Below are 52,173 nucleotides of genomic sequence, written 5' to 3' on the forward strand. Positions count from 1 at the left end.
TTCTTCTTTCTCAAGATTGCTTTTGTTACTTGAGGTCTTTTGTGGTTCCTTATGAATTTTAGAACTATTTGTTCTAGTTCATTGAAGAATGCTTTGCTATTTTGGTAGGGATTGCTTTGAATCTGTAAATTGCTTTGGGCAGGATGGCCATTTTGACAAGATTAATTCTTCCTATTCATGAGCACAGAATACATTTCCATTTATTGGTGTCCTCTTTAATTTCTCTTGTGAGTGTCTTACAGTTTCCAAAGTAAAGGTCTTTCACCTCCTTGGTTAGGTTTATTCCTAGCTATTTTATTCTTTTTGGAGCAGTTGTAAATGGAATTGTTTTTCTGATTTCTCTTTCTGCTAGTTCATTGTTAGTATATAGGAATGCAACAGATTTCTGTTTATTAATTTTGTACCCTGCAACTTTGCTGAATTGAGTTATTAGTTCTAATAGTTTTTCAGTGGAATCTTTAGGGTTTTCAATCTATAATACCATGTCATCTGCAAATAATGACAGTTCAGCTTCTTCCTTACCAATTTGGATGTCTTTTATCTCTTTGTGTTGTCTGCTGTGGCTTGGACCTCCAGTACTACGTGAGATAAAAGTCATGAAGTGGAAATCCTTGTCTTGATCCTGACCTTAGAGGAGAAGCTTTTAGTTTTTCACCATTGAGTATGATGTTAGCTGTGGGTTTGTCATATATGGCCTTTATTATGTTGATGTATTTACCCTCTATACCCATTTTGTTAAGAGCTTTTATCATGAATGGATGTTGAGTTTTGTCAAGTGCTTTTTCAGCATCTATTTAGATGATTATGTGATTTTTGTCTTTCTTTTTGTTGATGTGATGTATGATATTGATTGATTTACAAATATTATACCATCCTTGCATCCCTGGAATAAATCCCACTTGGTCATGATGGATGATCTTTTTGATGTATTTTTAAATTCAGTTTGCTAATATTTTGTTGAGGAGTTTTGCATCTGTGTTCATCAGGATATTGGTCTATAATTTTCTTTTTTTTTGTGGTGTCTTTGTCTGGCTTTGGTATTAGAGTGATGCTGGCCTCATAGAATGAGTTCGAAAGTATTTCCTCCTCTTCTACTTTTTTGAATACTTTAAGACAGATAGGTATTAGCGCTTCTTTAAATATTTGATGTAATTCAGCTGTGAAGCCATCTTGGCCTGGAGTTTTGTTTTTAGATAGTTTTTTCATTACCAATAGTATCATATATTTTGACATCTGAAAATATTGTCAATTTTTCTTTCTCATCTTTTTCGTCATTTGGTCCTTGACTCATTATTGGACTTTCTGAAGTGCTGCCAAGTTTTCTTCACCTAGACAGATTAGCTGTTAGGGACGCATCCTTTCCTGAGACAGGTCTGGATTCTCACTGCCTCCTGCTGGGTCCGTCAGCACAGCCTGAGTCACCTGCAAAATGAAAGGAGCTGTCCAAGGTTTTGGGGCAGCACTGAGCCCCTGCCTCCTGATCCTGAAAGGTGCCAGCTGGGCCCACTGCCAGCAGGCAGTGCCACAGCCCACATCCCCTGCTCATTCTCCGCTTCCTTCTCCTGCCTCCTCTCCTCCCCGGCCACTGATTCTCCTCATGCCTCCAGGGTTCTTCCCCCTTCATTCTGTTTCTAAATCTTTCTTTATTACTCAAACACTTGGGAATACCCTGGCTGTGCTTCACTGTTGTCTGTCTTTTTCTGTGATAAATTCCTTAACTAGATGGTGTCATCTTGAACAGCTAGAAGGGAATATCTCCTTTGTTTTCTTATGGATCCACACAACCCTTCCCAAAAGTCCCTCATCCGCAGAAGGGTCCAGGACAAAGCCACTCACCATTGATTGAATAAATGATTGGATTTCCCAAAGAATGATTCAGATAAATTTTTTTTTTTTTTTGCCTTCAGTCATTATGCTGATTTTTTTTCTCACTCTAACCTATAGCATTTTATTTCATCAGTTATTTCTTCTAACTCTCTCAAACTCCTCTCCTCCTAATGGGTTCTTGTTCTCAATCTATAAACATGTTTAAGTGTCTTTCATCTGAAACAAAGAAATGACTGAAGATAAAAACACACAGCCTTTCACCTGACCCTGCATTTCATTCGCTCAGCATACGTCACTGTGCCTGCTTGCGTGCCGGTCACTACGGCTGCTGCCAGATGGAGATGGAGTGGTTGCCAACCTCACCAAGCCTGACAGGGACTCAGCTGACAAACAGGCAAACCAGACGCACTCTGGCTGCATCTCTGTTTTTCAAGGCTGGGCCCTTTGGTGCATTTGCTGGAAGGCCTTCCCTCGTTGTTTCCTCCAGGCTGATGCAGCCTTAGTGACTGAATGGGAGCTGGATTTCAGTCCCTGGACCCTGGGCTTCCGCAGGCCTGCACAAAGGCCAGCAGTCCCACCCACTTCCCGTCCCCAGCCTCTTTGGACAGAAGCCTGTGATCACAGTCCGGACTCCTTCCCAGCAGTTATGTGGCCTCGGCTCCCACTGCATGACCTCCGTGCAAAGACCCATGGGTGTCAGTTCTTCCTCACATGGTCTCGGGCTTCGACACTGCTACCCATTTCCCGTCAGGTTCCACCTTCTCCTGTGCATCTCCTGTTTCTCTGGCTGTTCTTTCTCTCTTCCTTCCAGGTTTGTGTTCTGAACTTCGGACATTAGCCATCTTTTCTTTTGTCTTCTCACTTTATGTTCCCAGGGAGTGATCTCACCCATTCCCACAGCTTTAGCTACACCTTTCCAGGGACAGATCCCAAATTTTCTGCAGATTGCCACTCCTGTATTCTCAAGACCTGGCTTCATGGGCGTGCGGTCAGTGCAGTGGCTCAGGACTCCATGCCTAGGAGAACTCTCATTTGAGATTTAATGCTCTGTGGTCCCCATAGTGAATTTCTTAAAATTTTTGTTTTTGAATTTTGAATTGACATTTTATAAATCTGAGTTTTCTAGGGCTGCCATAACAAAGTATCACAAACTAGATGGCTTAAACAACAGAAATTTATTTTCCTACCATTCTAGAGACTGGAGTCCAAGATCCGGGTGCCAGCAGGGTTAACCCCTGTACGGCCTCTCTGTGGATTGTGGATTACTCTCTGGGCGTCTCTTCATGTGCTCAGCCCTATATGCGCACAAGTCTGTGTGTGTCTTTATCTCCTCTTCTCATAAGGACATAGGGCCTCATAAGGAGGCCCTGTCTCCAAAGAGACACATTCTGAGGTACTAGGGGTTAGAGCTCCAACATAGGAAGGTGTGGGGACACAATTCAGCCTGTAACAGTAAGGGGAGTCTTTGACCAGTGGGGCATGCACTGAGCATCTTGGCTCACTCTGCTGTCTCCCTAGAGAATGTTCTCATCTGCCAGCTCCCCACCTTCTGGCCTGTCAGCTGCCCAGCTACTCCATTCTTCTGCCCTCAACGGGTGAAGATGCAGGTGCTGAGAGAATCAGGGTCCAGCTATCCCTGCCCAGGGCTGGCTGTGCCACTGCACATTTGAAGGTGTTTGGCAGGGGTGAGCCTTGCACCTAGCACCAATCCAGGTTGCAGCACATCCTAGCTGATGTTTCACCTGGTCCATGGATTGGGCAGCAGGCCATGGCAAGGGAAACTGACTTCTGCACCTCCTGGCCTTGGGTCAGTTAGCTCCTCTGGGAATTTGACTAAAGCTATCAAACCTGTCCCCTGAAAAGTTCACATATGCAGACGTGATTTCATACATATTCAAGGTGTAATGGACTCCGTGAAGCTGACGCACGGGTGACTTGCGGTTTGGCTCTGCTTCCCTTTCCAGCCTCATCTCTGGGCCACTGTCACCACACTGCAGCCCGCATGAATCACAGCCGGCATTCTTAATGCATTCCATGCTTCCACATTTTTGTCAATGTTCTTCACTTTGCCTACCATATACTTTTCTTGATTATCATTGTAGCAAGCTACTCTGTGTCCTTCAAAATTAAAATTACATTCTAGCTTCTCAGGGAATCCTTACTGTTATTATATAAGGCAAAACAAAGTGTTTCTTTAGGGTCCCTATGTATCTCTTTTATAAAACATAAAACACTTAAGTCTGATTATTTCCTAATTTACCTATTCCTTCTACTAGATTGCAAGCAGTTTTGAGGGCAAAAACTGTATTTTCTCTCAGTTTTATTGAGACGTAATTGACATGCATCACTTGGGTTAAGTTTAAGGCATTGCAGTATAATGGTTTGACTCACATATATTGTGAAATGATTACCACAAGCTTAGTTAGTGCCCATCATCCCATACAGATACAATAAGAAGACAAAGAATGAAAAGAGGTTTTGCTTATGAGGAAAACTCATAGGATTAATTCTCATAACAACTTTCCTATATATCATACAATAATGTTTGCTATTGTTGTCATGTTGTACACTGCATCCCTAGAACTTCTGTGTTTTATAACTGGAAATTTGTTATCTTTTGTCGACCCTCCTCCAATTCTCCAAGAACTCTGTTTTAATTGTTGCTATCTTCACAATGCCTGGCGCATAGCTGAGTAACCGTAGTATTTTCTGGATCTCAGATGAAGGCATGCATGATCGAGGGGGCAGCAGTGCTGTGGTTGAATGTGTGCACTTTGGAGTCAGTCTTGGGCTTAAATCTTGGCTCTGTCAATGATTAGTATTATGACCTGGGGAAATCACTCTTAAACCCCAGTTATTCAGTTTCAGAATTACCTCAAAGTAAACTGATGTCAATTTATACTGACATATATAGCTACATATACATCAGTCCTATCACTAAATTTCTATGAGCTTGACTGGTATTTTGAATGAAAAGACAAAATTAAGGGACAATGAAGCTGTGTTCTTATAGATTAATTTACTAATAATAACAATAACAAAATACTCATTAAGGGTCCACTGGGTTCAAGGTATTACGCTAAGACCTGTGGAGAAATTAAGTATACTGCAGGCCATGGAGGAGTAGGAAGAGCCTGTTTTAGAGTTTACCCAGAGGACAGGTGCTGAAAGAGAGGTATCCGATTTTAGAACGAAAGTTCTGCACTGGGTCAGTGCATAAGGCTTCCTGAAAAAAAGTGGCATTTGAGAAGAGCCTTGAAGGAAAGGTAGGAAGGTCGCTGGCATCAGGGGAGGGAAGAAGCGAATGGATGCAGCATGGGAAAGCAGAGGTACCTGCAGAGAAACAGGAGCTCTGCCACCTTACTGACCAAGCTGCTCCCAGAGGATGCTGCAGCTTCAGCTCCTGACACTGGTGGTTAGTGGCCTTTTCCACATAGTACAATGTGCCCTTGTTCTCTGCCTCATGAGCAGTTGGCACTCTGCCCTGCAAAAGCCATGTGATCCTGACAGCTGAGTCAGGGACTGGCCTGTGGTGGCTGTGGCCTCTCAGCAGCAGTTGTGCTGCTTTGCTCTGACCAGCTTCCCCATGCCACGCTGATGCGGTATGGACTCTGCTACATGCACGATGGATCGCATTCCTGTAAACAGGCATGTGCGCCAGGAATCAATGTGGAGAATTAGGGAAGACCCAGTGAATCTCCTCACAGATGGTCCAAATGGGTCACTGAGAATTAAATTGCCTGTGGATGAGGCTGTGGAAAATATACACAGCTGTAAAGATGGCTTGCAAAGTATTTTATTTTGCATGCAGTGATTAAACTAGCTGTTTTAAAAAAAATCACTGAATCAGACATCATTTCTAGGAATTCTTTCCAGGCACCAGGAGGCTGAGTTAATCATACCGTCCCCAGCCTGCATGCCTGCTGCTAATGCCGCATTTGCCCCACTGCAGTACCGTCCTGGTTGAACTATGCTTCTGAGGAGCTAGGCCTCCTGAGCTGGAAGGCAAGCTCCTTCCTTAACGGATCTGCGACCTTGGACAATCCTTTTAACCTCTCTAAGCTGCAGTCTCCTCACCCGTACCGTAGAAATAGTACTAATTCTGCCTGATAAGGTGCCTGCGAATCGTGGAAGAACTGGCCCCTACAAGGAAGAACATCTCAGTGTCTGGAAGGCAGCAGTGCTTCCCCTCAGACGCCGCTTGACTTGCTCTCCCGTCTTCAGTCCCTTCTTCGCTGCGGCGCCATCTCCAAACACCCCGCTGAAAACTGCACCCCCGCCAACATTCTCTGGGCCATCTGATTCTCCGTTAGCACCTGTACCCGAAGACAGGAGGAGGAATCGAAATTGAGGTAGCGATTTTAGCAGCACGCGATGGAGGACCCGGCCTTACTGAACTTGACCCCAGAGCTGAGGATTTTGCCATCCGCGCGGCCCCACTTCCTCTCGCCCAGCGCCCGCGCTCCTGCTTCCGGAGGTCGGTCTGGGGACCTACTGCAGAGCCGGAAGGGCAAACCATCCTCCCAAATTCCTTCTGCCTTTGCTCGGGCCGCGGGGGGCGGTGTGCGCAGGAGGCGCTCCGCAGAGCTCGCCTCCGCCGGGCGCGGTACTCTCGGCCCCGGCAGGCGCCCCGCGCCCGCACCGCCCACCGCAGCCGCCTCCGCGAGGGTCGGGCGCGCGCGTCCCCGCCGCACCGCAGCGCCGGGAGCCACCGGGCGGCAGCGGCGCCCGCGACCCCGGAGCCCGCGGCCCCCGGGCCTGGACGGCGGCAGGTAAGGGCCGGAGCTCCGGCGGGGGCCGTCGGGCCGACCGCGCTGGGAGTGGCCTTTAACTTGGAGCTCGGGGGGCTGGGGGGAGGGAGGGGCAGGGGAAACGGGTTTGCCCCGGGGTCGAGCGGGGCCCCGGGAAGAGCCTCCGAGGTTAAACCCTCTTCGCGGCCGCCGGGGTGCGCGTCCCGCGGCGGGGCGTCCGCGGGGCCGGGGCTCTGGGCTCTGTTCCCCTCTCCGCCCGGTGGTCCGGCTCGCACCTTCCCCGGCCCGCAAACTTTCCGCGCCTTGGCCGGCCGCCAGCCCGGTGCCCGGCCTCTGCGAGCCCGTCTGGGGCCCCGCGCGCCCGGGCGAAGCGCGCCGCGGGCTGCCCCGAGCGCCCCCTGCAGGATGAGCCCTGGTCTGGCAGGTAATTCATTTGGTCTGGCAGGTAATTCATTTGGTTTGCACGGGGGAGCCCGCGCGCAGGTCTTTCTGCTGAAATATGTTTCTTATTTTACCCCTTTTCCGGTCTTTTTGTGTAAGTGGTTGAAGAAGACAGTCTCCTTATTGGCAACTTGTTTTGAGGCTTTGTGGTTTCCGCAGTGCTTTAGATGACATAGGGAATCTCGGATAATAAATCTCTGGATTTACTCTGAATACAAGGGAACAGTGGTGTGAAAGCAGCAGAGGGAGTTTGGGGCATGCCCCTGTCAGCCCAGGAAAAGAAGGGAACTCCCTTCAATAAACTAATTATCATGTAAACCCCAGAGGTAAGTGGTAGTATTTCTAGTTTACACGTGAAGAAAATTAAGTGGAGATATTAAATAAGTTTTCCCGCCGAAACCACCAGTTACCAGTGGAGGTCTGGAAACCAGGAGTGTGAGGCTGGGGTGCTTCAGCTCATCTCCTGGCTCATATCACCAGGACGCAGGCTGGGAAGCGGCCCGGCCCGCAAGGAGCCGCCATAAGCAGGGGGCCCATGATAAGGAGATTTTTCTGGTCGGGAAGATCATCCAGCGTTTAGGGGAGATGAGACAGTGTTAACAGGGGACAGGAGAAGACAGGGTTGCTCCCAGTTTCTGTCTTTCTTCTCAAAATGGAAAGGCCAGCCCACCCTTTTAAGAGGGTCTTAAAGCCCACACCTGCCCCACATTGCTCAGTGCACAAACACAGGCACCCTAGAGCAGCGACAGCAGTCGGTCACCTTTAAGCTGGCTTGACAGACGAGGACAGAGCCAGGACACTTATCAAAAGAAGGAAACACTGAATCCTGGCAACATTCCAGAACCAATTCTTAACAAAACTCAAGACCCCCGAGGAAAGGATATACAGAAATAATTTATGCCAAACTGACTTCTCTCTCTCTTCTATAACCTACTGGGCGTAGATTGGGCCATGCCATATCCTTAGTTTTCCAAATGTGGGTTATGGTCACTAGGAAAATGATATCAGTGTAGTGAGATGCACTATCATGTTTTAAAACTTGAAATTCACCAGAAGGGAAGAGAAAACATCAGAGAGCATCGTATGTGCGGGGCTAAGTTTGTTTTACTTGTGTGTGTTTGTGGTGTGTTACTCTGTTTATCCTGCTGCTTCTGCATGGGTGTGCCTACTGTCCCTGACTGCCCCCTTTTACCCTCCCAGTTTAACCCCAGTCTGCCTACAGGGGAGGTCACCTTCTTTTATCTTGCAAATTATATCATCAGCATGTTCTGGAAAATACAGCCTTCTTCCTCCACATTGCTCTAGGCCCCCAGAGGTACTTTGATAATCAGAATCCTTTATGTTTTTATCTTTTAGTGTTTTCATTGTGACAGTGATGTGGCTTGGTGCTTTCTAATGCAGAGTCTCCTTCAGTCCTCACAGCTACGTGGCTGCTGTCACTCTTTACATCTTACAAACAAAGGTTGTCAAACTAGGGACCTACAAATAATTTAGTCATTGACATCCCACCACACAGTGGGCAATCTACAGTGTGTCTTGCCTTTGCAGAGTACAAAGTCCTGTGCTGTCTGTCAGGATAGGGCCTGGGAAGAGTGGACATACCCAAGGTTCTGTCCCTGTCCCTGTGCTCCCTGGTATCACTCATCAGGAGAAAGACAGGGTGGGGTACTTATCAGAGCTGTGGCAACTACAGATCTGGTAAGATCCTTTGAGACATTTTGTATCTAGATAAGAGATAATAATACTAGAATGTCGAGCTGACAGTGGGGTTGAAGGTCTACTTCTGCATTTAGGTTCAAAGAGTAAATTTAAAAAATAAGTGATGGAGTGGCCCTGCTGAACAGAAGTTCATGTGAAAGAAAAAACCTGGGAGTTTCAATGGCCCACCAAGCCCTGCATGGTCCCCACACACAAGTAAAACAAACTTAGCCCTGCACATATGATGCTCTCTGGTGTTTTCTCTTCCCTTCTGCTGAATTTCAAGTTTTAAAAAATGGTAGTGCATCTCACTAGTGTAAGGTAGCTGCCTAATAGCAAACTGGGGCTACCTAGATAAAGACAGGCCTTTTTTTAAATAGACATTTGTGTACCAGGTGTAGGTGTGAGTGTTGCACAATTTTATCTCAATCTCTATAACAACTTCTATGAAGCAGGGACTATATTCCCATTTAACAGATGGAGAGGCTGAGGCACAGAGAGATTAAGTAGTTTCCCCAAGATTACATAGCCAGTAAGTAGCAGAGCTGGGATTAGAACCTGGGCCCTTAATCATTACCATCACCCTCACCCTGCGGCATTTGGATCAGAAGAGCCCAGGGTCCACTCTGCTCAGTGTCCTTTTCTGGTGATGACTTTATAAAGGTCAGAAATTAACTTGTTGGTGTCTAGAGGAAGGTGACCTGGATGGTGAGGGTCTGAAGGCCACGTGAAGAACGGGGTGTGTTTAACCTGGCAACAGGAGCCCTGCCTTCCATCAGGACTGGATCCCCATTGGTGAGGGGATGTTGAATTTTATGTCCCTGGATACATACACAAACGTGAAATAGGGTACTAAATTAACATTTTGACTGAAGCACACATTCAAGTCATGTGACATTCTAAAGGCAACTGCTAGACCACCTAAGAGAATTTCAGTGTAGATATTTGAGGTTTTGTAGACATTTGAGAACTGTTCCCTAATCACAAATCCCACAGGTCTCTTCCACAATGTGAGGATTGAGAGGAGGGTTTGTGAAGGAGATTTCTTCAGGAAGATCTGTCACATCCTTCATCCCAAGTCTGGTGAGGGGGGCTGCTGAGGGGCCGCTGGCCCCGCTGTACCGGCATTCCCTGCTTTTGGGGCCCGCGTGGTGGTCTGGGCAACAAGATCACCCACCTTCTCAGAGTTCATTGGGGAAAGGGTGCCTGAGGATCTCCTGGGGACTCAGTGGGGCCATGTGGGGGAGAGGGCTGGCCTGGGGCCACTCTAGATCCAGCCCGAGAGCGATGGCACCCCAGTAGCTAGAGTTTCCAGCCATCTAGTGGCTGATGTAGGCGTGAGCAGTTAGCTGAAGGAAAATTAGTATCAGTAAAGTATCCACAAACAGTGTATGAAGACAGTTAGTATGGTTCTGCCCCCCTATTTTGATCTTGCGGGGTGAGAAACTGGCCAGCAGTTGGGCATAAAGTGCAGAGAGAAAAGAGGTCTGCTCTCCCCCAGTCTCTGCAGATGACCAGCGTTCAGCAGGACCTAGCTGGCACAGGTCAGGAAACTTAATGTTATGACCAGGCTGGAGTTTCTTTTATTTCCAGGCTGTACATTTTAATTCTTTTGGGACTTTGAAGTTGTTGCCTGAGCAGAAAAGTCATGGGATCCACTCAAGTGTTCAGGGATCACTTGACAGGAAGGATGAATCCACAGAGTGCATTTTAAGGGATGGTGGAAGAGAAAAGTCAATGGCCATTTGACCAGGTCCTGCAGTTGTGTCAGCTCAGAGTATGGATTGTATACGCCTGGGTTGAAAGAAGAAAGAGCAGTGGTTTCTTTGCTTGATGTTATATGCACCTCAGACAAAGGAAGACTGGGAGGTAGGAGCATTTAGAAAAGGAAAGAAAATATTTACTTGCTCAGGGTGCAGTAGAGTCAGCCTTCAGAAGATTGGCTCATTGAATAAATATCATGTGAATAAAATCACAATAAATACTTGAAGGAAAAAAGCCCACAAAATTGCCAGAGTTCTCAAGTGTACATTAATGTGTTGTTCAGACTAATTTTGCTCTTGATTATCTGTCTCACACAATTATCCTATTCCCCAAAGTCATGACTTATCTTCAGACGTTGTCATAGCAAACAATCTGGGGAAAAAAGTGTATTTTCTCAGCAAGTCCAGCTTATGGGACATGTTCAAGGTTTTATTATTTTTGGGACCAATTTCCAGACAGGACAGTCTTGGTATTTTTGGCTTATTTTGGGGTAGAAAGTGATTTGTTTTTCTTGAAGGCAGACTAAGAAGTGCTTGGCCCTACTGAAAAGGGGAAATATGCATTTTTGTTTCTCCTTCCATGCAAAAGTGATGCCTCAATCCAGTATGGTATTGCTGAGAAGTGAAGTGAAAAAGCAGAAGTTGGGGATCTCTTTATGGGATGCCGAAGTTACGGCTGTTAACGTCTGGCTGTAATTGTAACTTGTGTCTCTGTTACTTAGATGTATGCAATTTTCACTGGAGTGGAAAACACTGCTAAATTTCATAACCCTTCAAGTGAAATGATTTATAAACTTCAAATAATTATTCTCCTCAAAGGTCCATTTGCTTTCCTTGCGCGTGTCCCTGGGGAGAGCAGTGGGCAGGCCGAGGGGGCGGCTTCCTGCCGTGGGGCTTTGCGGGCGTCTGGTTGGTCAAGAAGGAAGTATTGTGTGAGTGAGGATGTGGTTGTAAGTCTCATCTATCTTTCTGCAAACCCTTGTGTAGATTTTTTTCCAAGAAAATATAATTCTTTCAAGGGAAAGAAATGCAAGTTTAATATGAAGATCTGGAAACTGTATCACATAAGCCTACATATATTCTTACTGGTGCTTCTCTAAAATGTCCATTACATTACCTCAGTAGGAAAGGAGAGTTAACGCATATTTCTGGAATCTGAAGCAGAGGCCAGAAGCAAGTATATGTTTTGCTTGAACATTAACTTGGTATTGGCTGTTTACTTTGTAACATATCTGTATTTATTTAATATAAAGAATAATTCAAGTCTTCCCTTAAAACCGATGCCCCCAGAGGTTGAACTAAGTGTACCCTGAGCCTTCCGGGCTGATGTTCTCAAGCCTAGGTGAGCAGGGGTGTCTATCTGCGCCTCACTTTCCAAGCCTCTCTCTGGCTCTGTTGGCTGGGCCCTTCCCTGCAAGCTGAGGAGGCCCCATGCAGCCGGGCCTGGCTGGCCTTGCCCTCCCCACTGTGGTTGGCTTGCCACCAGGGATTGTACTACGGTGGCAGTGGGTGGGGTAGGTGGCGAGACTAGAAAAGACACACACCCTAGTTGAAGAACCCAGACCAGGAGGATGAGATGATCATTAGAAAGTACAGCTTTCCTGCTGCTCTGTCTGGAGCTCTTAAATAAACCACTGCTTTGTTTGAATTTCCTTTTCTGTGGAAGAGATTGAAACATGTAGTCCTCCTTTTTGCTTCTTTGCCAAAAGAACGACTCAGCTCAGGGCTGTAGAGAACAGTGTGTGCTGCTTGGAGACAGATAACATGAGCAATAAATGCAAAGTAGGCTTGTTTGCCAAATCATCCTGAAAGTGATCTAAGGTACGGCAATCTCACTCTTCTTAGCCATACAATGCCAAGTGTTTGCAAAACGCCACTAATTAAAATGGAAAGAACAGTTGTTTCCCTAGGACTGTTAAAATCATAATTCAACTGGCTGTAATGTTTTTTAATAGCAGCTGCATAAATCAGTGTGAAGGTTCAGTGAGAGGCAAAGTCTGATCCTTAGGGAGACCAATTTATACCCTTTCATGATTAAGGCGAGAGATTCATGTAATCCACTTGATGGGCTTTGAGAGAACGGAGAGAATCCTCATGGGCTAAAATAGTTGGACAGGACTCCATGGGGGAAGTGGCGACTAGGCCCTACCCTCAAAGGTAGGCAGGAATCTGGAGCAGGGGAAGATGACAGGCCAGGCGGGCAGGTGGAGTAGAGAGTGCAGAGGCTCAGGGGACCATCTTTGAGCACCCCTGCCCCGGCCCCTGATTTCTTCACTAAGGAGCCAGTTGCAGCTGTAGTCTGTCTGTGTCATCTTGCTTTCGCATTGCTCCTTAACCTGCATGTGTGTGTGTGTGTGTGTGTACTGGAGAAGGAGATCAGTGGAGGAGAACCTGGTTCCAAATACAAGCCTCAATTCTCTGCCGGCTTAGGCCTTGACTTTTCAACCTCCACTAAAGTCTTTCATAGTTGAACTCATAGTGCTTAAAATATCCTTGTTGGGCTGAATTGACTCATGCTAATTTTAGCATGTTCATAGCTAGTGCCCTTTCTCTTTGACGGACATGATGAGAATGTAATAAATGTATTTATTGAAAATGGCATGTAGTGCGATAGATTAATGGCATTTTGAAAACAATTTTCTTTCCAAAAATGTATTTGGTTAGTTACAATGAAAGTGACTGGTATAAAGTAAGTCATTTTTAATGGACTCTTTAAGAAAGTTTATGTAATTAATCAAAGAGAACACTGTTTATTAAAACTTAATTTCATCAGCTATATAGCTTTCGAAGGCTGCCATAACAAAATACCAGACTGAATGGTTTAAACGACAAATTTATTTTCTCACAGTTCTGGAGACTAGAAATCCAAGATGAAGGTGCAGCGGGGTTGGGGGTCCCCTGTGTGCTGCTCTCCTGGCTTGCAAGTGGTCCCCTCTCACTGCCTCATGTTGTGCCCCGGTATCTCTTGGTGTCCTCACCCCCTCCTCTCCTCAGGACACCAGTTGGATTACATTGGGGCCCACCCTAATGGCCTCATTTTACCTTTCCTTCCTTAGAGGCCCTGTCTCCAAATATAGCCACGTTCTGAGGTACTGGGGGCTAGGACTTCAACATGAATTTTGGGGGACTCAGTTCAGCCCATCATAGCACCAAATCCACATTGCACTGTACACACACAGATCTGGGGTGGAATTTCACTCTATCCCTTTCAATCTTTTTCCTTCGTTCAGAGAGGGAGCATATTCAAGCCAATTAGGTAGCTAGCATGTGAACACAGTGGGCAGGGGCAATGTGATGCAGACCCATATGTAAGTATCTAAATTTTTAGAACTTTAAAAAATTTTGGTAAAATACGGATAACACAAAGTTTACTATTTTTTTTTTTTTTTTTTTTTGAGAGGGCATCTCTCATATTTATTGATCAAATGGTTGTTAACAACAATAAAATTCAGTATAGGGAGGTCAATGCTCAATGTACAATCATTAATCCATCTCAAGTCTAATTCTCGTCAGTCTCCAATCTTCTGAAGCATAACGAACAAGTTCTTACATGGTGAACGAATTCTTACAGAGTGAATAAATTCTTACATGGTGAACAGTACAAGGGCATTCATCACAGAAACTTTCGGTTTTGATCACGCATTATGACCTATAAACAATCAGGTCAAATATGAATATTCGTTTGATTTTTGTACTTGATTTATATGTTGATCCCACATTTCTCCCTTTATTATTATTATTATTTTTATTTTTAATAAAATGCTGAAGTGGTAGGTAGATGCAAGATAAAGGTAGAAAACATAGTTTAGTGCTGTAAGAGGGCAAATGTAGATGATCAGATGATCAGGTGTGTGCCTATGGACTAAGTATTAATCCAGGCTAGACAAGGGCAGCAAAACATCTACGGATGCAGAAGATTTCTCTCAAAGCAGGGGGGTTGGGTTGAGGTTCTGAGCCTCACCTCTGTTGATCCCCAAATTCTCACCTGATGGCCCCCCTGCGACTGTGCCTGTCTTAGGTTGTTCCTCCCTTGAGGAATCTTACCCATCGCTGGCTAACCAGTCATCTTCCGGGGCCATACAGGGAAATGTAAAGTTGGTAAGTGAGAGAGAAGCCATATGGTTTGAAATGTTTAGCTTTTTACTTCTTTGCAGATTTATGCCCTGTGGCTTCTATGCCCAGCACTTGTCTCGAGGTATCTCTACCACCTGGAGGAATTATGATACTCGGTAAATTCGATATGAGGCACGAATTCTATTTAAGGGTTGTAATTAGGAAGAAAGAAGAAAAGCTACAGATGTAGCATATGGAAGGAAACATGGGAGGATTGATTATTTCTTTGACATATCTTCTTGTAGAGTACCTTAAGTATGTATAGGTTTTAAACTACTAACTAATTTACACACACATATTAACATAATAGGAATACGGTGACATAAACAAAGCAAATCTATAATTACCATCCATCTCCAGTGAAGCCAGGAAAACCATTTAGGCACCCTAGGCATTTTTGAAAATTTGTCTATGATATGATGGATATTGTCCAACTGTACTTGAACAGTCTGAGAGAAATCAGACAAATTAAAGCAGCCCATTTCTGGGATCTGTTCACATCCCATATGTTCTTTCAACCGTAGATAGTCTATAGTCATAAGATTTTGGAGTGCTACACCTTGCACCCCTCCCAACTCCTGGTTGAGTTCCAACAACTGCAGTACTTTTAAACATGCTCTTTCCAAAGGCTCAGGCTTAGAGCAAAGATAAACGGATAGTACTGAGAACCCAGAAAACCTAACTCTACTAATGTGGTCAACTTGGTATTCCTGGTGTGCTCAACATGCTGAGAATTTCTTGAAGTTCAAACCAGGGAAAGCAAGGTCCAGAAAGATGCAGGACGTAACCCCGTGGCAGCTCTGTGTGGGGTCCTGAGCCCCACCCCAGGAGTGGACTTGCTTAGTGGCTGCAGCAGGGCATCCATATTGGGGTACCAGACAAACAGCTAGCATCCTGGCACGTGTGCAGTGGCGCAGAGGACTAGGGCTGTCATATTATATTGTATTAATATTACAGATTGTATGTATAATTCCTTTGCCCAATTCCACATTCACTAGTTAATCTGATCTTAAGTTTTGTTTCCCAGACCAAGTAAAACATGTGCTCTGGTCTGCTTGGCCATTTTATTCCTAATCGTAACTTACCAAATTGGTGCTCTGGTTGCAAATCGCTCTCCTATGCTTGGTGAGTGTGACTCAGGTTATAACAGCTTTCTTAGCCCAGAGAGCTGTGAAAACCCAGCATCCCAAATCCATGGAGCTGGGGCTGGGGTGAATTGCTGAGGGTGGCGTGCTGCACCTCCCACACATATCTCAGAGCTATGCCTCCCCTTTCCTCAGGCAAGCCTTGCTAGATGGAAGCTTTATAGCTTCTTTCTGGGGTGTCTTTTCCCTGTGTGTGCATGATGTTCTTCACATCCAGCTGAAGTCCCTGTTAGAACTTTGCCCTCAGTTGCAGGGCTGAGAAAAAGAATGAAGGAAGACAATTTTGTGGCTTTTCCATATCATGAGAAACTGATTCAACAAGTGTTTTTGCATTTCTGGTATGAAGCCGACCCTGTGCAGGTTGCCAGGAGCAGGGAGTGAGCAAAGCAGAAGAGGCCGCTGCACAGCTGGTGCTTACAGAAAAGAGGCCAAGGAAAGGGAAGGCACTAGAGGACTGGCCCATGCAGGCCTCTCCTCGCCTGCGCTGCAGCGTGCTGCACAGATCTTAACCCTCTCCAAAGACCCCCAGAGGGCTCTGGGACAGTCATTGTGTCCCAGCAGCCCCTAGTTCATGCAGGAAGCATTTGCTGGACTGAATCAGGGAGCACAACAGGGCCAGGAAATGCTGACTTTCAGCATTGCATTCTGGTCTATTCACTACTGTGTGGGTGTCCACGGCAACTGAAGAGGTAGATTTAGGAGCCCAAACCACTGTGCCCCTTGGAGGAAGGATGTCCACTCATGAATTAAGCATCTTTCTGTTTCAGGTGTTGGTTGAATATTTATCTGCACAAAGTATTTAGTCTTGTTCCCCATTTTAGAAGTTGTTCTTCTATTGCATTGATTCTGATTTTAGGATGGAAGAGGTCTTCAGGCTCGGGAACATTTTTTGTTCCATGTTTTTCTCCTGGAGACAAGTTGCTGCTGTGCAGAGGAGAAGTGGAGACAGACAGGAAGGAGATGCAGCTGGAATTTCTCTGCCAGCTGTCAGCTTTGAGGTCTGCTGCTTAACTGCATACTTTCCAGGGAATACCTGGGGATGACATGAAACCTGATAGTGTAACTAAGCTTGAGAAGTATGTCCATTTGAGAAGGGAGGAGATGTGTGTGCATGTGTGTGTGGCTGGAGTGTCAGACTTCAAAAGTAGAATGTGCTCAAGTCAAAAGACAGCAGTGAGGAGGAGGAGAAGACTCTAAAGTCCCTGAAGTGTGACTTCTTTAATTGGAGGAAAGAAAAATCCAAACCTCATGACAGAAGTTGCTGACCTAAGATGGACTCACAGAAAAGGAACCTGCAGACTTGAAAATTAGAGTGATAAGTACACGTAGAAGGTGGTGGCTCACATGGAATCTATAAAAAGGAAAAGTAAGTGGGGGAACAAGAGCTGTTTTAGTCCCTGGCCTGGGCGGACACCTCCGAGTCCCTGACTGGGGATGGCCAAGCGCGGGTCCTTGTGGGGACAGATGTGCTGCCTCATGGAAATGCTTAAGGAAGATCCAGCTGGCTCCCGTCTAACCATGGGCCTGGCTCATAACCTTGCAGACTCCTGTTTACTCTCTGTGTGATCCCACCCACCTGGGTGCGGCTAAGGGGGGGGTACCCAGCCACATCTTCCTACCATGAGAGAATTAACCTTCTAAAGCTGCACTTCTGAAGTCCCCACTTGAGGCTCCTCAGCCACCAGGATGTGGCCTGGCTGGACTTTAGCTTTGGCATCTCAGCAGCCTTGATGGGAGAGAGAATGGGCGATGGGTCCCAAGGTAGCTTCTCCGTGTCCTGCTGGGGAAAGTTGTTCCTAGGAATAGGTGGAAGAAAGGAATCAGAATAGGTAACTACTGAGACACTTGTGGGCCAAGCCAGAGTAAGCACTGGCATCCTCGGTGGCATGCCCGATTGTGAGTTTGGGAATTGAAGAAGAAGAAGATAGAATGACTGCAGTTGGGAATTTTGATCTCAAATTCGAATGGGTCATTAGGTGTACGTGCAAGCTGGGCACTGCGGGGCCTGGATCAGTGGCTGGGGTGGGCAACCGCGTGGAGTGCCTTTCTGGCTGTGCTGTCGGGTGTGTGTATGGGGTCACCTTAGAGTTTACAGACATCTCTGGGAACTCTCCTTAATGTGCTCGTCCTGTGTGTGAATTGGTAGGCACTTGGAAATTCATCTGCCAGTATTTACCCCTTCACATGGAAATACAGGTCCGTTGCCAGGAAAACAGCCCGCTCAGCATGTCTCATCCTGACTCATGGAGGATTTTCATGAAGAGCCTTTAGTCATGTCTCAGGAGGCTCCATGCCCCACAGACATCTCCCTGACTTCGGCGGGGGGTGGGGTGGTGGACAGGGTTGCTTGACCTGTGTTCCAGAAGGAAGGAGAGTCCTTAGGGCTGGTGTGGGGTCCTGGCTCGAGGAGAAGAAGGACGGAAGGGCTGCGAGTGTGGACGGGGGAAGGGGCGGTGCCGGCCAGCGGTGAGAGGTGCCTGGGGCCTGCAGGCCAGGCTTTCTCAGGCAGGGTTGAGTCCCTGCTCCCTCCCGTCCGACGTTGGCCTAAAGAGCCCCGTGTCCACCAGGGAAAGGCACACTTCCTTCTCGGGGCCTTGGGGGCGTGCTAGTGGTTTTTCATTGTCGTGGTTGAGGGAGGGTGCAGCGGCTCAGGAGAGCCATCAGTCTCCGTGTGCTGCGCCGGGAAGCTTGCCTAGGATGCATCTCCTCTGGAAGAGGTGGTTTTACAGATGCTGACGTTATGGGGAAGTTTGGCCGGAGGAGCTCTGCGGAGGGGCCGCTCAGCAGCGGCAGGGGAGCAGCCGGCAGCGCTGTGCCGGGCGCCCGTCTCCCTAGCCGTGTCCGGGGAGCAGCGGCCTGGGGTCCTCGCGCTGCGGGTGCGCCTCGGGCCGGACCGCCTCCCCCGCGCTGGGCTCGGTCCCCGCGGTACTCGCGGCGCCGGGAGTGTCGGACCGCGGGGGCCGCCCCCAGGCCCGCTGGCCGTTCCCGAAGGGTCACGCGGGGCCCGCCTTGGTTCTGCAAAGCTCGGCAAAGCCCCTCTGGGCCTCGGTGATGGACGTGACACAAACACCGCCCTACGACGGCCTTCTGTCTGCCTTTTTGTCCTTGTGCGTTTGATGGCCCGAGGTGATTGAGAGGCTTGGATGGAAAAAATACTGCCTCGTGCACTGTTTCAAGGCTGTTAGGTGACCGCTCCAAAGGAGAGGCAGGCATTTTGTCTTCCAAGCCGATCTCTGGGATACAAGAGCCCCCCTGTTACCCAGGCCGCCGAAACGTCGGCGGCGTTGGGGAGCTGGTCTGCCGTGCCCCGACGTCCGTGGAGAGCCCCCGACGGGCCTGCTGCGCCCCTCACCCACTCTGGTGTCCGGTCCGGGTTAGCGCTCTGCTCCGCCTTTGCACGACGGCCTTGCCAAGGTTCACAGTCCACTTAGGTGAGCAGGAGCTGTGTCAAGGTGAGTAAGTAGGGAAAACTCCCCCTCTAGGGTAGGTAAGGGGTTCGTATTTCCTGATATCTGACTCTTAGAGGGAGATTTGACTTGCCGGCTCCTGGCCAGCCTGGACTGTGGTGGTGATGCTTCTCCCTGAGCCCAGCGAGTCGCAGGACCACCTGCTGTCCCCGGGCCAGGCCCCCAGCTGGGAGTCCCAGCTGTGCGCAGATGTGGGGAACAGCATGGCTGTGGGGCGTGCTGCTGAGGGAACGGAAAAGACTCTCCCATCTTTATTTTCTTGATTGTTTTGCATACTTACTGCTATTTTTCTGTTACCTACTTTGATACTTGATGAAGCCTCACGCCTCCCTTTGCTCTGTGTATTACATTGACGGTGATGCTTGGTTTACAATGAAAATAATATGATAAAAGCAGACTTCATCTTGTTTTCCTTAAGCAAACTGAAGGATTATTCATATGTTTTTGACTTACGGGAGCAAAGTGAAACCCATGTTTCTCATTATAACTGTTAAACTAAATGAATGCCTTTGAGTTTTTTATTATAATTTTATTCATTTGTCCAGGGCACGTAGATCGATGAGCCGCATGGTGAATTTGATGGGAACTGGCTGATTCCTCAGAGGGCTGTTGGTGACGCCTGAAGAACAAGCCTCAGCTCCTCCATCCCAGACGAGCATTCTTCGCTTCTGATAATACAGTTCTGGCTACTAGTCTTACCCTGGGTCCTGGATACTCAGATTTCAGGCAACATCACATTTAATCTTTACGGCAGCTCCATGGCAGTGATAGTAGGTACTGTTGTTATTTTCCTGTTCCTGGTGGGACAACTGAAACTTAGATCATTTTTTTATTAAGGTATTATTGATATACACTCTTATGAAGGTTTCACATGAAAAAACAATGTGGTTACTACATTCATCCATGTTATCATGTCCCCCCCCCACCCCCCTGCAGTCACCGTCCATCAGTGTAGTAAGATGCCACAGAATCACTATTTGCCTTCTCTGTGCTACACTGTCTTCCCCATGGCCCCTCACACTATGTGTGCCAATCATGATACCCCACAAACCCCTTCCCCTCCCTCCCCATTCTCCCTCCCCCACCCCTCCCCTTTGGTAACTGCTAGTCCCTTCTTGGAGTCTGTGAGTCTGCTGCTGTTTTGTTCCTTCAGTTTTGCTTCATGGCTATACTCAACAAATGAGGGAAATCATTTGGTACCTGTCGTTCTCCACCTGGCTTATTTCACTGAGCATAATATACTCCAACTCCATCCATGTTGTTGCAAATGGTAGGATTTGTTTCTTTCTTATGGCTGAATAGTATTCCATTGTGTATATGTACCACCTCTTCTTTATCCATTCATCTACTGATGGACACTTAGGTTGCTTCTGTATCTTAGCTATTGTAAATAGGGCTGCAATAAACATAGGGGTGCATATGTATTTTTGAATCTAAGAAATTATATTCTTTGGGTAAATTTCTAGGAGTGGAATTCCCAGATCAAATGGTATTTCTATTTGCAGTTTTTTGAGGAACCTCCATATTGCTTTCCACAATGGTTGAACTAGCTTACATTCCCACTAGCAATGTAGGAGAGTTCCCCTTTCTCCACATCGTTGCCAGCATTTGCTGTTCTTAGTCTTTTCTATACTGGTCATCCTAACTGGTGTGAGGTGATGTCTCATTGTGTTTTTTATTTATTTATTTATTATTTATTTATTTATACTTTTTTGTTTTTATTATGAACTACATAATATACTGCATGCAACATAATACACAGCATAACCTTCTAGCAGGGGTAGATGAGCATAACTGAGTTGTTTTTCATCAAACAGGAAAATGCTTCCTTAATCAATGTTCTCCAAGCCCTTTGAAACATAGTAACGATTAACTCCAGAGATGCCACCAAATCCCCCCCGCCACAAACCCCATTACAGTGCTGTCCATCAGCATAGTAAGATGCTGTAGAATCACTATTTGTCTTCTCTGGGTTGCACAGCCCCCCCCAGGCCCCTCCCCCCCCCGACATTATACATGCGAATCGTAATGCCCCCTTTCTTTTTCCCCACCCTTATCCCTCCCTTCCCACCCTTTCTCCCCAGTCCCTTTCCCTTTGGTAACTGTTAGTCCATTCTTAGGTTCTATGATTCTGCTGCTGTTTTGTTCCTTCAGTCTTTCTTTGTTCCTATAGTCTTTGGGTTTGAGGTGAGTCTCTTGTAAGCAGCATCGAGATGGGTCTTGCTTTTTTATCCGTTCTATTATTCTGTGTCTTTTGATTGGTGCATTCAGTCCATTTAAATTTAGGGTGATTATTGAGTGATATGTACTTATTGCCATTGCAGGCTTTACATTTGTGGTTGCCAAAGGTTCAAGGTTAGCTTCTTTAGTATCTTACTGTCTAACTTAACTTGCTTATTGAGCTATTTTAAACACTGTCTGGTAATTCTTTATTTTTCTCCCTTCTTATTCCTCCGCCTCCGTTCTTTATATGTTGGTTGTTTAATTCTGTGCTCTTTTGTGCTTCCTTTAACGGCTTTTGTGGGTAGTTGATTTTATTTTTTGCCTTTAGTTAGTATTTGGTTGGTCTGCTTTCTTTGCTGTGATTTTATTTTCTCTGTTGACATCTATTTAGTCTTAGGAGTGCTCCCATCTAGAGCAGTTCCTCTAAAATACCCTGTAGAGATGGGTTGTGGGAGGCAAATTCCCTCAACTTTTGTTTGTCTGGGAATTGTTTAATCCCTCCTTCATATTTGAATGATAGTTGTGCTGGATACACTATTCTTGGTTTAAGCCCCTTCTCTTTCATTGCATTAAATATATCATGCCATTCTCTTCTGGCCTGTATTGTTTCTGTTGAGAAGTCTGATGATAGCCTGATGGGTTTTCCTTTGTAGGTGCCTTTTTCCTTTCTCTAGCTGCCTTTAAAACTCTGTCCTTGTCCTTGATCTTTGCCATTTTAATTATTATGTGCCTTGGTGTTGTCCTCCTTGGGTCCTTTCTGTTGGGAGTTCTGTACACTTCCATGGTCTGATCGATTATTTCCTCCCCCAGTTTGGGGAAGTTTTCAGCAATTATTTCTTCAAATACACTTTCTATCCCTTTCTCTCTCTCTTCTTCTTCTGGTACCCCTATAATATGAATATTGTTCCTTTTGGATTGGTCATACAGTTCTCTTAATATTGTTTCATTCCTGGAGATCCTTTTATCTCTCTCTGCATCAGCTTCTATGCGTTCCTGTTCTCTGGTTTCTGTTCCATCAATGCCCTCTTGCATCTTATCCATTCTGTTTATAAATCCTTCCAGAGATTGTTTCATTTCTGTAATCTCCCTCTGGACATTATCCCTTAGCTCTTGCATATTTCTCTGTAGCTCCATCATCATGGTTATGAGCTTTATTTTTAATTCTTTTTCAGGAAGACTGGTTAGGTCTATCTCCTTCTCAGGGTTTGCCTCTGTGATCTTGCTCTGTATCAATTTCTTCTGCCTTTTCATGGTGATAGATATATTTTTGGGGAGCTGGCGTGTGTGTTGTTTAAGAGAAAGTCCCTTCTTGCCAGTTTGTAGCCTTCCTCTCCTGGGAGAACAGTGGCCTCTAGCGGCTTGTGCTGAGCAGCTACACACAGACGGGGCTTCTGATCTTGCCCGACCGCTAATGGAGTTTCGCACTGCAGTTGCTGTGGGTGTTGCTTGCCTCAGGCTGCTGCTCCGAAATGGTGGAGCCGCATTGGAGGGGAAACGGCTGGGAGGCTGTTTATCGCCGTGAGGGGCCTCCGAGCTCCCTGCTGCACAGGGGGTTAGAGTGCCCAGAGTTCCCTGGGATTCCCAGCTGCTGGGCTAAGTGTCCTGGGATGCTTCCATCCAGCTGTGGGATCCCTGTCCCTTTAAGACTTTCAAAAAGCACTTGCTTTTCTTTGTCCCAGGGGCGCTGACTGTGGGGACCCGCTCACAGGTCTTACACTCCTGTTTCCCTAGGATCCAGCACCCCACGCCTGGATGCGGATGTCTAGGTTTGGCTATTTAGCAGTCCTGGGCTCCCTCTCCCTCCCCGCTTTGACTCCTCTCCTCCCACTGAGAGCTGGGGTGAGGGGCGCTTGGGTCCTGCCAGGCCGCATCTTGTATCTTACCCCCTTTGCGAGGCGCTGGGTTCTTGCGGGTGTGGATGTAGTCTGGCTGTTATCCTGTGTCTTCTGGTCTCTCTGTTAGGATTAGTTGATTTGTTGTATTTTCAAAAATATATATGGTTTTGGGAGGAGATTTCTGCTGCTCTACTCATGCCGCCATCTTGGTTCTCGCCCTCTCATTGTGGTTTTTATTTACATTTCTCTGACCTACCTGAGGTCTTTACCTACTGATCTTCTGAGTGTGATCAAGAGCAATTAGAGAACTGTGTAGTTGTGGATGAGTTAACAGTTTCTACACTTGCCTTTCTCCATTTTGCAGGGTGGAGATGTCTGCCCAGAGGTTAATTTCTAACAGAACATCCCAGCAACCTGCATCTAATTCTGATTACACCTGGGAATATGAGTATTATGAGATTGGACCAGTTTCCTTTGAAGGACTGAAAGCTCATAAATGTGAGTTTTATACAACTTCCCATTGTAAGCATAATATGTATTTGTCTTACCATGTGAAATGCCCAATGAATATTTTCCCTAAATACTCTATCTTTTTATAGAACTCTTCCTGCAAAACCCCAGAATACACCCCCCTGCAAATAAGGCTGATTGTTCAGAGATGGTATTACATGCATCACAAAGAACTGGAAAGGTTCCCTTAGTGGGGGAATGTGATTCAATATCATTTTCAAATTGAGATTTTTGAAAAAAGTACTGATGATTCCAGCTCTCCCAAACTGTATGAATATTTGAGCCATCAAAAATGTGTACAAAAATACAATCTGGAGCTATTGTTTGAAGAGCCTTCTTCTGTAGCACACAGTCAGCGTCATCCTTTCAGCTCTCTTGGTTTCCTGGGGCTGTGGAGAGCCATCTGTGCACGCTCGTAAGGACAGGGGAGGACAGCCTGTGGTCATTCCTAACTCTGTGTTCCAGACATGAAGTGTGTTTCATGTCCTTGGAGTGATTAATGACTCAGCACAGAGCGAGGTAGTATAATTCTGTGAAAGGTCACTCTAATTCCAGTCACAACTGAATGCTGACCAGCCAGCATGAAAAGGCATTTTTTTTTACACAGTGATCCAATTTATAAACACACACACCAGAAATAACACCATACACTGATACATGCACATATTTTTTCATAAATGCATAGAGAAGGGGCTAGAAATATATATACTAAACAGTTAACTTCTGGAAAAAGGAGTGAGATAGGGTAGGAATAAAAGGGGGCATTTGCTTTTGTATAATTTTTGTGTTTTTTTTTGTGGTTTAAAACAACAGAAATTTATTACACCGCAGTTCTGTAAGGTCCCAAGTCCAGGTAAAGTATGGCTTGATTGGTAGGAACCAGTCCATTTCACTGCTGACTGTCTGACATGGGTCATTCTCACCGAGGCCATATTTTCAGGCTGTTGTTCCCCTTCAAAGCCAACAGTGTTGGGTCTTTGAATCTCTCTGTGTCTTCTCTGAAAAGCCATATTGTTTTCTAGAGTCAACATAATTAGCAGAAACGGTGCCCACTCCACATCCCATCATGGTTATTACACATAAATATTCCAGAGATGTTTGGCTGTTTTAGAATCTACAAAAATTTTAGGCAGTTAACTGGTTTAGATTAATGAGATACATTAGGAACTACAAAAGAGATTACAATTGGACATGCAAATATGGCAAAGGACATGCTTTTGTCCTTCAGTATATCCTGGGCACTGCCCCTCTGCCCTCTCTTGGCATCCATGATCCCTCACACCCACTTACTGCTCCCTTGCAAAGAGGGTTTTCTATTTCATTCAGTTTTATCAAGGTATAATTGACAAATAAAATTGTCATGTATTTGAAGTGTGCTAAGTGATGGTTTGATGTATTACACATTGGGAAAGGGTCGCCCCCACTGAGTTAATTCACCCATTCATCACCTCAGATAGTTCTCTTTATTTAAGTTCTATTCTCTTGCAGATTTCAATTACACAGTACAGTTGCCCGTATTTTAATTTTTTTTTGTCATAAAGTTTTATGAGTTCCCTTATATTTTGGATATTAGCCCCTTATCAGATATATGGTTTGCAAATATTTTCTCTCCTTCCATTAGTTGCCTTTTCATTTTGTTGATGGTGTGTTTGGCTGTTCAGGAGCTTTTTAGTTTGATATCACCCTTTTGTCTAGTTTTGCATTTATTGCCTTTGCTTTTTTTTTCTTGACATTATTAGTCTACAATTACATGATGAACATTATGTTTACTAGACTACCCCCGTCACCAAGTTCCCCCCACATTCCCCATTGCAGTCACTGTCCATCAGCAAAGTAAGATGTTGTAGAATCACCACTTGTCTTCTCTGTGTTGTACAGCCCTCCTCATGACCCCCCACATTATACATGCTAGTCGTAATGCCCCCTTTCTTCCCCCACTCCCCCCTTATCCCTCCCTTCCCACTCATCCTCCCCAGTCCCTTTCCCTTTGGTAACTGTTAGTCCATTCTTGGGTTCTGTGATTCTGCTGCTGTCTTGTTCCTTCAGTTTTCTCTTTGTTCTTATACTCCACATATGAGTGAAATCATTTGATACTTGTCTTTCTCTGCCTGGCTTATTTCACTAAGCATAATACCCTCTTGCTCCATCCATATTGTTGCAAATGGTAGGATTTGTTTTCTCCTTATGGCTGAATAACATTCCATTGTGTAATGTACCACATCTTCTTTATCCATTCATATACTGATGGACACTTAGGTTGCTTCCATTTCTTTGCAATTTGGAATAGTGCTGTGATACACATAGGGGTGCATTTTTCTTTTTTCAAACTGGGCTGCTGTGTTCTTAGGGTAAATTCCTAGGAGTGGAATTCCTGGACCAAATGGTATTTCTATTTCTATTTTGAGTTTTTTGAGGAACCTCCATACTGCTTTTCACAATGGTTGAACTAGTTTACATTCCCACCAGCAGTGTGGGAGGGTTCCCCTTTCTCCACATCCTTGCCAACATTTGTTGTTGTTTGTCTTTTGGATGGTGGCGATCCTTACTGATGTGAGTGATATCTCATTGTGGTTTTAATTTGCATTTCTCTGATGACTAGTGATGTGGAGCATCTTTTCATGTGTCTGTTCCCATCTGTATTTCTTCTTTGGAGAACTGTCTGTTCAGCTCCTCTGACCATTTTTTAATTGAATTATTTGCTTTTTTCTTGTTGAGGTGCATGAGCTCTTTATATATTTTGGATGTCAACCCTTTATCAGATCTGTCATTTATGAATATATTCTCCTATACTGTAGGATGCCTTTTTGTTCTATTGATGGTGTCCTTTGCTGTACAGAAGCTTTTCAGTTTGATGTAGTCCCACTTGTTCATTTTTGCTTTTGTTTCCCTTGCCTGGGGAGATATGTTCATGAAGAAGTCACTCATGTTTATGTCCAAGAGATTTTTTCCCATGTTTTTTTCCATAAAACCATAAAACTCCTAGACTTACATTTTAGGTCTTTGATCCATTTTGAATTTACTTTTATGTATGGGGTTAGACAATGATCCAGTTTCATTCTCTTACATGTAGCTGTCCAGTTTTGCCAACACCAGCTGTGGAAGAGGCTGTCATTTCCCCATTGTATGTCCATGGCTCCTTTATCATATCTTAATAGACCATATATGTTTGGGTTAATATCTGGACTGTCTATTCTGTTCCATTGGTCTGTGGGTCTATTCTTATGCCAGTAGCAAATTGTGTTGATTACTGTGGCTTTGTAGTAGAGCCTAAAGTTGGGAAACGAGATCCTCCCTGCTTTATTCTTCCTTCTCAGGATTGCTTTGGCTATTCAGGGTCTTTTGTAGTTCCATATGAATTTTAAAACTATTTGTTCCAGTTCGTTGAAGAATGCTGTTGTTATTTTGATAGTCATTGCATTGAATCTGTAGATTGCTTTAGGCAGGATTGTCATTTTGACAATATTAATTCTTCCTAGCCAGGAGCATGGGATGAGTTTCCATTTGTTAGTGTCCTCTTTAATTTCTCTTAAGAGTGTCTTGTCATTTTTACAGTATACGTCTTTCACTTTCTTGGTTAGGTTTATTCCTAGGTATTTTATTCTTTTTGATGCAGTTGTGAATGGAATTGTTTTCATGATTTCTCTTTCTGCTAGTTCATCATTAGTGTTGTTGCCTTTGCTTTTCACATCAAATCCAAAAAATCATTACCAAGACTGATGTCAAGGAGCTTACCCCCTATCCTATGACCATTATTTTGAATGTTCAGTCAGGTAAATGGCCTATCTCCATTTCTAGAGATTTGTCTTGTCCTTTTGTTTGCAACATATTCCTCTGTTTCTTCATTTTCCTTGACTCTTTTTGGTTTCTGGGCATTAGGTAAAACAGCCGCTTCTCCCGGTCGCATCAGAGTGCACTTGTGTAGGAGATGGATCTTGCCGTTCAGCGCAGCCCAGCCCCTAGTCGTCTCTCAAGCTTCTGTGATTGTCCAAGCAACCTTCTTTGTTCTTAGTGGCTCCCAGTAGCTGAGGGTGTATCGAGACCTGTCTGTGTCCCTCAGGGGAGGACTGTGGTCATCAGCCATAACAAATGCAGTCTGATTAGAGGCCAGACCCTCAGGCAGCAGCTGGGAAAGCATGTACTAAGCCCCTTCCAGGGAGATACTGGGAGATGAGTGTTTTTACATGCTGCCTCTATTCTCTGCCCAGGGTGTAGCCATGGAAAGGTGCTGCTCTGCTTGTGAAGAACTGCTTTTTGTTTACTGTAGTCGGGTGGGACTGGTACTTGTAAGCTCCATTGGCTCTCCGTGCCAGGCAATCAGGAGCCTGGGCAGCAGCCGCAGGAGCCGTGGTGCCAGCCCTGAGTACAGTCTCCTTACAGGGAGAAGACAATGGTAATGGGGTTTATTATTAGAGTGGGCTGGAGAGAGAAGGTGGGGCAGTGTCTGCAGATGCCCTGGCCCTGCGGAGGAGCACAGCCCTAGATGGCAGCAAAATTAGAAGCCCTGCCTTCAAGCAGCATCTTTTAAAGTCTGTGGATAAAGCCCTTTGAGGGGAACACAGGAGGTGGGTGTTCCTGCTCGCCCCCCTCCACTGAGCCCTGCAGGGGTAGCCATGAGGTGGGCTTTTACACCCATTAAGAACTGTTTTTTTGTTTGCTTAGTCTTGGGTTCTCATGGACACAAATCCAGTCGGCTTTCAGAGCTAGATGTTTGGGGTTCCATCCCTCCAGGGGGAATCTTAAAAATGGGGCTCTAGATGTGTGGTCCGAACCCTTTCCTCCTGGGGGGATGTGGGGAGCTGGGAATTCCCTCCCAACAGTGTGTCGCTGTGCCGGGGGTGGGACTGACGGTGAGAGAGCCACTCAGTCTTTCTTACTGGCCTAACGTGGATACTTCCCCATTTGCCCGATGTGTAGGAGTCACCCTGCTGGATCGTGTGATTCTTTCAGAGGAGTCATTCCATATTTACCTGTGTCTTCAGCGTGTCCAAGGGAGGAGGGGCGCTCAGGAACCTCCTGACTCCCTAGCTCGGTCAGCTCCTCGTTCCAGCTCATTAAGTATCTGAGCCTTGGTCCCCACCTCCCTGTTGCAGGAGGGAGGGGAGACCTGGCTTCCCCTGCGGACGCCGGGGGGCCCTGGTGCCACTCTCTGCAGTGGCAGCAGCAGGGTCTCTGCTGTGTGGCTCTGTGGGCCCCACCTCTGGGGCTCCAGCAGCGCGGCTGTAACGGGCTTCGGAGTTACTCATTTCCCGGACCAATGGCTTTCTATATTTGGTTCTGAAAAAATCATTAACTAAGTCACATATCTTTACTCTTGAAGTGGACAGTAATAATGAATGCTTTCTCTCATTCCTTTATTGATATCTGTTTATTAGTTCTTTGTGGAAATAAAATAAGCACATGGAATCCACTGGGATATGCTGTCATTGATTATTTCATGGAAGGTTCTTGCTGTTAGGGTGTAAAATCATCCTCAACTTATTTTAATTCTTTCATCTGCTGCTTTTCTGGGACAACCATTAGGTAAGGTCACTTGCTTGTTAAGAACTTTATTGGAAATCAGAATGACCAGGCAAACTGCCATACATTTCCCTGTAATACGGGGTTTTACAGCTTGGTGACACAGATTCCATTTTTTTGTCAGTTTGTTCTTATCCATTTCCCTTAGTTTAAGTGAGAAAGAAGAGAGGCTACTGCACTAATTTTGGTTGGTACAGAGACTATTGAAAATCTTTTTTGAGCCTATTACATTCTGGAAATTATTATAGCATGAAAAAATCCTGCAAAATATAGGCGAAGCATGACACATTACATACTTACTTTACCTACTCTAATATTAATCAAGTGTGCTTTTAGTTTTACCATTCACATCAGGAGAAAATGCCTGGGTGAGTCCTTACTGTTCTAATATAAAAGGTCTGATTAAAGTAAAGACCCCAGGTTCACAAACCTGACAAGATACTAGACACAGAGAAAGTAAAAAGAATGCCACCTCCCAAAAGAACCCTAGACATGCAGGAATATAAAAAAAGAGTATGTCAGCTGTCAGACTCTGCATACTAGTATAGTCACTTCCATTTAAAAATGCTATGATTCTGACCTTCAAATGGGTCTCTTTGTTTTGCCGATCCAAATTCAAAGCCAGTTAGTTGCAGGTTCAAAAGAAGAGAAGGACGATATTTCAAGGGGAGAATTTCTTGGGGATAAGAATGACCATAATAGTTATCTTCATTTGCTTTGCCTGGGATGGATAATACTATGCAACCATAGCTACGTCTTTTGTTAGACCAAGTTCTTCTGCCAGGTGAAGTCAAGAGTCCCAACCTTCAAGGAAGAACAACCTTTGGTGGTCATTGTGAATTCTTTTGCCCTCAGTTTGGACTCTGGTATTAAACCTTATCATTTATCAGAAGTGGACATATAACTGACACACAGTTGGTACCAGCAGAATGCACATTCATTCATTCATTCATTCATTCTTTCAGCACATATTTATTGAGGGTATGCATAGAACTATTCTAAGCACTGGAGGTACAACAGTGAAGAGAAAAGACAAAAATCTCTTATGGATCTTGCCTTCTAGTGGGAGAGATAGACAATAAATAAATAAACAAACTGTTTTAAGAAAGTCGGAGGCGGAGCCAAGATGGCAGCGTGAGTAGAGCAGTGGAAATCTCCTCCCAAAACCACATATATCTATGAAAATATAACAAAGACAACTCTTCCTAAAATAGAGACCAGAGGACACAGGACAACATCCAGACCACATCCACACCTACGAGAACCCAGTGCCTTGCGAAGGGGGTAAGATATAAGCGCCAGCCTCACGGGACCCAAGCACCCCTACCCCCAAATCCCAGCAGGAGGAGAGGAGTCAGAGCTGGAGGGAGAGGGAGCTGAGGACTGCTGAACACCCAGCCCCGGCCATCCGCACCAGAGCGCAGGCACAGTGCAGGCGTGGGGTCCTGGATACTAGGGAAACGGGGCAGCAGGACCGGTGAGTGGGTACCTGAGGCCGACGCTGGAGAACAAAGAAGCGGAAGCAGCCATTTTCTTTTTTTTTCCTCTTTTTTTTTTGGCGAGTGCTTTTTGGAAGTCTTAAAGGGACAGGGACCCCAATACTAGGGAAACAGGGCAGCAAGACTGGTGAGCAGGTGCCTGAGGTAGGCGAATGAGGACAAAGAAAATCGTGCGATTTTCTTTTTTTTTTTAATTATTTATTTAAATTTTTGTTTTGGTTTGGTTTGGCGAGTGCTATTTGGGAGTCTTAAAGGGGCAGGGCGGGACACTTAGTCCAGATGCAGGGAATATGGGGATCTCTGGGCACTCTTACCCCCTGGGCAGTGGGGAGCATGGAGGCCCCTTACGGAGATAAATAGCCTCCCGGCCGCTCCCCCTCCAACGGAGCTCCACCATTTTGGAACAGCAGCCCGAGCCAGCTATGCCCAAAGCTACAGCAGAGATAAACTCCATAGCAGTCGGGCAGGAAGCAGAAGCCCTGTCTGCGTGCCCCTGTCTGTGTGCAGCTGCCCAGCACAAGCCACTAGAGGTCGCTGTTCTCCCAGGAGAGGAAGGCCACAAACCAACAAGAAGGAAAGCTCTTCCAGCCATCACTTGTACCGGCTCTGCAAAGTATCTCTATCACCATGAAAAGGCAAAACTACAGGCAGAGAAAGATCACAGAGTCAACACCTGAGAAGGAGACAGACCTAACCAGTCCTCCTGAAAAAGAATTCAAAATAAAAATCATGAACATGCTGATGGAGATGCAGAGAAAAATGCAAGAGCAATGGGATGAGATGCAGAGAAAAATGCAAGAGCAATGGGATGAAGTCCGGAGGGAGATCACAGATGCCAGGAAGGAGATTACAGAAGTGAAACAAACCCTGGAAGGATTTATAAGCAGAATGGATAAGATGCAAGAGGCCATTGAAGGAATAGAAACCAGAGAACAGGAACGTATAGAAGCTGACATAGAGAGAGATAAAAGGATCTCCAGGAATGAAGCAATACTAAGAGAACTGTGTGACCAATACAAAAGGAACAATATCGGTATTATAGGGGTACCAGAAGAAGAAGAGAGAGGAAAAGGGATAGAAAGTCTCTTTGAAGAAATAATTGCTGAAAACTTCCCCAAACTGGGGGAGGAAATAATCGAACAGACCACAGAAATACACAGAACCCCCAACAGAAAGGATCCAAGGAGGATAACACCAAGACACATAATAATGAAAATGGCAAGGATCAAGGACAAGGAAAGAGTTTTAAAGGCAGCTAGAGAGAAAAAGTTCACCTATAAAGGAAAACCCGTCAGGCTATCATCAGACTTCTCGACAGAAACCCTACAGGCCAGAAGAGAATGGCATGATATATTTAATACAATGAAACAGAAGGGCCTTGAACCAAGGATACTGTATCCAGCACGACTATCATTTAAATATGATGGTGGGATTAAACAATTCCCAGACAAACAAAAGCTGAGAGAATTTGCATCCTACAAACCACCTCTACAGGGCAGCTTACAGGGACTGCTCTAGATGGGAGCACTCCTTAAAAGAGCACAGAACAAACCACCCAACATATGAAGAAAGGAGGAGGAGGAATAAGAAGGGAGAGAAGAAAAGAATCTCCAGACAGTGTATATAACAGCTCAATAAGCGAGGTAACTTAGGCAGTAACATACTAAAGAGGCTAACCTTGAACCTTTGGTAACCACGAATTTAAAGCCTGCAATGGCGATAAGTACATATCTCTCACTAGTCACCCTAAATGTAAATGGACTTAATGCACCAATCAATAGACACAGAGAAATAGACTGGATAAAAAAGCAAGACCCATCTTTATGCTGCTTACAAGAAACTCATCTCAAACCCAAAGACATGCACAGACTAAAAGTCAAGGGATGGAAAAACATATTTCAGGCAAACAACAGTGAGAAGAAAGCAGGGGTTGCAGTACTAATATCAGACAAAATAGACTTCAAAACAAAGAAAGTAACAAGAGATAAAGAAGGACCCTACATAATGATAAAGGGCTCAGTCCAACAAGAGGATATAACCATTCTAAATATATATGCACCCAACACAGGAGCACCAGCATATGTGAAACAAATACTAACAGAAATAAAGGGGGAAATAGACTGCAATGCATTCATTTTAGGAGACTTCAACACACCACTCACCCCAAAGGATAGATCCACTGGGCAGAAAATAAGTAAGGACACAGAGGCACTGAACAACACATTAGAACAGATGGACCTAATAGACATCTGCAGAACTCTACATCCAAAAGCAACAGGATACACATTCTTCTCAAGTGCACATGGAACATTCTCCAGAATAGACCATATACTAGCCCACAAAAAGAGCCTCAGTAAATTCCAAAATATTGAAATTCTACCAACCAATTTTTCAGACCACAAAGGTGTAAAACTAGAAATAAATTCTACAAAGAAAACAAAAAGGCTCACAAACACATGGAGGCTTAACAACATGTTTCTAAATAATCAATGGATCAACGAACAAATCAAAATAGAGATCAAGGAATATATAGAAACAAATGACAACAACAACACAAAGCCCCAACTTCTGTGGGACGCAGTGAAAGCAGTCTTTAGAGGAAAGTATATAGTGATCCAGGCACACTTGAAGAAGGAAGAACAATCCCAAATGAATAGTCTAACATCACAATTATCGAAACTGGAAAAAGAAGAACAAATGAGGCCTAAAGTCAGCAGAAGGAGGGACATAATAAAGATCAGAGGAGAAATAAACAAAACTGAGAAGAATAAAACAATAGCAAAAATCAATGAAACCAAGAGCTGGTTCTTTGAGAAAATAAACAAAATAGATAAGCCTCTAGCCAAACTTATTAAGAGAAAAAGAGAATCAATACAAATCAACAGAATCAGAAATGAGAATGGAAAAATCATGACAGACTTCATAGAAATACAAAGAATTATTAAAGACTACTATGAAAACCTATATGCCAACAAGCTGGAAAACCTAGAAGAAATGGATGACTTCCTAGAAAAATACAACCTTCCAAGACTGACCAAGGAAGAAACACAAAAGTTTAACAAACCAATTACGAGCAAAGAAATTGAAATGGTTATCAAAAACCTACGCAAGAACAAAACCCCCTGGCCGGACGGATTTACCTTGGAATTTTATCAGACACACAGAGAAGACATAATACCCATTCTCCTTAAAGTTTTCCAAAAAATAGAAGAGGAGGGAATACTCCCAAACTCATTCTATGAAGCCAACATCACCCTAATACCAAAAGCAGGCAAAGACCCCACCAAAAAAGATTACAGACCAATATCCCTGATGAATGTAGATGCAAAAATACTCAATAAAGTATTAGCAAACAGAATTCACCAGTATATCAAAAGGATCATACACCATGAACAAGTGGGATTCATCCCAGGGATGCAAGGATGGTACAACATTCGAAAATCCATCAACATCATCCACCACATCAACAAAAAGAAAAACAAAAACCACATGATCATCTCCATAGATGCTGAAAAAGCATGTAACAAAATTCCACATCCATTCATGATAAAAACTCTCAGCAAAATGGGTATAGAGGGCAAGTACCTCAACATAATAAAGGCCAGGTATGATAAACCCACAGCCAACATTATACTGAACAGCGAGAAGCTGAAAGCTTTTCCTCTGAGATCGGGAACTAGACAGGGATGCCCACTCTCCCCACTGTTATTTAACATAGTACTAGAGGTCCTAGCCATGGCTATGAGACAAAACAAAGAAATACAAGGAATCCAGATTGGTAAAGAAGAAGTTAAACTGTCACTACTTGCAGATGATATGATATTGTACATAAAAATCCCTCAACACTCCACTCCAAAACTGCTAGAACTGATATTGGAATACAGCAAAATTGCAGGATACAAAATTAACACACAGAAATCTGTAGCTTTCCTATACACTAACAATGAACCAATAGAAAGAGAAATCAGGAAAACAATTCCATTCACAATTGCATCAAAAAGAATAAAACACCTAGGAATAAACCTAACCAAAGAATTGAAAGACCTACACCCTGAAAACTACAAGTCACTCTTAAGAGAAGTTAAAGAGAACACTAATAAATGGAAATTCATCCCATGCTCGTGGGTAAGAAGAATTAAAATGGTCTTCCTGCCTATATCAATCTACAGATTTAATGCAATCCCTATCAAAATACCTATAGCATTCTTCAATTAATTGGAACAAATAGTTCTAAAATTCATATGGAATCACAAAAGACTCCGAGTAGCCAAAGCAATCCTGAGAAGGAAGAATAAAGCTGGGGGGATCTCACTCCCCAACTTCAGTCTCTACTACAAAGCCACAGTAATTTGGTTCTGGCACAAGAATAGACCCGTAGATCAATGGAAGAGACTAGAGAGCCCATATATAAACCCAACCGTATGTGGTCAAGTAATATGTGATAAAGGTGCCATGGACATGCAATGGGGGAAATGACAGCCTCTTCAACAACTGGTGTTGGCAAAACTGGACAGCTACATGCAAGAGAATGAAACTGGATAATTGTCTAATGCCATACACAAAAGTAAACTCAAAGTGGATCAAAGACCTGAATGTAAGTCATGAAACCATAAAACTCTTAGAAGAAAACGTAGGCAAAACTCTCTTGAATATAAACAAGAGCAACTTTTTCATGAACGTATCTCCCCAGGCAAGGGAAACAAAAGCAGAAATAAAAAAGTGGGTCTACATTAAACTTAAAAGCTTCTATACAGTAAAGGACACCATCAGTAGAACAAAAAGGCATCCTACAGTATGGGAGAATATATTCATAAATGACATATCCGATGAATGGTTGACATCCAAAATATGCAAGGAGCTCACGCAGCTCAACAAAACAAAAAGCAAATAACTCAATTAAAAAATGGGCAGGGGATCTGAACAGACACTTCTCCAAAGAAGAAATTCAGATGACGAACAGGCACATGAAAAGGTGCTCCACATTGCTAATCATCAGAGAAATGCAAATTAAAACCACATTGAGATATCACCTCACACCAGTTAGGATGGCCAACATCCAAAAGACGAGGAACAACAAATGCTGACAAGGATGCGGAGAAAGGGTAACCCTCCTACACTGCTGGTGGGAATGTAAGCTAGTTCAACCATTATGGAAAGCAATATGGAGTTTCCTCAAAAAACTAAAAATAGAAATACCATTTGACCTGGGAATCCCACTCCTTGGAATTTACCCAAGGAATACAACTTCTCAGACTCAAAAAGACAAATGCACCCCTATGTTTATCGCAGCACTATTTACAATAGCCAAGAAATGGAAGCAACCCAAGTGTCCATCAGTAGATGAATGGATAAAGAAGAGGTGGTACATATACACAATGGAATATTATTCAGCCATAAGGAGAAAACAGATCCTACCATTTGCAACAACATGGATGGAGTTGGAGTATATTATGCTCAGTGAAATAAGCCAGGTGGAGAACGACAGGTACCAAATGATTTCCCTCATTTGTTGAGTATAGCCATGAAGCAAAACTTAAGGAACAAAACAGCTGCAGACTCACGGAACACAAGAATGGACTAACTGTTACCAATGGGAAAGGGACTTGGGAGGATGGGTGGGAAGGGAGGTATAAGGGGAAAAGGGGGTATTACGATTAGCACACATAATGTGGGGGGAAGGCATGGGGAACACAACATAACATAGAGAAGACAAGTAGAGATTCTATAGCCTCTTACTACGCTGATGGACAATGACTGTAATGGGGTATGGGGTGGGGACTTGATAATGGGGGAAGTCTAGTAACCATAATGTTACTCATGTAATTGTGCATTAATAATACCAAAACAAAAAATATATTTTTAAGTACAGGATTTAGTCAGTAGTAAGAGTGAAGCATAGACCTCCTACCTTGCGGTGGTGCGCATCAGGTTCCTTAAAATTGATGATGTTAGAAGAGTTAGGAACACACACACCCCCACCCCCTGCCTCACCCAGAGGCCAGGGCGGCCTGAAGAAGCAGGCTGGGGGTCTGAGACAGAGAGGCACTCCTCGTGGACACCCAGGCGGCCTGTCGGGGCCTGATTCCAGACATACGGGCCTATGAGGAGCTCTGAAGTGCAGCCTCAGCCTAGACAACCGCAGAGGCCCACGGCTTTCCTCAGTCCCTTGCATCCAACAAGAGGCCTCTGAAAGGGAATACTGGCCTCCACTCAGGAGACCTTCCCGGCTCCCAAGGGAGATGGGGGATCCACTGAGGGAGACACAGGGGAGCCTGTCACTCGAGACTCTGAGGTTGGCAGCTGGGCTAGCCCCATTTAAGTGGCTGACGAGCGCCTGATGCTGTGTGCCACAGACAGCTAGCTTCCTTCCCTAAGGACAGCGAGAGAAAAGGCAGGCTTGGATGCTGATACTCACCTCCCAAGTTATCCTGGAAGAGCCCCAGAAATGATGCCACGGTTCTTGTTTGCGGAGTCGAAGAATGAATTAGCAAGTACCCAAGGTAGGAGAGCTAAGGGGAGGCTTTCAGTGAGAGGACAGAGCTCCTGGATCACACCAGGAGAGGACAAGAGAGCCCATAGTTGTGCGCTGTCTAGGGGTTTTATAGGCAGCTGAGGATTTCTGGGAACCAGATAAAGGCTTAATGGTGTGGACCTGTTAAGTGGTCCCTGAATATTTAAAATTAACTTAACACAAGAAATTTATTGATCTGATTTCTCCCTGGGATACTGGCGTCTTGGTTGGAGAGCATATCAAACACGGCAGCCTGCCCAGCCCCCAAGGTGGGCTGAGTTATTGTTTGTTTGCTAAATAAGAATCTTACTTCTTGGCAAATAGTGAATCTGTGGCATCTTACTACACTGACGGACAGTGACTACAATGGGGTGTGGGAGAGGAGACTTGATAATATGTGTGAATGTAGTAACCACGTTGTGTTTTCACATGAAACCTTCATAGGCGTGTATATCAGGAACACCATAATAAAAATAATAATAATCTCACCTATTAACTTCCTGGGTGTTTCCTGCCTTTTACTATGTTGTTTGTGACTGGGCTTACTTGACATATTAACTGCCCAGGTTATGCATTACTTGATTAGGGCTGGAGGAGGAAAAGCAGAATCTGGGCAAAGTAAAAGACAAACTGGGCCTTTTAGCAGACTAAAGTAAATTTTACAACAGCCTCATTTAATTGACATAATGAAGACATGCGCTATGCTGAGGTATTTTCTTATCTGGAGGATGTTCAAACATTCCAGGCCAGGTTACTCCCGGCATTTTAGTTTTAACTAATCTTCAGGGAAGAATGCTTACACTCCTAGTTTGGTATTTTACTTTAGAGAATTAATGTGACTCTGACTTTGCTGAATTGTTTAATACGGAGTTTTGGTAAGGGTCTTTTTCCAGAGGCCCCCCACCCTACTCTGACTACACCCATGGTCCCTGTCTCAGAATCCCTGTGGCTGGTTATAAGTTACTCAGCTGCAGATTTCAAACCGAAATGACAGAAAGATATTAATTTCTAAATACAAGAAAATGCATTGTCAGTTCCCAGACCAAAGTAAAGAAACTTCATTACCAAATAAAAAACACGAGAGGTGCCTCATGAAAAAATTTTTAATTCTAAAGTCGCTGCCTTCGGGAGGCCTCTCGCCCGCCGCCCCTCCGCGGGTCACACTTGAACCTCAGCCCGCCGGCCCTCGCCCTCGAGGCCCACTCCGAGAAAATCCACACACGGCAAAACGCCCACCGGCCTCCCCGTCTGCGCGGCCCGGCCCGGCCCCTCCCACTGCGGCCCCGGCCCGGGCAGCGGGAGCAGGTGGGCGGCGCGGCCCCGGGCCGGGAGGACGCGCGCGGCGAGGCGGAGAGCAGTCGCCCCCACCACCCGGGCCCGGACAGAGGAGCGGCGGCTCCCGCGGGCCCCTCACCCCCTGCCCCGGCGAACTTCGCCAGCCGCTCGGACGTCCGCCCCGGGCGCACCCGCTCCGCTCCCTCCCTTCCCGGGCAGCCCCTCCGGCGGCGCGCGTCAACTCCCGGCCCCCGGCCGGGACCCGCGAGCCCACCACCCGTGTCTGCCGCTTCCCGGTCTCGGAGGCCACGCGCTGCCCGCCGAGCCACTCGCACGGTCGCCCCCTCGTTCGGCTCCCGCGCACCCTTAGGCGGGGGCAGGAGTCCCCGCGTCCCGTCCGGGTCCCGCGCCCCGCGGCCACGTACCTTCCAGCCCGCAGAACCGTCGCCGTCGCCTTCACCTTCGAAGTAGGGCCCGCTCTGGACCCTCCACCTCAGATCTGCGGCGGCGGGAGGCACTTCTCCGCTGAGCTCTCTGAAGTCCGGGCCGATCGCCGCCCGCCGGCCGCTGCGGGAGAGCCGAGAAGGGGGCGAGGCGGCGATCCGAGGCCGAGTGGCGAAGTCGGTGCCGCCCCCTGTATGGGCGACGGGAGGACGGCGCAGCCGAGCGCGGCGCGGGTCCGTCCGCATCTGGTCTCCGCCGGGCCCGCTGCGCGGACGGGACGGCGCGTGCCGCTCCTGCCCGGGCCGGCGGACTGAAGCACTGAGGGAGCGGCGGGACCTGCTTCGCCCGGCGCCGCTCCCGACACTGACTGTTGAATAAGGCTACTACGCAGCCGCCGACTTACGCGACCTGCGCCCACTGGCTGCCCGCCATTGACTGACGGCCCTGGCAGCCAATGAGCGCGAGGCGACTCGGTGCAGGCCCACCCCCTACTGTAGGCAAAAGTTAGAAGGCAGAAAATAGGAGGAAAAAAAGTAAATTCTCTTTGTCTCTATGTACCTCTTCTAGACATTTCATATAAAGGAATTATACAATATGTGACATTCTGTGTCTGCTTCTTTCACTTTTAATGTTTTCAACGTTTATCCATGTTCTATGATGTATCAATACCTCATTCCTTTTTATGACAACAATATTTCATGTTACGCATCTTTGTGGTTTATCCATTCATCAGTTGATGGGTTTTTTTTCACTTTTTTGCTGTTATAAATAATGCTTCTCTGAACACACTGTACACATTTTTCTATAAATATTTTCAATTCTAGGTAGTGGAATTTCTGGGTCATATGGTACACTCTCTCTAACTTTCTGATTAACTAAAAAATTGTTTTCCAAAGACGCTGTCCCATTTTACATTCCCACCAAAAATGTATGGGGGTTCTAAATTCTCCACATCCTTATCAACACTTATTTTTTCTGTTCCTGATGTTGTTTTTTTAAACTATCTTAAGTGTCTTTGTGGGCATGAAGTAGTAGCTTCTTTGCCCTTTAATTTTTGTTGTGTCCCTTGTAAACAATACAGAGCCGAAGTTGTTTTTGTTCCCTTGTCTAACAATCTTTTTCTTTGTTATGCATTTATTTAATTTCTTGTACTGTAATTACCAACTTAAGTGGATTTATTTTTAATCACATAATTTTGGCTTATTATGTCATATTATTTGAAATTTTTAAAATTTCAGATTAATATTCTTTTTCTATTTCCTCATTCCACTTTTCTCTATGTCTCAGTTTGAAAATTCTATTCAGTATGTCTATTTTTTAAATGGTCACCATAGACATTTTGTTTTGGTATCATTAATGTACAATTTACATGAGCAACGTTATGGTTACAAGACTCTCCCCATTATCAAGTCCCCACCATATACCCCATTACAGTCACTGTCCACCACCTAGTAAGATGCTATAGAATCACTCCTTGTCTTCTCTGTGTTATACTGCCATCCCCGTACTCCTCCATCCCCCGCTACATTATGTGTGGTAATTGCAGGGCCCCTTTTCCCCCCTTATCCCTCCCTTCCCACCCATGCTCCCCAGTCCCTTTCCTTTTGGTAACTGTTTAGTCCACTCTTGGGTTCTGTGAGTCTGCTGCTGTTTTTTTCCTTCAGTTTTTTCTTTGTTTTTGTACTTCACAGATGACTGAAATCACTTGATACTTATCTTTCTCCACCTCGCTTATTTCACTGAGCATAATACCCTCTAGCTCCATTCAGCACCATAGATACTTTAACATGCATTCTCAACAATATCTCAAGTTATCATGATATTTTAACTTCCTTCACAAAAACAAAGTGTTCTTATACTTAAGCTTTGATCATTCTCTTCCCCATTTATATGCTATTATTTTCTAGTATTTTTGTTCTAACTGCATCATAAATACCACACATGAGGCATTGTTATTGGTTCAAGTAGTCATTCAAAGCATTTACCACATAGTTAACGATGTCTTTGTTCAACATTCCCTTTTCTTTTCTACTATTTTTCTTTTAATTTTTTACTAAGTTATTGATATACATTCTTATGAAGATTTCACATGAAAAAACAATGTGGTTACTACATTTATTCACATTATCAAGTCGCCACCCATACCCCAATGCAGTCACTGTCTATTAGTGTAGTAAGACGCCACAGATTCAGTTTGCCTTCTCTGTACTACACTGTTTTCCCCGTGACCCCCCACACCATGTGTACTAAACATAATACCCCTCAATCCCATCTCCCTCCCTTGAGACCCATCCTCCCACACCCCTCCCCTTTGGTAACCACTAGTCCCTTCTTGGAATCTGTGAGTCTGCTGCTATTTTATTCCTTCAGTTTTGCTTCGTTGTTATACTCCACAAATCAGTGAAATCATTTGGCACTTGTCTTTCTCCGCCTGGCTTATTTCACTGAGCATAATACCCTCTAGCTCCATTCATGTTGTTGCAAATGGTAGGATCTGTTTTCTCCTTATGGCTGAATAATATTCCATTGTGTATATGTACCACCTCTTCTTTATCCATTCATCTACTGATGGACACTTGGGTTGCTTCCATTTCTTGGCTATTGTAAATAGTGCTGCGATAAACATAGGGGTGCATTTGTCTTTTTGAGTCTGAGAAGTTGTATTCCTTGGGTAAATTCCAAGGAGTGGGATTCCCAGGTCAAATGGTATTTCTATTTTTAGTTTTTTGAGGAAACTCCATATTGCTTTCCATAATGGTTGAACTAGCTTACATTCCCACCAGCAGTGTAGGAGGGTTACCCTTTCTCCGCATCCTTGTCAGCATTTGTTGTTCCTCGTCTTTTGGATGTTGGCCATCCTAACTGGTGTGAGGTGATATCTCAATGTGGTTTTAATTTGCATTTCTCTGATGATTAGCAATGTGGAGCACCTTTTCATGTGCCTGTTCGTCATCTGAATTTCTTCTTTGGAGAAGTGTCTGTTCAGATCCCCTGCCCATTTTTTAATTGAGTTATTTGCTTTTTGTTTTGTTGAGCTGCGTGAGCTCCTTGCATATTTTGGATGTCAACCATTCATCGGATATGTCATTTATGAATATATTCTCCCATACTGTAGGATGCCTTTTTGTTCTACTGATGGTGTCCTTTACTGTATAGAAGCTTTTAAGTTTAATGTAGACCCACTTTTTTATTTCTGCTTTTGTTTCCCTTGCCTGGGGAGATACGTTCATGAAAAAGTTGCTCTTGTTTATATTCAAGAGAGTTTTGCCTACGTTTTCTTCTAAGAGTTTTATGGTTTCATGACTTACATTCAGGTCTTTGATCCACTTTGAGTTTACTTTTGTGTATGGCATTAGACAATTATCCAGTTTCATTCTCTTGCATGTAGCTGTCCAGTTTTGCCAACACCAGTTGTTGAAGAGGCTGTCATTTCCCCCATTGCATGTCCATGGCACCTTTATCACATATTACTTGACCACATACGGTTGGGTTTATATATGGGCTCTCTAGTCTCTTCCATTGATCTACGGGTCTATTCTTGTGCCAGAACCAAATTACTGTGGCTTTGTAGTAGAGACTGAAGTTGGGGAGTGAGATCCCCCCAGCTTTATTCTTCCTTCTCAGGATTGCTTTGGCTACTCGGAGTCTTTTGTGATTCCATATGAATTTTAGAACTATTTGTTCCAATTAATTGAAGAATGCTATAGGTATTTTGATAGGGATTGCATTAAATCTGTAGATTGATATAGGCAGGAAGACCATTTTAATTCTTCTTACCCACGAGCATGGGATGAATTTCCATTTATTAGTGTTCTCTTTAACTTCTCTTAAGAGTGACTTGTAGTTTTCAGGGTGTAGGTCTTTCAATTCTTTGGTTAGGTTTATTCCTAGGTGTTTTATTCTTTTTGATGCAATTGTGAATGGAATTGTTTTCCTGATTTCTCTTTCTATTGGTTCATTGTTAGTGTATAGGAAAGCTACAGATTTCTGTGTGTTAATTTTGTATCCTGCAATTTTGCTGTATTCCAATATCAGTTCTAGCAGTTTTGGAGTGGAGTGTTGAGGGATTTTTATGTACAATATCATATCATCTGCAAGTAGTGACAGTTTAACTTCTTCTTTACCAATCTGGATTCCTTGTATTTCTTTGTTTTGTCTCATAGCCATGGCTAGGACCTCTAGTACTATGTTAAATAACAGTGGGGAGAGTGGGCATCCCTGTCTAGTTCCCGATCTCAGAGGAAAAGCTTTCAGCTTCTCGCTGTTCAGTATAATGTTGGCTGTGGGTTTATCATACCTGGCCTTTATTATGTTGAGGTACTTGCCCTCTATACCCATTTTGCTGAGAGTTTTTATCATGAATGGATGTGGAATTTTGTTACATGCTTTTTCAGCATCTATGGAGATGATCATGTGGTTTTTGTTTTTCTTTTTGTTGATGTGGTGGATGATGTTGATGGATTTTCGAATGTTGTACCATCCTTGCATCCCTGGGATGAATCCCACTTGTTCATGGTGTATGATCCTTTTGATATACTGGTGAATTCTGTTTGCTAATACTTTATTGAGTATTTTTGCATCTACATTCATCAGGGATATTGGTCTGTAATCTTTTTTGGTGGGGTCTTTGCCTGCTTTTGGTATTAGGGTGATGTTGGCTTCATAGAATGAGTTTGGGAGTATTCCCTCCTCTTCTATTTTTTGGAAAACTTTAAGGAGAATGGGTATTATGTCTTCTCTGTGTGTCTGATAAAATTCCAAGGTAAATCCGTCCGGCCAGGGGGTTTTGTTCTTGCGTAGGTTTTTGATAACCATTTCAATTTCTTTGCTCGTAATTGGTTTGTTAAACTTTTGTGTTTCTTCCTTGGTCAGTCTTGGAAGGTTGTATTTTTCTAGGAAGTCATCCATTTCTTCTAGGTTTTCCAGCTTGTTGGCATATAGGTTTTCATAGTAGTCTTTAATAATTCTTTGTATTTCTATGAAGTCTGTCATGATTTTTCCATTCTCATTTCTGATTCTGTTGATTTGTATTGATTCTCTTTTTCTCTTAATAAGTTTGGCTAGAGGCTTATCTATTTTGTTTATTTTCTCAAAGAACCAGCTCTTGGTTTCATTGATTTTTGCTATTGTTTTATTCTTCTCAGTTTTGTTTATTTCTCCTCTGATCTTTATTATGTCCCTCCTTCTGCTGACTTTAGGCCTCATTTGTTCTTCTTTTTCCAGTTTCGATAATTGTGATGTTAGACTATTCATTTGGGATTGTTCTTCCTTCTTCAAGTGTGCCTGGATCACTATATACTTTCCTCTAAAGACTGCTTTCACTGCGTCCCACAGAAGTTGGGGCTTTGTGTTGTTGTTGTCATTTGTTTCTATATATTCCTTGATCTCTATTTTGATTTGTTCGTTGATCCATTGATTATTTAGAAACATGTTGTTAAGCCTCCATGTGTTTGTGAGCCTTTTTGTTTTCTTTGTAGAATTTATTTCTAGTTTTACACCTTTGTGGTCTGAAAAATTGGTTGGTAGAATTTCAATATTTTGGAATTTACTGAGGCTCTTTTTGTGGGCTAGTATATGGTCTATTCTGGAGAATGTTCCATGTGCACTTGAGAAGAATGTGTATCCTGTTGCTTTTGGATGTAGAGTTCTGCAGATGTCTATTAGGTCCATCTGTTCTAATGTGTTGTTCAGTGCCTCTGTGTCCTTACTTATTTTCTGCCCAGTGGATCTATCCTTTGGGGTGAGTGGTGTGTTGAAGTCTCCTAAAATGAATGCATTGCAGTCTATTTCCCCCTTTATTTCTGTTAGTATTTGTTTCACATATGCTGGTGCTCCTGTGTTGGGTGCATATATATTTAGAATGGTTATATCCTCTTGTTGGACTGAGCCCTTTATCATTATGTAGGGTCCTTCTTTATCTCTTGTTACTTTCTTTGTTTTGAAGTCTATTTTGTCTGATATTAGTACTGCAACCCCTGCTTTCTTCTCACTGTTGTTTGCCTGAAATATGTTTTTCCATCCCTTGACTTTTAGTCTGTGCATGTCTTTGGGTTTGAGATGAGTTTCTTGTAAGCAGCATAAAGATGGGTCTTGCTTTTTTATCCAGTCTATTTCTCTGTGTCTATTGATTGGTGCATTAAGTCCATTTACATTTAGGGTGACTAGTGAGAGATATGTACTTATCGCCATTGCAGGCTTTAAATTCGTGGTTACCAAAGGTTCAAGGTTAGCCTCTTTAGTATGTTACTGCCTAAGTTACCTCGCTTATTGAGCTGTTATATACACTGTCTGGAGATTCTTTTCTTCTCTCCCTTCTTATTCCTCCTCCTCCTTTCTTCATATGTTGGGTGGTTTGTTCTGTGCTCTTTTAAGGAGTGCTCCCATCTAGAGCAGTCCCTGTAAGCTGCCCTGTAGAGGTGGTTTGTAGGATGCAAATTCTCTCAGCTTTTGTTTGTCTGGGAATTGTTTAATCCCACCATCATATTTAAATGATAGTCGTGCTGGATACAGTATCCTTGGTTCAAGGCCCTTCTGTTTCATTGTATTAAATATATCATGCCATTCTCTTCTGGCCTGTAGGGTTTCTGTCGAGAAGTCTGATGATAGCCTGACGGGTTTTCCTTTATAGGTGAACTTTTTCTCTCTAGCTGCCTTTAAAACTCTTTCCTTGTCCTTGATCCTTGCCATTTTCATTATTATGTGTCTTGGTGTTATCCTCCTTGGATCCTTTCTGTTGGGGGTTCTGTGTATTTCTGTGGTCTGTTCGATTATTTCCTCCCCCAGTTTGGGGAAGTTTTCAGCAATTATTTCTTCAAAGAGACTTTCTATCCCTTTTCCTCTCTCTTCTTCTTCTGGTACCCCTATAATACCGATATTGTTCCTTTTGTATTGGTCACACAGTTCTCTTAGTATTGCTTCATTCCTGGAGATCCTTTTATCTCTCTCTATGTCAGCTTCTATACGTTCCTGTTCTCTGGTTTCTATTCCTTCAATGGCCTCTTGCATCTTATCCATTCTGCTTATAAATCCTTCCAGGGTTTGTTTCACTTCTGTAATCTCCTTCCTGGCATCTGTGATCTCCCTCCGGACTTCATCCCATTGCTCTTGCATTTTTCTCTGCATCTCATCCCATTGCTCTTGCATTTTTCTCTGCATCTCCATCAGCATGTTCATGATTTTTATTTTGAATTCTTTTTCAGGAGGACTGGTTAGGTCTGTCTCCTTCTCAGGTGTTGACTCTGTGATCTTTCTCTGCCTGTAGTTTTGCCTTTTCATGGTGATAGAGATACTTTGCAGAGCCGGTACAAGTGATGGCTGGAAGAGCTTTCCTTCTTGTTGGTTTGTGGCCTTCCTCTCCTGGGAGAACAGCGACCTCTAGTGGCTTGTGCTGGGCAGCTGCACACAGACAGGGGCACGCAGACAGGGCTTCTGCTTCCTGCCCGACTGCTATGGAGTTTATCTCTGCTGTAGCTTTGGGCATAGCTGGCTCGGGCTGCTGTTCCAAAATGGTGGAGCTCCGTTGGAGGGGGAGCGGCCGGGAGGCTATTTATCTCCGTAAGGGGCCTCCATGCTCCCCACTGCCCAGGGGGTAAGAGTGCCCAGAGATCCCCATATTCCCTGCATCTGGACTAAGTGTCCCGCCCTGCCCCTTTAAGACTCCCAAATAGCACTCGCCAAACCAAACCAAAACAAAAATTTAAATAAATAATTAAAAAAAAAAAGAAAATCGCACGATTTTCTTTGTCCTCATTCGCCTACCTCAGGCACCTGCTCACCAGTCTTGCTGCCCTGTTTCCCTAGTATTGGGGTCCCTGTCCCTTTAAGACTTCCAAAAAGCACTCGCCAAAAAAAAAAGAGGAAAAAAAAAGAAAATGGCTGCTTCCGCTTCTTTGTTCTCCAGCGTCGGCCTCAGGTACCCACTCACCGGTCCTGCTGCCCCGTTTCCCTAGTATCCAGGACCCCACGCCTGCACTGTGCCTGCGCTCTGGTGCGGATGGCCGGGGCTGGGTGTTCAGCAGTCCTCAGCTCCCTCTCCCTCCAGCTCTGACTCCTCTCCTCCTGCTGGGATTTGGGGGTAGGGGTGCTTGGGTCCCGTGAGGCTGGCGCTTATATCTTACCCCCTTCGCAAGGCACTGGGTTCTCGTAGGTGTGGATGTGGTCTGGATGTTGTCCTGTGTCCTCTGGTCTCTATTTTAGGAAGAGTTGTCTTTGTTATATTTTCATAGATATATGTGGTTTTGGGAGGAGATTTCCACTGCTCTACTCACGCTGCCATCTTGGCTCCGCCTCCGACTTTCTTAAAACAGTTTGTTTATTTATTTATTGTCTATCTCTCCCACTAGAAGGCAAGATCCATAAGAGATTTTTGTCTTTTCTCTTCACTGTTGTACCTCCAGTGCTTAGAATAGTTCTATGCATACCCTCAATAAATATGTGCTGAAAGAATGAATGAATGAATGAATGAATGTGCATTCTGCTGGTACCAACTGTGTGTCAGTTATATGTCCACTTCTGATAAATGATAAGGTTTAATACCAGAGTCCAAACTGAGGGCAAAAGAATTCACAATGACCACCAAAGGTTGTTCTTCCTTGAAGGTTGGGACTCTTGACTTCACCTGGCAGAAGAACTTGGTCTAACAAAAGACGTAGCTATGGTTGCATAGTATTATCCATCCCAGGCAAAGCAAATGAAGATAACTATTATGGTCATTCTTATCCCCAAGAAATTCTCCCCTTGAAATATCGTCCTTCTCTTCTTTTGAACCTGCAACTAACTGGCTTTGAATTTGGATCGGCAAAACAAAGAGACCCATTTGAAGGTCAGAATCATAGCATTTTTAAATGGAAGTGACTATACTAGTATGCAGAGTCTGACAGCTGACATACTCTTTTTTTATATTCCTGCATGTCTAGGGTTCTTTTGGGAGGTGGCATTCTTTTTACTTTCTCTGTGTCTAGTATCTTGTCAGGTTTGTGAACCTGGGGTCTTTACTTTAATCAGACCTTTTATATTAGAACAGTAAGGACTCACCCAGGCATTTTCTCCTGATGTGAATGGTAAAACTAAAAGCACACTTGATTAATATTAGAGTAGGTAAAGTAAGTATGTAATGTGTCATGCTTCGCCTATATTTTGCAGGATTTTTTCATGCTATAATAATTTCCAGAATGTAATAGGCTCAAAAAAGATTTTCAATAGTCTCTGTACCAACCAAAATTAGTGCAGTAGCCTCTCTTCTTTCTCACTTAAACTAAGGGAAATGGATAAGAACAAACTGACAAAAAAATGGAATCTGTGTCACCAAGCTGTAAAACCCCGTATTACAGGGAAATGTATGGCAGTTTGCCTGGTCATTCTGATTTCCAATAAAGTTCTTAACAAGCAAGTGACCTTACCTAATGGTTGTCCCAGAAAAGCAGCAGATGAAAGAATTAAAATAAGTTGAGGATGATTTTACACCCTAACAGCAAGAACCTTCCATGAAATAATCAATGACAGCATATCCCAGTGGATTCCATGTGCTTATTTTATTTCCACAAAGAACTAATAAACAGATATCAATAAAGGAATGAGAGAAAGCATTCATTATTACTGTCCACTTCAAGAGTAAAGATATGTGACTTAGTTAATGATTTTTTCAGAACCAAATATAGAAAGCCATTGGTCCGGGAAATGAGTAACTCCGAAGCCCGTTACAGCCGCGCTGCTGGAGCCCCAGAGGTGGGGCCCACAGAGCCACACAGCAGAGACCCTGCTGCTGCCACTGCAGAGAGTGGCACCAGGGCCCCCCGGCGTCCGCAGGGGAAGCCAGGTCTCCCCTCCCTCCTGCAACAGGGAGGTGGGGACCAAGGCTCAGATACTTAATGAGCTGGAACGAGGAGCTGACCGAGCTAGGGAGTCAGGAGGTTCCTGAGCGCCCCTCCTCCCTTGGACACGCTGAAGACACAGGTAAATATGGAATGACTCCTCTGAAAGAATCACACGATCCAGCAGGGTGACTCCTACACATCGGGCAAATGGGGAAGTATCCACGTTAGGCCAGTAAGAAAGACTGAGTGGCTCTCTCACCGTCAGTCCCACCCCCGGCACAGCGACACACTGTTGGGAGGGAATTCCCAGCTCCCCACATCCCCCCAGGAGGAAAGGGTTCGGACCACACATCTAGAGCCCCATTTTTAAGATTCCCCCTGGAGGGATGGAACCCCAAACATCTAGCTCTGAAAGCCGACTGGATTTGTGTCCATGAGAACCCAAGACTAAGCAAACAAAAAAACAGTTCTTAATGGGTGTAAAAGCCCACCTCATGGCTACCCCTGCAGGGCTCAGTGGAGGGGGGCGAGCAGGAACACCCACCTCCTGTGTTCCCCTCAAAGGGCTTTATCCACAGACTTTAAAAGATGCTGCTTGAAGGCAGGGCTTCTAATTTTGCTGCCATCTAGGGCTGTGCTCCTCCGCAGGGCCAGGGCATCTGCAGACACTGCCCCACCTTCTCTCTCCAGCCCACTCTAATAATAAACCCCATTACCATTGTCTTCTCCCTGTAAGGAGACTGTACTCAGGGCTGGCACCACGGCTCCTGCGGCTGCTGCCCAGGCTCCTGATTGCCTGGCACGGAGAGCCAATGGAGCTTACAAGTACCAGTCCCACCCGACTACAGTAAACAAAAAGCAGTTCTTCACAAGCAGAGCAGCACCTTTCCATGGCTACACCCTGGGCAGAGAATAGAGGCAGCATGTAAAAACACTCATCTCCCAGTATCTCCCTGGAAGGGGCTTAGTACATGCTTTCCCAGCTGCTGCCTGAGGGTCTGGCCTCTAATCAGACTGCATTTGTTATGGCTGATGACCACAGTCCTCCCCTGAGGGACACAGACAGGTCTCGATACACCCTCAGCTACTGGGAGCCACTAAGAACAAAGAAGGTTGCTTGGACAATCACAGAAGCTTGAGAGACGACTAGGGGCTGGGCTGCGCTGAACGGCAAGATCCATCTCCTACACAAGTGCACTCTGATGCGACCGGGAGAAGCGGCTGTTTTACCTAATGCCCAGAAACCAAAAAGAGTCAAGGAAAATGAAGAAACAGAGGAATATGTTGCAAACAAAAGGACAAGACAAATCTCTAGAAATGGAGATAGGCCATTTACCTGACTGAACATTCAAAATAATGGTCATAGGATAGGGGGTAAGCTCCTTGACATCAGTCTTGGTAATGATTTTTTGGATTTGATGTGAAAAGCAAAGGCAACAACACTAATGATGAACTAGCAGAAAGAGAAATCATGAAAACAATTCCATTCACAACTGCATCAAAAAGAATAAAATACCTAGGAATAAACCTAACCAAGAAAGTGAAAGACGTATACTGTAAAAATGACAAGACACTCTTAAGAGAAATTAAAGAGGACACTAACAAATGGAAACTCATCCCATGCTCCTGGCTAGGAAGAATTAATATTGTCAAAATGACAATCCTGCCTAAAGCAATCTACAGATTCAATGCAATGACTATCAAAATAACAACAGCATTCTTCAACGAACTGGAACAAATAGTTTTAAAATTCATATGGAACTACAAAAGACCCTGAATAGCCAAAGCAATCCTGAGAAGGAAGAATAAAGCAGGGAGGATCTCGTTTCCCAACTTTAGGCTCTACTACAAAGCCACAGTAATCAACACAATTTGCTACTGGCATAAGAATAGACCCACAGACCAATGGAACAGAATAGACAGTCCAGATATTAACCCAAACATATATGGTCTATTAAGATATGATAAAGGAGCCATGGACATACAATGGGGAAATGACAGCCTCTTCCACAGCTGGTGTTGGCAAAACTGGACAGCTACATGTAAGAGAATGAAACTGGATCATTGTCTAACCCCATACATAAAAGTAAATTCAAAATGGATCAAAGACCTAAAATGTAAGTCTAGGAGTTTTATGGTTTTATGGAAAAAAACATGGGAAAAAATCTCTTGGACATAAACATGAGTGACTTCTTCATGAACATATCTCCCCAGGCAAGGGAAACAAAAGCAAAAATGAACAAGTGGGACTACATCAAACTGAAAAGCTTCTGTACAGCAAAGGACACCATCAATAGAACAAAAAGGCATCCTACAGTATAGGAGAATATATTCATAAATGACAGATCTGATAAAGGGTTGACATCCAAAATATATAAAGAGCTCATGCACCTCAACAAGAAAAAAGCAAATAATTCAATTAAAAAATGGTCAGAGGAGCTGAACAGACAGTTCTCCAAAGAAGAAATACAGATGGGAACAGACACATGAAAAGATGCTCCACATCACTAGTCATCAGAGAAATGCAAATTAAAACCACAATGAGATATCACTCACATCAGTAAGGATCGCCACCATCCAAAAGACAAACAACAACAAATGTTGGCAAGGATGTGGAGAAAGGGGAACCCTCCCACACTGCTGGTGGGAATGTAAACTAGTTCAACCATTGTGAAAAGCAGTATGGAGGTTCCTCAAAAAACTCAAAATAGAAATAGAAATACCATTTGGTCCAGGAATTCCACTCCTAGGAATTTACCCTAAGAACACAGCAGCCCAGTTTGAAAAAAGAAAAATGCACCCCTATGTGTATCACAGCACTATTCCAAATTGCAAAGAAATGGAAGCAACCTAAGTGTCCATCAGTATATGAATGGATAAAGAAGATGTGGTACATTACACAATGGAATGTTATTCAGCCATAAGGAGAAAACAAATCCTACCATTTGCAACAATATGGATGGAGCAAGAGGGTATTATGCTTAGTGAAATAAGCCAGGCAGAGAAAGACAAGTATCAAATGATTTCACTCATATGTGGAGTATAAGAACAAAGAGAAAACTGAAGGAACAAGACAGCAGCAGAATCACAGAACCCAAGAATGGACTAACAGTTACCAAAGGGAAAGGGACTGGGGAGGATGAGTGGGAAGGGAGGGATAAGGGGGGAGTGGGGGAAGAAAGGGGGCATTACGACTAGCATGTATAATGTGGGGGGTCATGAGGAGGGCTGTACAACACAGAGAAGACAAGTGGTGATTCTACAACATCTTACTTTGCTGATGGACAGTGACTGCAATGGGGAATGTGGGGGGAACTTGGTGACGGGGGTAGTCTAGTAAAC

At 44.5% G+C, this 52,173-nt stretch overlaps 1 long non-coding RNA gene across 3 annotated transcripts; it reads left to right on the plus strand.

Annotated features, from left to right (window-relative positions):
• The first annotated feature begins 6,338 nt into the window (after positions 1-6,338).
• LOC140845356 (uncharacterized) lies at positions 6,339-29,180 on the plus strand. Of its 3 annotated transcripts, none has more exons than XR_012124147.1 (5): positions 6,339-6,599; positions 19,751-19,979; positions 23,628-23,761; positions 28,151-28,335; positions 28,688-29,180. It is a non-coding gene; the product is annotated as an uncharacterized lncRNA (long non-coding RNA). The 3 variants fall into 3 exon arrangements; XR_012124149.1 differs by having other exon boundaries at positions 19,751-19,975; XR_012124148.1 differs by lacking the exon at positions 6,339-6,599 and adding an exon at positions 19,059-19,190.
• Positions 29,181-52,173: the final 22,993 nt, after the last annotated feature.

The sequence above is a fragment of the Manis javanica genome, chromosome 13, assembly GCF_040802235.1.
Source record: "Manis javanica isolate MJ-LG chromosome 13, MJ_LKY, whole genome shotgun sequence".
NCBI classification, from domain to species: Eukaryota; Metazoa; Chordata; class Mammalia; order Pholidota; family Manidae; genus Manis; species Manis javanica.